The sequence below is a fragment of the Sturnira hondurensis genome, unplaced genomic scaffold (assembly GCF_014824575.4).
Source record: "Sturnira hondurensis isolate 20B ecotype Veracruz unplaced genomic scaffold, ASM1482457v3 Scaffold0004068, whole genome shotgun sequence".
Classification (NCBI taxonomy): Eukaryota; Metazoa; Chordata; class Mammalia; order Chiroptera; family Phyllostomidae; genus Sturnira; species Sturnira hondurensis.
Genome location: NW_028076699.1, coordinates 7,848,752 through 7,920,840, shown reverse-complemented (window position 1 = coordinate 7,920,840; position 72,089 = coordinate 7,848,752). Strand labels below are relative to the sequence as shown.

At 43.2% G+C, this 72,089-nt stretch overlaps 1 protein-coding gene across 2 annotated transcripts; it reads left to right on the top strand.

The window, feature by feature from the left end:
- Positions 1 to 16,831: 16,831 nt before the first annotated feature.
- Positions 16,832 to 67,679, top strand: ELAVL4 (ELAV like RNA binding protein 4). Of its 2 annotated transcripts, none has more exons than XM_037043320.1 (6): positions 16,832 to 17,072; positions 44,641 to 44,744; positions 60,150 to 60,303; positions 61,950 to 62,175; positions 63,809 to 63,847; positions 66,871 to 67,679. In XM_037043320.1, exons 1-6 carry the CDS (start codon positions 16,844 to 16,846, stop codon positions 67,196 to 67,198), a joined length of 1,080 nt encoding a protein of 359 aa, XP_036899215.1. In that variant the 5' UTR covers positions 16,832 to 16,843; the 3' UTR covers positions 67,199 to 67,679. The 2 variants fall into 2 exon arrangements, with proteins under 2 accessions (XP_036899215.1, XP_036899214.1); XM_037043319.1 differs by having other exon boundaries at positions 66,829 to 67,679.
- Positions 67,680 to 72,089: the final 4,410 nt, after the last annotated feature.

Below are 72,089 nucleotides of genomic sequence, written 5' to 3'. Positions count from 1 at the left end.
CCCCAGTCAGGGGAGTGTGAGAGGAAACTGATTGTTGTATCTCTCACACATCGATGTTTCTCTCCCTCTCTTTCCCCCTCCCTCCACCTCTCTCTAAAAGTAAATATATAAAATCTTTTTTAAAAAGAATTCTTATCATGAATGGATGTTGAAATTTTTTAAATGCTTTTTCTGCATCTAATGAGATGATTATATGATTTTTCCCTTCATCGGGTTCATGCGATATAGTGCAATATATCACATTAATTCACATATGTTGAACCATCCTAACATTAGGGTATGCATTTTAGGTACTGGTCATTTATTGCAGGGTTCACAAGGAGAGAAGATTTAGGCTAAAATATGTGAGTTACTTCCCATTGCATAGCCTTCAAATAGGAGAGCAGATAATCTTAAAACCCAGAAAGGATCGTGGATGCCAGAGAAAGATAAGATCTGATTTGCTTCAAGTCAGTGTGGTAGAGACTAGTACAGCCAGTGTCTGTCACGAAGCTGTGTTGGGTCCGTCCTCCTGTAGCCACAGGCCTTAGAGGCCTGAGGCTTTGTGAAGAAAGGGACTTGGTAAAGGGCTTTGGTTCAGTTCTTGGGTCTGCTACTTTTTAATTTTGTCATTTCTTGTACTTAATGTTGAATATGTATTTTTATGGGTCAAAGTATTCAGGCAAAAGCTCCTATACTAAATGAAATTGTATGTAAACTTATTTATTCCACTCAAGTGTCAGCAATGGGGAAGCATTAGTTTTAAAATATTGATTAAAAACATTTATGTATTTTATCTCTTTTCATTGTGTATACTACTACATAAAATTAGATTAAAATCTTAAGATTAAAAAAGAAAGTGAGAGATACAGTTTATTCTCATCCAAAAGCTCCTTTTATTCATTAACAATATGCAGACTTAAAATTTCTTAAAACAAACTCCCCAACACTTTAAGAGTAAAAAAATAATTGTCTTAGCCCTTGAAAGCGCACCTTTTGTACAGAGCACTGAATGATCCCTAAATATTTTCTTTCTCTTGTTGTTAGTGGCATGATGGTGCTGTGATTCTCCACGAATTTATTTGACCTCCTTGGCCACTAGTTCACATTTATTTTGATCTTGATGCCTGCACTCATCTAAAATAAACAGAGCCAGAAGAAGAAAAGGCTTAAGAAAAGGATTTAAAAATATAGAACCACATGTTCCTCTTATGATTTTTCTCAGCACACTGCAAAGCCTGTTGGTTGGGAAAAAGGAAGTCTCCTCCAATGCCCCGATGCTCTCTCCCTCTAAGTTCTCCTAGCACTCTGCATGTGTCTCTGATCCCCGATTCACTCAACGGGCTTCGGTTGAATTCTGTCTCTGTACTACATGCTGGGAACAAGAAGTCAACCAAAATGGAAGCCTTACTCTCAAAGAGCTCCCAGTCAGTGAGGAGCAAGGCAGGTAAACCACAACTGAATTCCGAGTGGTGAGCGCCATAACCGAGAATAGAGAGGAGGCACCTGAGGCTGTGTGGGTCAGGGAAGTGGGCTACAACTGAGTTTTGCAAAATGCCAGGGTTATTGACATGGGGATGAGAGAAACTTTAGTGGGGGAGAGAAAGCACACATGCAAGGACATGGAAGACACAGGAAATGGGAGGGAAATACTCCAGGATGTAGGCAGAGTACGGCACTTGCCTTGGTGAATTGTAGAACTTTGTCTATTTGCAGATCTATCTGCTAACTCTTCTAAGACTGAATTTCTAGAGGCCAGGTATGCAATGCCATGGTACTCACTCATCCAACAATAATGATACATTTAGTCTTTGTCACATTCCTATGACCCCTGTCAATACTGAGAGAACTGAGACAGAACATGAAGTAACATGCCCAAGTTCACACAGTGGGACAGGGTTTTGAACCTAGGCATGCAGGCTAGTGCCTTTGTTATTGAACATTGTGTTATGCAATAGATTTTTAACAGGTGTTTTAATTGGTTTAGGTTGAATGAATGTAAAAGTAAGTACATGATTATTTGTTCACTCATTGTTTTTTTAATCATGCCAGGCATGTCCAGTTCTGACAGTTGTTACAGCAAAATATTCAGAGGATCCACTGGCTCTGGCTTTGGCTTGTGTGACATGTAGAAACTCTCACAGGTGAACATGTTCTGTGGAGCTCTTAGCCAGATTCAGACCCAGAGTGAAAATAAAATGTGAGTTTAGGCCTGAAATAGGGGAGATCAAGGGTGGAAGGAATGTGGGAGTGAAGAAATAGATGTTGTAAAGATGGCCTTATCCAGAAGGTGGAAAATGCCTGGCTTTTAAAATACACTCTTTCTGGACAGTTTGAAAGAAGTTGAGGGAGACAATAAGAGCAATATAGCTTTAAATGACGAAAGGTGCTCCTATTTTTGAAATTGATTTTGAAGAGGAGTGAAAACTATTAGGGGTTTATGATGTGAGCAGAGTGGAAGGGAACAGAGCAAGGAAAGTGAACTTAGTTGTGGAGGGCAGGTGAGCATCTGGAGAGCCATCCACTCGTCAGTTATTCTGCCAACAAATCCTGGAGCACTGGCCCCTGCAATGACAGGTGCATCACACACAGTCCCTGTCCTCAAGGAGCTCGCAGTCTAATGGTAGAGAGAGGAAGATGGAGAGTCTGATGCCATGTGGTAAATGTCTGTGATGGCAGTGTGTGCAAGGAACAGAGGCGGGAGCTGTGGAAGGGCGTTAGGGAAGGGCATTAAGCCTGGCGGCAAGGGAGAGCAAGCTTTCAATGCCTGCAGGAGTACTTGTGCAGAGTGTGGCGCAGGAGAGAACCCAGTGTGTCTTGTCTGTCACTGTTGGCTGCAGAAGGATATCCAGAGTGTGCTTTCCAGGAGGTTGTGGTGGATAAGGAGGAAGATGGGCGTCAGTGACAGGAAGACCTTAGTTCAGATTTCATATTTGCCCCTTGTGAACAGAACCTAGTCACTCTACCCTCTGTCTGCTCCTTAACTCTTAGTTTGCTCACCTGTAAAATGCAAGTGATGAGGGAGAAGGGTGGGCCAGAATCCCACCAGTCTCTCAGTGTCTTCATAAAAATGAAATGAAGTGCTGGGTGTAAGTGTGCTCACAAAATTTCTTGAGTCTAGTATGTGATTTCATGAATTCTTTCTAGTGGCTTTGTAAAGTTCAACTCATTTCTCCATAACACTTGCTATGTCAGCTCTGTACTGCCTACCACACCTTTCTGAAGGAGGCCTGGAAAATCCTCTTGAAGTGCATTTGGTCAATGTATCTGCTCCTGGGGTCCACAGAAAAGAAGGAGCAGCCCAGGTGGAAGGTGGACCAAGAACAAGCCCTGCTCTTCCACCCTGAGTGGGTCCATGTGGAAGGCCGGAAATGCATTTGCTGTCAGTATACAGAGTGCACTGTGGCAACTGACTGAAATTTCCCATGAAAACAAGAAGGGTTTCCCATCTGAAAATCAAAAACCCCAATGACTGCACTTACTACATACATTCAAAGTATCTAACTTTAACCCATCCACAGTAGAGGGTTTTACTTTTAAATGTAAAGTGTACCAGAAATTGTGTTTGTGTTTAAAATGATGCTTTTATTATTAGTTAGTTTGTTTGTTTGTTTTAAGTTCCTCCTCCTTTGCTCTGTGTTTTCCTGACTGGTATTATTGTGAGATTTTATTAGTTAACGTTGATGAAGCATTTTGAAGATGAAGGAAATGGCTATGAATATAGGTGATGAGTAATAACCTCTTTAAGTGTTCTTTTCTACTTCAGAAATTAAATTTGAAGGATTGCCATATTTTTAGGACTGTAAGACACACCAGACCGTAAGATGCACCTAGGTTTTAGAGGAGGAAAATAGGAAAAAATTTTTCGAAGCAAAAAATGTGGTAAAATATTTAATAACCTGTAACCCGGCTCCACCACCATCCCCCGCCTTCCCACAGCAAGCCAGGTAAACTACATGTGGACTATAAGAGGCACCCCACTTTTCCTCCCAGATTTGTGGGGGGAAACGTGCATCTTATAGTCCGAAAATGCAATACTTTAAACCAGCTCAGATTAGTCAGTTTTGCCACCTGCAACACTTTGTTTAATGGGCATGTATTTTCAGAATGCTACATTTTGGACAAGGGGAAATGAACATGTACTGAGTGCTTCCCTGTGCGGATCTTGGAGCCAGATGCCTTAAATTTGTCATTTTGAGTCTTCACAGCGACACTGCAAGGCAGATAGAATTGTGCGAATTTTTCAGATGAGTACATTTAAATTGCACCATGGAGTCTTTCAGTGGGTAAACCAAGGTCAAGACTGAAGCTGGTTTTCAAACCCAAATCAGATCAACTTCAAACATCATGTTCTTTCCATTAGAATTTTCAATTAATATCTTTCCTGTAAGATCCATTTATTTGTCAGTATTTAGCAGATCTACAGCCCAGAATGGTTTTAAACAAAGTAGATCATTTACTTTCTCTAAGATGATTTGATTGCATTTTACGGCAATAGGAACATTTTCCTCAGAGTTGAAATTTAGGAAAGGGCACAGAATTAGGTTTCAGACTTGGGTTCAAGTTGCAGTTCTGGCTAAGTGACAGTGGACACTGCCCAAAGCCTCATTTCTCCATTATGCTAAATGACTTCACTTCCTCAATGGTAACTGGTGGAATGGCAATGGCATACTTTGCAAAGTTATAGTAGAATTGGGTGAAGTAATAATGTACATGAAGACACTTATCACCATTTATTAGGTGCTAACTGTTGGTAGTATTGGAAGGAGTTAATAGTAATTACGTGCCTAAACATTTTCCTGCTTAACCTAAAGCACTTTTTAATCCCCTTTATTACAGGATAGCCATTTCTTGAGCTTTTGCCATGTTCTGAGCAGGGACTTTGCTAGGCACTTTGCATGTACTTCTTCTTTACCACATTTATTGACGTTATATAGTAATTGCTTATTTACCTCCTTGCAGGCAGGAACCTCATTTCTCTCCTTGTGTCTTTGACATTTAACATCACAGCTTCTGGTCCATCAAAACAAACAAACAAAGAAACCTTGTTAGTGTTAAGGAACTTAGCTTGGCTTTTGTTCCTTTGCACTGCTTTTCCTCTTTTAAGACCTAACTTTAATTGTGGGAAGGGACTGCTCAAAGGAAGCACTGTATTATCATTATTAAATGGTGATTGATAGCCTGCTTTAAAATAGACCAGTACTAAAGACATTTTAGGTTGCACTAATTTGACAACAGCCTATCTGAATATTTGTTAGCCATTCACTTTTTAAAAGGTAAATTTCTGGGATAAAAAGAATATATCAAGAGTTGGAAGAGTTTGCCAGGCAAAATTACTTTGTATCTGTGATTTCAAAGGTCATGGTTACCTTACTCAGAGAAATGAACTCTTCTCCGTACTTTAGTGCATACACAGGTATCATATCCAAGTTATACTGAGGGACATCTTAAATTAGCCCTGAAAGGGCCTAAAATTATGCATTAGGCATAATTTTATTGTAAAGGTAATAATCCTGAAACTTGTGTTTTAAACATTTTTACTATTTCTGAATATTTAAAATGCCAATTTGACTCTTGCCCAATTAGTATGAATTAGTGAGATTTCAAAAGTCTACTTGTCTTTGAAAAAGACAAGATTGTGAAGACAGAAATATTGATTATTATGTATTCTAATTTAACATTGCCTGTTGTTAGAAGGCACGTCATAAAAATCATATAGTAGAAGATAAGATTTTAAAAAATAGAACAATAAGGAAATAGAAGTGAAGGAAAATTAAGATTTAAAAATAAGATAAATTTAGCCCTGGCTGGTGTAGCTCAGTGGATTGAGCGCGGGCCTGCGAACCAGACGATCGCGGTTCGATTCCCAGTCAGGGCACATGCCTGGGTTGCAGGCCAGTTCCCGGCAGGGGCCAGGAACAACCATACATTGATGTTTCTCTTCCTCTCTCCTTCCCTTCCCCTCTAAAGATAAATAAATAAAATATTTTAAAAAATAAAATAAAAATAAAAATAAGATAAATTTAGAGGTAAAGTTTGTGTTTAAAAAAATAAAAAATTTGCAGTGAGGCCCTTTGCTCTTCTTTTCCGCACAGAGAGCTACAAATTCGGCATCATTTCCCTAGCAGTGTTACAAAGACGAGACCCAATGTGTTGGAGGATGCAGAGTCCACAAAACAAAAGCAAACCCATCATACATAGAGGACAGAGAATATTCGTGGTTCATTGTCATTGTAAACTATTTGCCTCAAAGCAGATCAAAATATAATGATACTTGGTATTTGCTTCTTATTCATGAGATTTTTAATAAATATGTATAAGGAGGATTTCCGTATGCAGGAAAGAGAGAGAAGCTTAGAAAGCATGGCATGGAATGTTGCTTGACAGTGTCATACATTCACAAGATGTCCTTGAAGATGGAGCGCGGAACAGAGATCAGGGAAGTTTTGGCAGCTGCAGTTGGGAAAATAAATGGCTGCTGTGTGATTGGGCAGATCCTGAAAGCAGGCTCCTGCTCACACCATGTAATTAAGAAAAGTGGGAGCTTTTGTCCAAGCGCAGAATGTTCATAATATCAGAGTTTGTCAGCAGGAGCTTTTAGAATGGATCAGTACTTTTCACTCCCTGATCCGGGGAATGGTTTTCTTATAAATCATCTTCTCTCCTTGCTGCCCTCGTGAAGGTTGCTGCCAGGCGATGAGGCAGACTTGGATTGCAACCTTGCTGATACACAGCGAGTTAAGGTGAAGGGGAGTCCAACCCAAAGACTGTTTCAAGAACTGTGATTTTTGTTCATTTGGGCTCCTCTGTGTCCTCCAGTGTAGGACCAAACAGAGTGTGGCCGAGGAGAGATCATGCAGGAACACTCTGTCTGGGAAGGAGGTGGAGTCATTTTTAATACTGTGGCTCCAAACTGGTTTGAAGGATTTATTTTCTTTCTTTTTGAAAAACAACTTCCTTTCAGATTATAAAAGTGCTATATTTTCATTGTAAAATAAATAAACAAAAACACTGGAAAATAGAGATGGAGACAAGTGTAACAATCACCTATAATTCAAGCATTTATTGTTAGCATTGCCATTTTTCCTTTCCACTCAGTGCATGTTTATATAATTGAGATAATCAGTTTTTCACCTTTCTTCTACATTAATCATACACATTTTCTTATGTTATAAGAACCCATTATAAACATAATTTTAACAGTTGCAGAATGCTGTATCATAAAACTATACAGTAACTTACTTAGTCTTCCCCCTTGCTGGGCCCTGAGGTTGTTTTTAATCTTTTTACTCTTCTAGATACAATTTTCTTAATATATTTTATCATGCATAACTTTGATCTACAGAATTTTGGATTGCTTTCTGAGCTTAAGAATGGATCACTGGGTTCATAAATATGAACATAGCATTTAGAAAGGTGTGTCAATACATATCTCCATCAATAATGATGAGAGAGACTATTTCATTGCACCTTAAGGCTTGACAGTCGCAAACCTTGAGTTTCTGCATTCTCCGAAAATAGGTCCACAATAATTCCGAGACAATTCTGCCAGCTCAGGTCTGCATTCTCACCGACACTGACTCAGTTTTGCTCGTACCCATCTGCCTTCTCAAAGGCTGTCCAGGGAATGGTAGTCCAGCCACCTCTCTGAAATAGTTTGAGGAATAAAATTCTCTATTGGATCAAGTAGTCCTTTTTTCCAATGCTTTTTCTTATATATAAAAAATGAAAGTCGGCAAAGGAAGAAATAAAATTTCAAGAGAAATGAAGTAGTTTTCAAATTTGAAGCTGCCCTGTTAGAACACTGTTCAGGATCTTTTCACTGCTGAATATATGGATATACTCCGAGGCTGTGTGAACCGTCCATGGGTCCAATTTCCCATGACCACTTATACATACAGTGAGTTGCTAAGAACTGTTTTATTTCACTGGGTATCTTTAGCTTCAGAAGGCCCCCAAAGAGGATCTCGTTTGAATTGCATGATCGGAAGCGCCACAGGCATACAATTCTCAACAAAGAAAAGGTTGCTGGGTGCAGGCTTTTCTGGATACTAACTCCTTCCATTCCCCTCTGCTCACCTCCCCAGCTGTGTTGAGAAAACAAGTATTAATTTTCAAAATAAAAAGTAGTTTAATGAAGGTTTCTGAAGAATTTAATCTGAGTGTGCATAAAACTTAAATTCAGAGATGTGCCCCAAATCTTTAGGTCATGATATAGGTACACAGAATAATACACTGCTTTCTACAGCTGAATCTCAGTGAGTTTGCTCACACTCTGAGCCACTAGCCAGGCAATTTATTAATGCACAATATTTATGTTTACATGAATTGTGCCATTGGCTACTGTTTAATCACTTAATCAGAAGACAAGTCCAGACCTGGCCAAACAGTTCGGTTGGTTAAAGCATCGTCCTGATACTCCAAGGTTTTGAGTTTGATCCCCTGTCAGGGCACATACAAGAATCAACCAGTGAATGCATAAATAAGTGGAACGACATCTCTCTCTCTCTCCCTCTCTCTCTCTCAAAATAAAAAAAATTAAGAAGACAAGTCTGACTTAATCAGTTTGTGGGCAGTTTTACAAATGATTCACTAATGTTCTTTGTATAGAAGATGAAGATGACATTTACCATCATAACTGATTTCCATCCCATCAGGTACTAGTAGTTTATTATTAGACGTTTTGATTATTTTGCCCACATTAAGCATTCAGAGTTTGGGGGCCTAAAAGGTGGGATGGGAAAGGAACTGTTTTTCAATTGTTTTTTTTTGTTAAAGTTAAAGCCTGAGAACTTGCCCATGAAAGTGTGTTTATATTAAAATGAAAACATTTGTCTTTTTTCAAATATGCCTTTAATAAAGAGAGTTTATTGGAAGTTTAGAATTGTGTTTATTTAGTAGCCATTTGGGGAAAGAGGACTGAATGGGGAGTGGGATGGTGAAGGAAAGGTAATGAACTGGACAATCACGTGATCCTTAAGCTTGGGAAAGTTGGTGATTTCGGGGGTGGGGTGGAGGAGGGTATAGGGGGAATAAATGGTGATGGACGGAGACTTGACTTGTGGTAAACACTCAATACAGAGTACAGATGACATGTTGTGGAGTCGTGCACCTGAAACCTGTATAATTTTGTTAACCGGTGTCACCTCGATTAATCCAATAAAAAGGAAACAAACAAATACCCAGGGATATTATCAGGAGTGCCCCAGGGTGGACACACCAGGAAATCATTTTAGGCCCAAACTGAAGCCCTAAAGAAATACTGTAAGATGTAAAGGAGGCCAGTATTTTTTCAGGAGGAGAAATGTGTGTGATATGTCTGGGGAATGAGATTAAAAACTTGATTTTCTGTGAATGTGAGAATCATGCCTGAGAGAAATTAAATTTTGATTATGTGTTTCATATCCATGCTGGCCCTGCTATTTTAAGTATTAATACTTCTTGTTCGCTCCAGTGGCTGCTGAGTTTTTAAAAGCCCTGACCACTGCCGCTGAGAATACTTTCAGCACACCTGGTGTTCACCTCCAGGGAAGGAGATGCTATTTCAGAGGAGGAATGCCTCAAGCTTACCGGCATTGTTACAGATTCATTTGTTTAGGAGGCGGGCATTTAGACCAGAAACAGGACTGCTGTTTCAGTGTCAGAACGGGTTGGACTAGTCTGTGTGTATTTCACTGATGTGCTTTTGCAGAGGAGGGAGAGTCATTAGAGAAACTCTCGTGTGGATTGCTTAAAAGGAAAGAGTTGTACCTTATTGGTGTTAATTAATTATTTTTCTACCTGCCTTCCTCTCCCATCCTCCCAACATGAACCCTCAAGGGCAGGAGCCAAATTATTTTTGTTCCCCCCAAATCCTAGAACAATGCTTTGGTCTATAATAGCATTCAATAAACTCGTGTTGAATTGAATACACTTGCTTTAAGGATATGCTGAGAATTTATTACCACATAACTTCCTAGAGTAAATAGGTCTTTCAGGTTATTTGTGCATCTGCCCAAAGGTATTATTAAACTGTCAGCATGTTTTCCCCAGTTGGAATTAAATTTTTTTTTTCGTTTTCTAGTTACCTTCCAGCAGAATCTGTAGAAACTCAGTATGAATGGCTTTGGGGAACATGAGTACAGTCTTCAGCCACATTCCCCTGGTCCAGGGGGCTCCGTGAGTCATCTTCCATAATTTGGTTGGAGGGGCATGTATTCCCAAATTTCCTGAAGTGATCAGGTCATCAATCTCAGCCCCACCCCTTGGACCCCATTTATAACAGTGGCTCCTTCCCAGTTGCATCAAAACCAGGAAAACATCGCATTTAGAAAAAAATATTAACCTGGAGGGGCTTGAGCAAATTAAAGCATCTTGAGAAGAACAAAAGAAGAATATGGATTTATGAGCTGATGGATACAATTTTCAAGAAAATATGAGATTGGGAGATTATAAGGTCATTTTTGTATCTTTCAAGGAGCAAGAAGAGAAGTGAGGAATTATTCCTAAAAATAAGATGTCTTCAGGAACACAGAGCCTGCTGTGTAATTTTCTAACTTTGGGAATTTGTTTTTCAGACTTTTGAAAGGCGGGGGCGATGCTGACCCACCAGAGTCTGACGTGCTGTGCGTCAGAACTGTGTGAGGGTTAAGTGGGAAGTGCCTACAAAGAGCATTAGGACTTTTATTTTTGTACTCATGAATAATTTAAATTATTTCTTTAATGGTTTGATTCAGTGACTGCCCTTGGTAAACATTATTCTTCATGCACTTGGGAGTGCTTATTCTATTACATAACAGTTAGCCTTCATACCTAAATTTTGAAAAATCCTTCCAACATGGTAGAAGAAAACATCTTTAAATACACATTAAAAAAACAATAAAATATGTGTGTATGTTGCAGATGTTCACACCTGAGACATGTTCTCAGGACATTCCTTTAACGTCTTTCCAATTACTGGGGATACTGCCATTTAGTGGGTGCTCAAAGTAGAGGGGACAGTATTTGGAAAAGAAATGTCACATTCCTGTGCCCTCTCAGGTTCTTTTTTTCCTGATCTTTTTGCCTGAACTGAGCATCGAGGCCACCCTTCCACCAAAAAAAACACAGAAGTTGAGGACTGCAAGAGCACCATGTTGGGAGCCCCAAAGCCCTCCTGCACTGGGCTCTTGGGTGACAAATGTCAGGAGTGAGCCCTACAGCAGGGTGGGTTCCTGTCATGTAAACTTCTACCCTTTTATTTGCCTCATGAAGTAAATTCTGAAAGTGTAAAACTACTTTAAGATGCATAAATGCAAGACCATATAGTTTATTGTCAGACTACCATTTTTATGGAAAATATTGGACCCAAGACAGGACATGGTGCAGCTGACAGGCTTGGTGAGGGGTCTGTGGTAGCGGTCGTACTGTGGCTTTTTGAGGCCCAGGACAATGACTGTCCTCAGTAGGGAGGGTCAGCCCTGTGACTCTAGCCTGACTTCCCCATACTTGGGTAAATAGAAACCTTATAAAGAACAAGGACGAAGGGAGATGTAAGAAGTTCGTGAGCTGATGGGAGAAATGTTAAAGGGGACTTTAAGTACACTTTTAGTACATTAGTATTCAACACAGTTTTAGGATTTTGGAATGGACTAAATGCTCCCAGCGTGCTCAACTGACCATTCTCTCCCACCTATACAAGAAGTGGGGTAAAGGGTGGGTGAGTGGGAAGGTGGGGGCATGGGGTTCTAAACTTTCTTATAGGGAAGTAAAAAGAATGTTAGTCTACATAGAGGTGCTCCAAAAACATTGCAGAGTGGAGACGCAGGGGAAAAAACACTTTGGGGATTTCAGTCTGGAGACAAAGGATTAGCTTTCCTTTATATAAAATATTGCATGTGTGTACATTTTTCTGGTGAGAAAGGGCAAAAACATTCAACACGTCATCTTAGGGGGTCAATGTCAGTCAATGTTTCAAATTGCTTGCTTGAATTAATGCCTCTTAAAATCTGCATTTGAAATAATATCCAAATGTATGCCTGGTGTATAATAGGTACTGAATTACTGTTCTGTCTTCTTTTGCCATATGTAAAAATGGGATGACTTTTGTTAGTTTGTATTTCACAAGGTTCTTTGAGGGACTTAGTGAACCCCTGGGCATGCAAGAAGTTTCATTCGTTCAGTAGTCCTTTATCCAGAATCTACTCATTGTCAGGTCTTATTCTACATGCGGGAGGTACTGTAATAAACAAAACAGGTGCAATCTCTGGCCATGGATCTCAGGGTTCGGGTCATCATTCTTTGTGAACCGTAATGTGCTGTATTCAGAAAAGTATGGAGGTACACATGTCTCCATTCTTCTGTTCAAATGCATTTCTGTGACCTGACTACCCGTCAACTCCTCCCTAAAAAGAGAAGTAAAGTCATATCCAAGTTTGCATTGTCACAGGAATGCTAAAGGGAGGTAGTCTCTAAACTTGAGCTCAAAGTAGAGGGGACAGTATTTGGAAAAGAAACGTCATATTCCTGTGACCTTCCTAAAAACGTCATATTCCTACGTCTGCCTCTACCTAACAGTACAACCTTGAGCAAGTCATTTCTCCTTTCTTGTCTTCAACTTCTTCATCATCAGCATTATGGGGATGGGCCTTGTGGTCCCTAATGTTCTCTGATATCTATCATGCATTCGCACCACAAACTCAGTGAGGGAAGGCTCCTTGTCTTTGTTACCTCTGCATACTCGGGGCCTAGCACAGTGCCTAGCACACTGGGGCTCCAGCCCTGTTTATCTAACATACCCAGATGGAGCCACAGTGGAAATAAACCTTGTTTTAATGTGCATATGGCCTGGAATGTCCAGAAAGTAGTGTAATGGATACCTTGAGTGGTAATAGCCGGAGATGTGATGGAACAGGTCCTTAGGACCGTTGGGAAGGACCCAAGATGGTGGCAAGAGAGATGTCACAAAGGGAAAAGAGGGTTGTTTCTTCTTCTTTTTTTTTTCAGGAGCACCCTGAGAAAGAGGCTAACTCAGCCTCTGCTTCTTACCTCTCCTCCACAGAGAGAAATGACCCCAAGTGAAGAGCCAGCAGCTGCAAGGCTGAGGCCTTCTCTCTTGCTCTTGTTATATATTTTATGGAAGAGGGTGATGGGAGGGGTGAGGTTACTGTGTGGAGTGTGAATAATTAGCCATTCAAACCATTGACATTTACAATGACAGGATTTGAGTGCCTCTGTTATTGTGCACTGCTCTAATAGTTTATCTCTGAAATTTTCTGCCTGTATAATGTTTCTTAAAATACATCATGGAAACATAAAAGATTTAATGTAGTGCTTTGTACAACCATTACAGTTTGAAGTCAACTGAACCTCCTCAGTGCTCTATCCTGGATGCCTACTCTAATTCTACTTCTTAATTGCAATTCAGAAGAGGGAAGGAGAACAAGTCAGGGGTTTGGAACCTGGTCAGCTGCAAGGTTGGCTGTGAGACCTACACAAAATGTTTTATTAAAATACATTTGCACACTTGAGTAGCAGATGTATTTATTTGCAATGAAAATTGTGCTGTTAGAACATCAAAGGCCATAGGCCAGGGAAGTGAGTGTCCTGATTTTGCAGTCTCTGTGCCAACCGGAGGGTATATTTCCCACTGACACATATTTATCTCTGTTTTGTTTCCCAAATAGAGATTACAGGTGTTCTCTCCATAAGATTTATCATGTAAACCTAACATGCTGTATTTTCATATTGTTGGGTTTGTTATTTTTATATCCTGGTAATTTCTCTTTTTTTCTAAGAAATGGTTTAAAATCCTCTTGGTTGACTAATGTGTCAGATTTGATTCTGACATTTTATATTTCTTGTATTCTGGGATGCATCATTAAAACCCATGAGGGGTCTTATAACATGAGGTGTGCTAGTACATTTGCAAATGTTTCTCAGCTTCAGAACTGTATGTTTTTATTGAGAAAAGTCTGTGTGTGCATGTGTCTATTTTCATCAGTCCTTTCTGAATATACAACGAAATAACTGTGTAGCGTGTGTACAGAGCAAGGTGAGCTCCATCTCCATCAGACAGGAATGGCTTGGCCTAATGTATAGTAGCTCAGTACACACACTGCATCGTGTGGCTCCTTTTTGAAGGTGTGGGCCCAATTAGGGTTGTCTGATCTACAGATGTCGCTCAGCTCCATGAGTCAACTTACCTTAGAAATTCACATAGGATGTAAGGAGATCCAGAAAGCTGATTGAGGAACTGAAATTACTTTGCTGCAGATTTGGTACATCCTGGAGCTTTTTGGAGCAAAGAGACCAATGAGATTTTCACATAGACAAGTGGCTGGCTTTCACCACCTGTGTCTGTGAGGCGAGCATCCATCCAGTGAACAAAAGACAAACCCAGCCATCAGGTGACCTTTAAGAGTCTTAGTCCCACAGAATCTCACTGTGGTATGACTTATATTATTCTCCATGTGCCATTTTAATGACACAAAGATGCCACAAAAGTACAGGATATTTTTTAGGTATTTGTGAGAGAGCTGTAAGAAGGATAACCTGAGAAAGGAGGAGATCAGGGGAGGTGTTCTGTACATTATGGGACTGTCCCTCTCTTGCCATTAAATCACATGTAGTAGTTGGCCAGCTCTGTGGTTCTGCTAGCCAGACCTCCTGAATTAGATAAACTCTGTTTTTCAAGTTCCTTCTCGAGTTGGCAGTGCTCCGTGTGTTTGTTGCCTGGACACCTGACTCACTGAAGCAGTGAGACGACACAGCAAATGGAGGCGCTGCACAGACCCAGGGGCGGGGCAGCTTGGCGGAGCAGGCACCCTCCACCCAGCCAGGAGTCCTGACGATGCTCTACAACATCATCTCCGTTAGCATGGCCCCGCCCCTGGACACAGCCCCCTCGCTTTTCCTGGACCCTTGCCTCAAGGACAGAGCAGCTGACTAGGTTTTGCTGGATGCAGTTTCTATCAGTGCTGAGTGCTTGAGTTAAGATTCTTTCCAGAAGCTCTTTGCTTTCTACTTGCCATCTGCACCAGCCTTCCAGATCCTCATAGTTGACCTGAAGCCAAGAAGAAAGTTTTTGTGATGTGATTGAAGTTACTGTAGTGATCCGAAAGGTGTGTGTTGTGTTCATTTTGTAAACATTCTTTGAGTTGTGCCCTTAATATCTATGTGCTCTACCACATGTATGTTGTATTAGAATACTTATTCCCCAAATTCTTTGAGCAGCCAAATGGCAATAATAATGGAAGCTGCTAGTTACCAGCCCTCTGCTAAATCATGGTTTTCTCGTCTATAAAATGTAGAGACTATTAGAATATACCTCATTGCCTTCCTGTGGGGAGTGAGAGAAGTCACATCAGATGCTTGGCAGAGTGACTTGAATTAATGTCGATGGTTGCTGTTATGTTCCCACCACTAGTTAGGCATCTTCTGTCACGTCACCAATTCATTCTTACCGCTCTAGCAAGGTGGGCACCATTGTTCCCATATTTTCAAAGGAGCAAAGCTAAGTCTCCTGCAGTGTAAGCTTCTTCCCCAAGGTCACAGAGCTAATGTGGCAGAGCATGGTTCCATTCCCAAGGAGAGGATGGTGAGTGTCAGAGGAGACAGAGCCCTCTGGTGACTAAGAGAGGACAGTAGGACCGGATGAGAAGTGGGACTGATGGGCCGCGTTTGAGCCGGGAAAATTGGGTGCAGGCCCAGACTCTGCCCCACTTTCTCATTATGACAAAAACATCGCTGGAATTCATCTCAAACTTGAGTGTTTTGAACTAGATTTTATTCCCTTAAGTGTCTTCTAGCTCTGAAATTTTGTGATTCTCCATGTTTGTCATACCACACAGGGCATCATCATGACCTAGCTCCATGAGCTTAAACCCATTTTCCATGAAAACCTCATCCTAACATCATCTTCTCAGTACTTTTTCCTGAATCCCCCTATGCTGTTAGCAGGGTTAACTAATCCTCCACTACCCGTCCGACATCCTTCTGCAAGCCTCCTGCCTGTCTGCGTCCTCTGTAGACAGGCAATTTCTTGCGGGTAGAGACTATAAGATTTATTCACCTTTTCATTCCCATGCAGGTTGCCTAGAACAGTTCAGACATTTGTGGAAATTTTTGTTTAGTTAACTGTTTACATGCTGAAAACACCCTTTTTGAGTAATGTGTGAACAGACAGCTTTGGGGTGTGCTGGATGCGTAAGGTGGAAACCCAGAGAAAGCTCTTCTTTTGTGTTTTTATTTTAATCGAGGTCCAGAAGAAACAGTAACAGCAGAGTGGCTGGGTCAAAATATCAGCAGATGACTTTGTAGTTTCCCAGCATGCGCCTATGAAATCTGAAGTTTGATCTGTGCTTAAGCATCAGTGAAAATCTAAACCCTTCCCGTATGCAACAGCCCCACTTAATTTAATGTCATTTTACTTTAGGAGATAGTTAATAAACAGGTACTGAATTTGATCTTGTAAGCATAGCCCTCTATATTTAGCTTTTTCAGCTTTAATGGAACTATAATTTTAATCATGATTATTACTTTACATTTTAATTATAATTTGGTGTGGCTTAAGTATACATTTCTGAGAGTGATTGTGTAATGAAAACAGGAATTAGCTTTTCATTAACAAAATAATGGGAGAGTTCCCACTGCATTCTAGTCTGTGTTCAAAATCTACGGGCTGGCCTAAAATAGCAAGGCGAGTTTAACATTTTGGTTTAAAACATGCTTCTAAATTGGCTGTGTTCACAACCCAGTCTCTTTTGCTCCATCTTGCTTTGTCTTGTTTTCTTTCTTTTCAAAAAAGTTGAATTAAATCAAATCTTGAAAAAGACTTTCATTATGTCTTTGAGATTTCAAAAGGCTTATTTTTATTATTTTTATTTTTGTTTAGATAATTAGCACCATGGAGCCTCAGGTGTCAAATGGCCCGACATCCAATACGAGCAATGGACCCTCCAGCAGCAATAGAAACTGTCCTTCTCCCATGCAGACGGGGGCGGCCACCGATGACAGCAAAACCAACCTCATAGTCAACTATTTACCGCAGAACATGACCCAAGAGGAATTCAGGAGTCTCTTCGGGAGCATTGGTGAAATAGAATCCTGCAAACTCGTGAGAGACAAAATTACAGGTATGCTCTTCTTTAGTGCTCTGGGTTTGGAAATCGCAGCTATGTTGTTCCATTAAATGTGCAAACCTGAGCAGAAATGCACATGCATGGTGTGCATCTGAGTGTCTGCCATGTGGATCCTGCATTCACGGGTGGCACGGGCACATGGTCATAAATTTATATGTGTGTGCACTACAGAAAACCATTCTGAGGGTTGTAGGACTAGAACAAAGATGAAGAATTTGGAGCTTCCTCAGCTTTGCTTTCTGTGAAATAATCCTTTGGTTTTTATCCCTTTTATTCTTAATCAGTCACCCCTTCCCTTTGTTCTTTAGTTCTCAGTTCTGCCCTCTGCACTCCCTCTACTCCATGCTCCTCCTTTTTATCTACTTAACTCCTCTCCGCTCAGACATTCGGTTTGTGTGTGTCCGGAATTCTTCTGTGTGTGACAGTGTTTTAAAGGGGTGGGCTTGTGGAAGGAGGTCACAACTGCCCATGGTCCCTGGGGAGACATAGGCCCTAAAATAGCAGATTATTCTGGAATGAAACTACTCTGAAGTAGGAGGGAGATGCTCAGTGAAGATCTGCATTTGAGTTATTTTGTTTGTTTGTTTGTTTTGAAGATACTCTGAGAAGTCAGAGACTTTTTACTTGCAAGTAAAACAATGTCTATACCACTTCAATATTTGAGAATTTTAGGTTCTGTTTTTTTCCCATCCACAAGCATTCATGGAGGACCTAATGACGCTGTAATTCTCTGGGGTAGGGGGAGTGTCCCTGAGATATTTTTGGAAGGGAGAACATTTTCTTAGAAATATACTGGGTTACGTCACGACAGCAGTGAAGCAGCTGCTACCGGTGCTCCGCTCCCAAATTCATGCGTATTCACCTGTAAGTATATGTTATTTTTGAGAGCTGACTTTTATTTCCCTTTCTTTGGAGAATAGGCGTGATAAGCAACTAGCCTATATAATAAAAAGGAAGCTCTATAATTAAACTAGGAAAATACATCATCTTGAATTTAAATCAGAGACTCCAATGTATATGCATATAGATACATACATATATTTTTTTCAATTATTCCAATTCACTTGTAAATCTATCCCCCATACAAATTCAGTACTTTGCAAAACCATTAAACTAAAATAACTTGAAAATGTGTCACATAACCCTGCAAACATAATTTTCTCATCTGTAAAATTGGAAAATAATAGTTATCTCAAAGGGCTTATTGTGAGGATTAAATGAGGGGCTGGGTATATACTGCTTAGCACAATGCCTATTGCATAGCAGTCTCTTAGGAAGGGAGATACTCTCATTATAGACACAGTCAGTGTGTTTCAAGGAGAGTGGCTAGAGCAGAGAAATTTTATCAAGGTCTCCGAAAGGGCCAGGGCTTTGATGATCTTACCCCGGAGCACTGACTGGATCATCCATTCTTTAACAGAATTGCCTGTGCTCTCAGAAAGCCAATGTTTAGATTCTGGAATAATCTTTATATAATAGGATGATAATTCAAACCAAATTAAAACCAGTTAAGCATATGATTCTTCCTCCCACTCCTGTATAGAAAATGTATTTTTGGTGTAGCCTTACCTTCTGAGTAGAAACTCTGCCTGCTGTATTAGTGAGTATCCTTAATCACCTTTTCAAAAGAGTTCCCTTAGAACCATAGTGAGATTTTTGAGAAGTACTGATTCATGGTGTTGTTCCTTGTTTTCTAAAGACACGTGTTTAAACAAGCAGATTCCTTTACTGAGAGAATGCTAATTTGGTAGTTCACCGAGTGGATTTGAATGGGAGTGACAGCTTCTAAGACAGCCTTTAATTTGGTATACAAAACCCAAATTGTCAACTTTGGTTTGTTTAGCACCCTCTCCAGCACAAGCAGAGACGTACAATAGCATCTGAGCTTAAAGAAGAAGCTTATGGGTTGAAAGCAGAAATATAATTCAGGCATAAATTTATAATTGTGCATTTTTTTAATTCAGGCCAAAAAAAAAAAAAAGAAAGAATTTTATTGCAGAGAACTTATGGGAATGAGGCAAGGAAATATAGAGAGACCGGAGATATTTGCCCTCGTTTGGTAGCAGTGTTTAATAAAAGTAGAACTTGTGGTTGTAAAGAGCGCTTATTAAATTCTTCATTTACACTACCTAATTAATTCTAGCATTTTAAATTAACAGTGAAATTGGTCCCTGCTGTACCATCCCATAGATGCAGCGTATCTCCTCCATCTACCCGTTGTTCAGGTTTCATCGGCTACACTGAAAGTCGGGAAGGAGGAGAGATGGGGCTGTGGGGAGGGGGTGGGAATCCCTGTAACGGAAGACCCTCTGAGGCCCACATCTGGGGGTGAGTGACAACACGGGCTGGGAGAGGTGAGGTGTCACACCAGGCAGATTGAAAGGCTGCTGCTGGTGGTTCAGAAGTCAGGGTAAATGACATCATAGGTATTTTCGTTGCCCTGATTTTTAGCATCCCAGTCCCCCCTTTCCCTTCAACACCTCCTACAGATCTCAGTGCATCTCCATCCTGTGAAGTTTATGAGGAGTCCTGAATACCCAGTGGGAGGACTGGGGGATGGGAGGTGGCAGAGAAATAAGAATTGAAGATTAAGATTTTCCGCTCTCTAAGAGAATGTGGTGGATTCCCTTAGAACGTTATAAGATGATAGATAGATACAGACAGACAGACAGACATACTAAGGGGCGGGGAGAGGGAGAGAGAGACAGAGATTTTGTTGATGGCTTTGCCAGTAGGCTGGACCCACTCCTGTCTGTGGGCTGTGACTGTGTTCTGCGTTTCAGAACACAGAGGGACATCTGGGCACGGACTGAAGTGTTGTGGTGCCGAAGACGTGATTTCGATCATTCATCAAGTACTTACTCTATGCCGGGTACTTGCTAAGCACTGGACATACCTTATTTCATTTAACACTGAGAACAGCCTCCATTTTTTCAGATGAGCACACTGAAGCTTAGTGAGGTTAAGTAGCTTAACAAGGTATCACAGTTATTAGCAGATGGTGGAGCTGGGAGTCACCCCCCGGTTTCCAAGGCATGCTCTTATCCAGAAGCATGAGCAGGGTGCCCTTGCCTGTGTTAAATGACGATCCTGGCCCAACCCTCACCCATAACCCAGGGAAATAGTGTGTTCCTCGGAGTAGTGTCTGCTGACCGTCCCTTGGAGAGTCTTTCTAGTGTGCACTACGGCTAAACAAGACTCTTGTGTATAACAGGAGGCAAAGATAACAATATTTACCTTCCTCTGAGGATGCAAGTCAGCCTTCAGAGTAAAGCCAAATTTACTGAAAGTGCCAGGTTTCAGATTCCCTTACAGTGCTTGTGGACATCTTTGTTATTTACCTACTCAGAGATATTAGATTTTCTTTTTCCGGATGTGAAAGGACACGTCAAGATAATCTAGATAGCAGGGTGGGAAAGCGTGTGTCCCGAGTTGCTGTTGTGTGCGGCTGAGGACATGTGATGGCCCGGAAGCCGTGTCCTTTATTTTTCTCCTTCGTCCACCTGCAGCCTCAACTGCTGCGGAAAAAGGGAAGTGGACAGCAAGGGTCTGCCCAACCTAGGGACTCGGCAGAGAATCCCAGACCCCCAGCAGAAACTATACTATTCCCAGGGGCTACAGAGAATTGAACTCGTTTCTTATTTTTTATTTGGTCGTCTTCTGTTTTTTCAAGCTTCGGACTGCATCACCAGCCCAGGTTCCTAGCTGATCAGTGTTTTAGGGAAGAAAACACGGCTTAGGCAGCGTAAGAGTTAGGCAGCTCAGGGTACATATTAAAGCCAGCAAAGCTGGAATGCCAAATTGCATTTTGATAATTGTCTATCTTGTTATCACCTTGCTCCAAAATGAGTAGAGAAATGACAAGAAAGCAGCAGAAAACCACCCAGAAATAAATTAGTGTATAATAACAAGCGGGTTTTATCTACACATGTAGAGTGTGTGATTATTTGCATCACAGTGATAAAAAGAGAATTCTTTTTTACTTACTGTCAGTCTTCATGTACCCATGAAGTATAGTTCTTAAGAGTAGTTTTCTACCCATTTCAGGCAAGTGAAAGCTTTGAAGGGGGTTTTGAGGAGAGGGTGTTGACACTGAACATTATTAATTATAAAAATGAAGGTATGCAGTGGCTGGTTTACAAAACAGACTATCAGGGCTGTGGTTGGTTGAGAAGGGACTGGAGCTATCATGGGACATTTAAAACATGAGGTTCAGGTTTAGGTAGAGGGAAGAAAAGCAAGGGGATACAGCTAAAGCTCCAGTCTAAGTACGGAAGCTTTCTTTTCTCCTGTGATCTGGACGGAGGAAGTAGAGTCGGAATGTACCTCTTTGGAAACAGCAGACTAATGTGAAGCAGCCTTGGCACATAAAGTTGCTTCATTTTTTGGCATGCCCAACCAACAGAGGTAACATTTCCCAAACCCCACCTCTAATCTATCTCTTCATTTGTTCCTTCATAACACATCTTTAACTTAATTAATGCCATCATTCGGTGGAAAAGCAGAACAAGGCAAAAAAGACCTTCACTACTGTGGACAGCAGGGTGAATACTTTGTCATTGCCTTTGTACCTGGAATCACATCTCTGATTAAAGGGACCAATTCAGTTTTGATTTGGTGACATCGGGTAACTTCCGTTCCTTTGGGGCTTTGTGAAAGTGCTAATAATTCTGAGTGTCCCTCTCCACAGATGGGACGTGGGGTGTGGATGACAGCAGTGGGGGCAGGGGTGGCAGTGCGTGACCGCACTGTGGCCAAGAGGCATCACAGGGCACGCAGTCTCCCTGGTTGAAGAGGGGGAGGTGAGAGAGGGCTGTGGGTTATGTTATGTTACACTCATACACTTTTAAGGAACTGAACCTAGAGGGACACCATGGGAATTTGGTTTTTACTTCTGAGATAGCTTTATAAATAATAAAAGGCTGTGAAAAATTCCAAAACACCTAAGTGCTTTGAATCCCCTCCTGAAATGTACATTCAGCCCTAAGGTGAGTTCATTGGCATAATTTCTTACAGCACACAGCAAAGACGAATTAAATGACAGCAGCGGCTTTTGTGCGTCTCTGTGCTCCCTAGGTGTGTTCTGGGCACCGTACTGAATGCCTTCAAAAGAGTGGCTCATTTAAATAAGTAAATTGGGGCAAACAATATATCCTATAAGGAAAAGAACTCATACAACCCAATAGTTTAAAATGATTTTTTAAAATGGACCTAGGACCCTAAATAGACATTTTTCCAAAGAAGACATACAGATGGCAAACAGACACATGAAAAGATGTTCATCATCACTAATCATCAGGGAAATGCAAGTCAAAACCACAGTGAGATTCCACCTCACACCTGTCAGAGTGGCTACTATCAAAAAGACAACAAAAATGAGTAGTGTGGAGGACACGGAGAAAAGGGAGTCCCTGTGCACTGTGGGTGGGAATACAGATTTGTGCAGCCACTGTGGAAAACAGTATAGAGGGTCCTTAATAAATTAAAAATGGCACTGCATTATGACCGTTCCCTTCTGAGCATATATCCAAAGAAAATAAAAACACTAATTCAAAAAGATGTGTGTACCCCTATGTTCATTGCAGCATTATTTACAATAGGCAAAGAAATGGAAAGAATCTGAGTGTCCATTGATAGATAAAAAATACATACACATATATATATACATATTTATGTATTGTGTGTATATATGTATATATGATACAAGATATCATATATAGGTATACACACACAGTATTCAGCCATAAGAAGAATGAAATATTACCATTTGTGACAACATGGATGGACCTAGAGGGTATAATGCTAAGTGAAATAAGTTAGACAAAGAAATGCAAATACTGCAAGATTTCAGTTACATGTAGAATCTAAAAAACAGAACAAATAAATAAAACAGAAAAAGACTCATAGAGAACAAACTGGTAGTTGCCAGAGGGGAAGAATGTGTGAGGGTGGGGGCAGGTGAAAGGGATTTAAAAGTACAAACTTCCAGTTATAAAATAAATAAGTCACGAGGATATAATGTACAGCATAGGGAATATCATCAATAATATCATAATAACTGTATGATAAAGGTGGTAACTTCATCATACATTCTACACATTACTATGGTGGTAACATTCCACACATTATTGTGGTGATCATTTCATAATGTATAAAATATTAAATCTCTATGTACCTGAAACTAATATGATATTATATGTCAACTAGAATTCAATGAAAAGATTACTTTAAAAAAATTAATTTGGAATTTCTTCAAATTCATCGTAATAGCCACTGTTTACTGAGCACTCACTATGTGCTAAGCATTATGCTGACATTGGTAGATGGAGTTTTATGTAACACTCAAGATAGTTATTTACAGATGAAGAAACTTGAACTTAGGAACAATTGAGTAATTTGCACAAGATGACTTAGCTTCCAAATAGGGAAGCTGTCACTTGAACCCAGGGCTTTCTGACTAATGGTGAGTTGTCCACTTTATAGTTTAACATTAGTAGTTTTTCTGAAAATACTAAACTTACATCTCCCCTTTTTAAACTAACTCAGCCTATATTACTTAGGGAATGAAAACTTTTATTCCAAGGAAAACATGAAAGGGTTCAAAATCTTTTGTTTTGGAAAAGAGCATACTGTGCATTTAAAAACTAATAAGTACCAGTGGGGTTTTATAAAATTTATTTAAAGAGGTCACTGCTTACCTGAACAAGGAAGAGTAGATTTGGAGAGTGGTTCTTAACTTCAGATTTTCTCTCTTCACAAAATACCCTGACTCTACTCACCATCTTTTATTTTCAAGCACCAAACTAAAATGGATGCTGCCCTAAATTTACACATAGTTAAAATCCAGCCTCAGTTCTCCATATCCAAGAAAATCCCAAGATATTGATGAGCTAAATAAATTTTTCTACATCAAACGGACATTTGTTAGTCATAGGAAGGATGAAGGATATAGTAGCATTTATCAGTACAACTTTGCTGTTGATTTTACCAATATGCTCGGTACAGTGCAATGCGTCTCCTGAATTCAGAGGAAAATAGTATAGATTTGCATCTGTCATTTTATTTATCACCTCTCTGCAGTCATCTTATATGTACTTCACAGGGAAGAGGAAAATAATTTTGATTTGTTGGCTTGGAGAGATGTATTATCGAGGGTGAATGGAAAATTTTTAGGTATGGAAAGGATTTGGTAGCCTAATGGGGTTGCAAAATGGGAGAGCAGAAGTCTGCCTTATTAAGAAGAATTTGGAGAATGTCAGACGTTAAGTGCAAACAGTAAACCATGAGCAGTGTGCCTCTTACATACCCATCAAGGGCAATCATTGACCTCCCATCCTTTCTAATTAGGACAGGTTGGCAAATGAGTGAGGCTGTGAGGTTTAGAGTTTGTGCAAATACATTCTGCTTCTGTTGACACAATTTTCCCCCCAGGATGGCAGTAGTCAGGATTACAGACCAGATTTGGTTGGTTTGGGGGGTTTTTTGCCCCCTGGCTATCTTCCCTTCCAAATCAGACAATTCTACCCTGCTCCCAAACTCAGATAACCTGAGGAAAGTATTCTCACATCCCAGGAGAGATGTCTCAAAGGATTTCTACCTAGGATGTGAATCAGGCCTGGATATTTTAAGGATTTTCTATTTCTGTACTTGAGCTGACTGTTTGGTTCGTAAGACCAATTCCCTGTTCACTGAGCCTCCCTTCCTCCCTCCAGTGCGTACACGCCCCCCCACACACAGTCACTTGCTCACTCCCTCCTTCTCTGTACAATGACCTGGTTGACTGAGACTAGGAACTAAGCAGGGAGGTAATGTCAAACTGGAATTTCCACACATTATCTAAAAATGTAATTCATCAGCTTCAGGGTAGGAGGAAAGTGCTTTCTGAAATGTGTTAATGGGAAATTCATTTTTTTTCTTGCCTTCTGTGAGATGTGGTAGTGGTGATTTCTCTTTTCAGTCTACGCCCCACCCTCATTTCACATCTCTCTTACTGCTCTTAGCTGATGAACGCTGTATGTCTTTATTCCTTGTAAGAACTAAAGATCTTTGAGTTGCCTTTTCATTTTTTTTCTATAGTCCCCAAATTGAGTTTTGATGGAAGGAGATGTTTCTACTTTGGAGATAAGATAAAATTCAGATAGAGACCATATATTTGTAGAAGGCTTTTACATTTATAGAACATTTTCAATCAGCCAACAGTATTTATTTTGTGCCTGCCCTTCTCACACCAAATAAAAGTTATTTCCTTTCCGCTCTTCTCTGAAATTCTGTACCAGGGTCTATGAGGAAACCAAAGAGGGTAAGATATAGTTTGTGCCCATGTGTTGCTGCTAGAAAAGTCAGTGAGTCAGGGAAGCCAGGACAAATTCTGGGGCTCAACAGCAGTCTACAGGGCTGGAAGGGGCAGGGGTCCCGCTCAGAATGCATATCACTTACACACCCACCTTTGCTGTTTCCTGGGTGGCTTTGTTTTGTTTTGTTTTGTTTTGTTTTGTTTTGCTTTTCACCATGATCCAAACTTTCCCTTCTTGACCCTGGCTGTTAATTGCATTGGAAAGACAGCACAAAAGTGCTGTAACAATACAATGAAGTCGGAGGTTTGATGGAATGCCTATTATGTGTCAGCTATAGTGCTAGGCATATTATATATGTTATTAATTGAACCTTTATATTAGTTACGCATAATCAGTGGCGTTATTCCCATTTTCCAGGTAAGGAGGCCACAAATTACATCAGTTAGAATCGGTCAGACTGCAAAGACTGCAGTCTTTCTGTTATCTCACCACTCCACCTCTGCTGAAGGAAGGAGACGTCAGCCATAGGCATTCAAAGGAGAAAAGGATGACAGTGGGCTGGGTTCCTCAGAACAAGCATCAAAGAAGAGTGAGCCTTGAATTTGGTAGAAAGTCGGTTGTAGGAGACAGGTCCATGTAGAAGAAGTAGCTAAGCCAAGCTTCAGAGACATCTTCAAGGGACAGTGACTAGAACCATCAGGACTACTGTGTGGGTAGTCTTGGTGCCCTCTTTGTGTTGAAATAACTGAAACTCAGAGAGGCCAAGTATTTGTCTAAGGTCACAGCTAACAAGCAGTGGGGCTGAGATTTGAATGCAAGTCGTTTGGACTCCAGATAATCCAACCTAACACAGGATGAGTAACTTTGCTAATAAATAACCTGACCTAACACAGAAGAAAGGGGGCAATTTTCAGGCTTCCCATGGCATCTGTGATTTGGGGATCATTGTTTATCTCACTGAGGTCGGGTACGTGTTCTCTCAGTGAGAGTAGGTTTCTACCTCCTTCAGTTTCTTGCTGACTTATAAGTTTGGTTTTCTGCTTGGCCCTTAATATGTAGTTGGATGCCTGGTGAGATGCAAGGCCCCATCAACATTAAGTGGATACAGCTAGTTAGGGTAACTACTCTAATTCTTATGGCCACTAATGAAATTTCTCATCACAAGCATCTTGAATCAAATTAGGTCATTTTATTGGTGGAATGAGCATAAAATATATACTTCATAGTACCCAATATGTTTCCTTCGTGTTTGTTTTCAAAGCTTTTGTCTTTAGTACTTCCTCTGATCCTATTGAGATAGCCAGTATAACAACGTCTATACTCATCTTAAAGATGACGCCAGTGCAGCCCAAAGAACACTTGAGTCAGGAGTACTTGGCTTCTTATTTTCCTTGCTCCTTCTTCCTCTCCTTTTCTTTTCTTTGCTTCTTTTCTGTCCTGTCCTCTCTTTCTGCCTTTTTATTTGTTAAATGCCATTTGATCCAAAAATTATTTGAATTGGTTTATAAAATAATATGGAAAAGAGCTAAAATTACCCACAGATTTTATTTTTTTACAAAGCAAGATAGAGCTAGGAAACAAGTAGAGACTGATAAAAGGAGATGAACAGAAAATGTATAAATTCAACGTGGCCAGGTGACTTTTCTGAGAAGTAACGGACTACCTAGCCTGGTTGAGGAAAAAGATATGGTGATAGCCTTGGTGCCAGTTTCAAATGGTAACCAGGACCCCGGCCCCACCCCCACCTCCCCCACACTCATGGACTGTTGCCAGCTATAGCACGGGATCGAGTGTGAAGCCTGAAATCACCTCCGTAGTATTTTCCTTCTTCCATTTTTCACATTTGAACCCATGCTGGACTGTTCTACTTGTTTGCCATGGCCAGAGCAGCAGTGACCCAGAGAAACTGGCTGAGTGGGGTCCCTGTTTCATTAACATGTGGTGTAAACTGTGTGCCAAAGCAGGTGTTTGGAAGGGGCTTCCTTGCTTGCTGCCCTGAACTGAGGTGTTCCTGGCCCTGAGTCTCTTCAGTCTTCCCTGCCCTGCAACCCCGAGGCTGGGCACATAGGCACTTCAGTCCCTTGCCTCTGTCTTCCTGGTGAGGGTTCCTGCAGTGAGAGCTGGCAGGTTCCCCACTGCCCAGGACCCTGAGCTGGATAACAAACAGGAAGGTCGAATGTCTCCTCACTTCCTGGCCCTGACCCTGCCAACTGGAACTAGTCCTTAGCCACCTTTTCTCTTCCCAGTATACCCCACCCCAGTCCGTAGAGCCTTCCCAGTGAGGCAGATCACCTTTAAATACAAAAGAAATAGAGCATTACCTTGGAGCCCCCAAATCCCTGAAACACCGCCTCTCAAACGCTGTCTTGTCAGAAATACTAGACACAGTGCAATGAACCAACCAGAAGTGAGACCAGCTTTAAGGAAATCCTGTACCATCTCCCAGCCCTCATTCAGATGCATACTTGATGGGTGTGTGTATAGCCTTGCACCAGTCATCTTATCCCCTTGGGCCTTCATTCTCTCAATACACAGTAAGAAGATAAACCCTGACCCTGCCTTATTTGGACAGTACTTGTGAGTGCAAGCCAGGCGACACAGGTGAAGGCACTTTTAAATTAAAGCAATCTACAGGAGGGAGGAGGGCTCCCTTTGGTCTCATAACTCCTTCCGCCTTCTCACCAGGGGTCCTCCACCCCTGGGCAACAAATGGGTAAAGAGAGGAAAGGGACAGTGGATGTCTGTTCCTGGTCCAGTCCTCAGCTCTGTAATTTCAGGTACGAAGTAGGAGACAGCACAGGAGAAAGCAGGGGAGTGGAATGGGAACTCGCGTGTATTAAACATTGCCACTTGTTTATGTTTGTTATCTCATTTAATCCTGACCACAACTTCTAGAGGTGATAGTGGTCCCATACTTCAGATAAGGAAATCAAGGTTCCTGGAGTTTAGAGTGACTGACCTGAGGTCACACAGCTAGCAAGTGGCCAAACTGTCTGTGTACCTCTGTCTGCCTGACCACATGCTGCTGCCAGTTGGGGTGAGAGACCTTCCTAGAGGGTTCCCCTCATTCCTGCTCTTTCATCCTGAGTCATGCACGTGCCTGTGTAGGATGTATTCCAGTAAGCCTCAGAAATAGCTACAGGAGTCATGAACAGCAGTGTGAGTGGTTCTGGAAGATTGTAAATGAAAGCCCTTTTGAAAATATCATGATGATCTCTGAGATCGTTTTTAAAATCAGGTCACTTTCATGAGTGGCAAAATGATAAAATGGCAAGATCCACGAATTTCTCATTCTAGCTGTAGCAGTGGGGCTTTGAGTGGATTACACAGTTCCGGGCCCCAGGTTGGTGTGCATAACATGGGGACGATAACACAGGCTCCTTCCATCTTGCTCTGCGCTGTATCTACAGATGAGCAGCTAACATGGTGGGGAGCCGTTCAGTGCTACACCAGTTCTGGATACCAGGGTAGTCACCCAGAAGACAGGACATTGCAAGCAGGGGTTAATACGGGTAAATTAAGTAGTAACTCCACACGATAAGCTAGCCTTGCTTTCTAGTCTGCCTTCCAGATGTTTTGTTCAGTCATCTACATGCATCTCAACAAAAGCTTATTAACTCCCTCAGACATCAGTGTCTAACTGTTATTAATGCTCAGGCTTATCAAATTACAATGCCACAGATCCTATTTGTGCCGTTAATATTAGATTTTGGATTCCGGTCTGTAATGAATGATTTTTCCTCCATGCATTGGAAAAATTAGTTAGCAGAGTTCATAAGAAAGTTTAATTATCAGGCTGTTTGTGAAAATAGCGGTTGTGAGTCATCATTCAGAATGAACTACATTTCTCAGGGTTGTATTTGTTCCTCTGCTCCTTCAGCAGCCAGATAGGATCCTTGTGTTTGGGAAACTGGTGTCTGCGTGCTGCCCACTTGAAGTGAATCGTGTAATAAACTAATGACAAAAACAGCACATTTTGAAAACCAAAGAGGAAGAGGAGGTGTGGGGAGTTTGTGTATTTATGTATGTGTGTCTGTGCCATCCAGGGGGATGTAATGAACCTGCTATAACCCAGGACTGTGGTATGCAGGGAGCCTCATGATTGGGGCCAGACTGCCCGTATTCGTGTCCCGGTTTCACCACCTACTGGCTGAATGACAAGCAAATGCTTACCCTCTGTCCCTCAGTTTTCTCTTTTGTAAGAGAGCATTTTGATAGGGCTGTTGTTAGTATCCATATATATAAAACAGTCCTTACTGGTGTGGCTCAGTGGCTTGGACATCATCCCACAAACAGAAGAGGCGCCAGTTCAATTCCTGGTNGTGTGTCTGTGCCATCCAGGGGGATGTAATGAACCTGCTATAACCCAGGACTGTGGTATGCAGGGAGCCTCGTGATTGGGGCCAGACTGCCTGTATTCGTGTCCCGGTTTCACCACCTACTGGCTGAATGACAAGCAAATGCTTACCCTCTGTCCCTCAGTTTTCTCCTTTGTAAGAGAGCATTTTGATAGGGCTGTTGTTAGTATCCATATATATAAAACAGCCCTTACTGGTGTGGCTCAGTGGCTTGGACATCATCCCACAAACAGAAGAGGCGCCAGTTCAATTCCTGGTCAGGGCACACGCCTGGGTTGTGGGCCAGATCCCTGGTTAGGGGCATGCAGGAGGCAACCGATGGATGTTTCTCTCCCTCTCTTTCTCCCTCCCTTCCCCTCTCTCTAAAAATAAATAAATAAAATCTTTTTTTTTTAATTTATTTAACTTTTGTTCAAGTACAGTTTTCTTTCTTGTATTCCCAGCCCTGCACCCCCCCAGTGCTCCCCACCCCCCTCCCCTTAAATAAAATCTTTTATTTTATATGTTAAACACTCAGCAGCACCAGACATATAGTAATATAATTTTTACAGCAGTTCTGTGGGGTGTAGGTATTATTAGCCTTATTTTACAGGTGAGGAAACAGGCTCAGATAAGTAACATGTCCAAGGTCACACAGCTTCTAAGTGGCAGAGCAACGCTGAATCCATGTTTGTTTGACTCCAGGTCTCTATTTTAATCTGCAACACTATGCTTCCTCCCATTGTCATATACCTAGTGCATGTGTGTGCCTGTATGTATGCACCTGTCTGTGTGTACTCTTACTTGGGTGTCCATACAGCCAAACAATTATGTTTTGTTTTATCCTTGGGTCTTTAATTCTTCTTGTGAAAATCCTTGAGCTCACTGCATGCTGATTACTGACACAAATGAGCTAGAGCCAGACTTGTACAATTTATACTGACCTGAAAATATGTCCTCAGATGTCTGTCACCCTCCCCACTATATATCATTGTCCTGTGACTTCATTATCCCAGAAGCAAGTCTGTGTGACATCTTCTAAGAAACAGAATCAGGGAGTATCACCATGAAAGGAGGCGTTAGAAGTGTTCTCTGGCTTTGTCTCCTTGTTTTCTGCTGGCTCCTCTGGTGTCTCAGGAACCTTAGCTCAAGAGTCAGAGCCCAAACTCCTCCCCGACCTGAGGGTAATTAATCTTGAGACAGTATTCAGTTCTGTGTCAAAGAGTGATGTTCATTTGGGAACCCCATCTGAAAATCTTTCCCGAAGATGTGTAACAGGTAATATGTTTTTAAAAAGGGATTCTATGACCAAGTGAGTTTGGGAGACTAAAGTGAACCAACTTGAAAAGGGGTTTCATTTCTCCTTCTTTTTTTAAATTTATTTTTAGAGAGAGGGGAAGGGAAGGAGAAAGAGAGGGAGAGAAACATCAATGTGTGGTTGCCTCTCACATGCCCCCTGCCCGGGGACTGGGCCGCAAGCCAGGCATGTGCCCTGACTGGGAATCAAACCGCGACCCTTTGGTTCACAGCCCACACTCAATCCATTGAGCTACACCAGCCAGGGTTTACACCAGGGCGAGGTTTCATTTTACTACTACCTCTTTGAGTCTGTGTTAACATATATTATAAATCTTAAAAGGAATGGTGTGGTGCATAGCATTCATTACCCAAGGAAGCTTTTTCCTCAGCATTTTGTGGACTACACATCTGTGTTGGGGGGTGGGGCTGGGGCGGGGGTTGTGGGTAGAAGGGAAGGAGGCAGTCTGGGATGGTTTCTCCTGACGGCTTCATCTCCTTTGTTAAGAAAGAGGTGGCGCCCTCTATTGCCCGTGGGTGGGCAAGTGGGGCTTTGGGAAGTCTTACTGACCCTCGAGGGGAACGGAGGAGAGTGCCATGTGGAGCCAGCTCTGTACCACCAGCACAGCCCCATCACACCCTAGACATTTTGGCTGGAAATTACTGAGTACTGAGCATTTCCTGGGCATGATTTCAATTATGGGTTCATTTGGTTTCCTGATTGTCAGGGCGGCATTTCGTTTTCTGTTGCCCAAAAGAGCTGAGCCATTAGAAAGTGTTTACATTTTGTGATTCTCACACACATTCCCAGGCACTCCTTCATTGTCACCTCTCCCACGCACTTGACTCAGTGTAGTGAGACTGGTCATGCTTGATGTAGCCATTCCTGAAGAAGCCCTTCGCTTAAAAAAAATCAGAAATGGCTTCACTCCTCCATCCCTACTCCTCAGACTCATTTCTGCATGAGTTCCTTTGTGCTTGGGTTTTCATTCCTTTATTGTGTCTGTTTCTTACCTGCCAGCTGAGGGGTGATAAAGAGGGAAGACACACTTTCATTTCTTGTTTCTTTTCATTTTCCTGGATCTGGGGAATTTCTGTCTTTTTTAACATTTGTTGGAACTGAACTGAGCTGTCAGACCATGGTTGTGAGCATCACATCTGGTACTTTACTATCAATGAACCTCTTGACGACAGGGACAGGGTACTCCTCTCTGCGCTTCACAGCTGTTAGTGGGATGTCCAAGGCCAGAGAACCTCAGAAATGACACACTGACAAAGAGCTTCAGATGAGGTCCATTTCCAGCTCATATTTGACATCCTGACTTGCCTCTGCACAAACAAGGTGTTTATCTCATCTCCTTCATTGAGAGCCACGGATTTCCTTTTACTTCAAGTAAAGGCAGTTTTAACGCATCTATATTCCATTAACACTTGTGAAGCATTTACCTTGTGCCAAACCCTCCGACATGACTTACCTCCTGTAGCCTCCATCCCAACACGAGGGCAGGCGCCCCCACGCGTCCTGTGTGAGAACAGCATCTGACGGGAGGTTCGGAAGCCATCGTCTTGGTGCCTACATAGAACAGCTCCTTTCACCCACAGACAGTCTCGTTACCCAAAGCCTAATTACACTGTATGTAATTAGTCCGAACCTGGTAACTTTATCTGCCTCTTCTTCCTTTGTTGCTAACCCCTCATCTAGCATCAACCGCATTTCTGGAGTCACCTGTTGGTTGACACCCATCCTGGGTAGAAAGTCTTGGCTGTTTGGTATCTGGACCTTCGTTTCATTGAGAGTAAGCCAACCGAGAATTAAGAGTCTGGGTCCATTTCTCTTGCTAGCTGGGAGTTTGCTACATCCCTTCTCTTTTTGTTTCAACCCTTGTCAAAAATATTTTTCAATGCGTGATTATTCTTTCCTGCCACAAACTATTCTGAGCATAATGTAATTACATGTTGTTTAGGTTAAGAATGTTTCCTCGCCCAAGGTCATCAGCCTGAGCGCTTCTTTTTCTGAGAGAGATGCCGACGGTAAGGTAGTTGTCAGGAGGCTTCTGTTGTTCCCGGTTCACTGTCTAGAATCTATTTTACTTTCATTTTCTAAGTAATACATGGCACTAACTTTTAATCTTACGAATCACCTTTCTTTCTTGAACAGACAGAAGAAAATAGGGTTCACATTAGTTCCATTTCTATTTATTGAGGCTTGTTATTGAAATGCATTAAGAACTGTCGTTTGCAGCAACTTATTTTATAAGACAAACTAAAAAAAGATTTTTTCCTGTTTAAAAATATTTTTATTGGTTATGCTATTACAGTTTTCCCAATTTTTCCCCCTCTAACCCCCCTCCGCCCTGCCCCCCCAACCCTCCAGCATCTCCCCACCATGTATTTCATGTCCATGGGTTGTACGTATTAAGTTCTTTAAGTCCTCTGTTTCCCAAAAGAACATAGCAAAGCCTCAGAAGGAGATGTAAGTGGGGAGGAGATCACCAACCTATCTGATGGAGAATTTAAAGCCCTGGTAATCAAAATGCTCACCAATCTGATTAAGCTTGGTCAAAAAATGAAAAAACAAATGAAGAATGACCAAAGTGAAATAAAGCAGAATGTTCAGGGAACCAAGAGTGATTTTTAAAAAGTTTTTAAAGACTCCTTTGAGAGTTGTTAGGTTTGTTTTCCTTGTGAAATCGTGTAACTTTGTAGCTGTTCCTTTTTGCTTTGAGGACTGCTGGAAATCATTGTGTGTATTTTGTGAATTTCCATGTGCCTTACCCAAGTAACAGAGGTATTGTTTTACATGTACTTGAACAATTTGGTTGGTATCTTCTCTGAAATCAGAAAACACTATTAAAGCCTGTATGGGGTTTGGAGCCACAGGTAGTCTTGGGATCTGAGACCTCTGGACGCCAGGCTCCTTGATTGAAAATGGCAGTGACGATGCTTACCTTGTAGGATTATTTTAAGGAATAGATAAGATGATAGAATAAAGCACTCAGGTATAACAAAAAAAAAAACAGATAAATATGTACTGATTAACTAGATGTGAGGAATCCTTTCACAATGTATATGTATATCAAGTCATCAAGATGTATCCTTTAAATATCTCACAATCTCATTTGCCAATTATACCTCAATAAAGCTGGGGAGGAGAAAAAGGCACTCAGTACAGTGACTGGCACATAGTAATCACTAAAAAATAACTATTTTATACTATTCATTTGATTACTAAATTCACTTATTCATCCATTAAATATAAGTTTATTGAAAGCTTATTATGTGCCAGACATTGGTCATATCAAAATTAATCAGACCCCTGCCCCTGCCCTAGGGAATTTAGGGTCCACTGAGAAATATATTTAGTTTGACGCACTTATAGTTAATGCCCACTGTGGGCAAGTGTTTGCTTGCTGCCATCCTGATGCCACATGAAGAATTCTCAACCTCTGGGAAATTGCATCTACTTAGAAAGCCAGGATGTAGCCTCTGGAAATAACCAAGTACTGGCTTAATGTAATTTTAAATACTCTGGGAATTCAGGATAAGGAAGGCTGAGTCCTGCCTTTTTTAATAGTGTTTGTTGTTGGCAGAGAGCAAACACACTCCAAATTTCGGAGGTCTAAATGACCTCTGAGTCTCTGCCAGAGGTGTGGGGAGATCTCACGTGTGCGTCTGAGCACAGATTCGGCTTAGAAACCGCACTGACAGTCCAGGTTGGTATCAACAGCTGTTGGCCCCCTGGAAGTGATGACTACGCAGTCAGTGGCAGTGTTTTTTCCTGAAGGGGTAGGTGCTCCTGCTGTCCCATCGCCCTGGAGTGCTCTTCTCTGTCTTTTGCTGGGCTGTCTCCTACCAGCTGAGACTAAGTTAGTCTCAGCTCAGGTATATCCTCCAGAAACCTCTCTCCTTCTCGTTGTCCTAACACTTAACCATACTCGTAAGACCATCATTCTTGATTCGAAGGTCTTACTTTCCTACTAGACCATGAACTCTTTGCTTCTTCATTGGTCCTCACTTTCCAAATCTGGAGAAGGGGAGACTTGAAGATGATTGATACTTAAGTCTTTCCAAGACTGTCATTCTGTAATGCACCAGATCCAGTCTGACAGACACACCAAGTTGGAAGAAGGGAACCAAATACTTTGCGGTATGTGTCGAAATTAAATGGAAAGAGTGAGAACTCGGAAATAGTACTGGAAAATGCAGCCTCCCTCAAAGCCTCAGGCACATTGTGCTGTTCAGGGCAGGTGTTCAGCACACAGTTGAGCACATATGAGGTCTGTCTGGAAAAAGTCCGGCCATCGTTAATATAATGAGAATAGTTTGCACAACCTGGCACCCAAGGAGAGTGGACTGGAGTGTGCAGACGTGACAAATTCACTGTACTAGTCAGTGGGGGTGGTAGATGCCACTGAGTTAGCATGTGTACTTGTGGCTGCCTCATTCAAAATGAACGAGCTTGAATATTCCTCCATGGAAACTATTTGGATGATTCAGAAGGCTTTTGGGAAAGATGCAGTGAGAGCAGAGAAAATAAAAGTGTGGCACAAATGTATCAACGATGGTTGAGAATCTTAAAAGTGATCCACATTCTGGAAGGCCTGTAACAAGCAGGAAACCTGAGAATGTTGAATGTGTACAAGCTGCAATCAACAAAGATCAGTGACTGACAGTGTGAGAACTAGAAGCTGAGCTGGGGATTCCAAAATCTACCACATCTGAGATTTTGACGCAGGATCTTGGCCTGAAACGTGTTGTGGCAAAATTCATTCCTCAGCTTCTGCTACCAGAGCAGAAGGAACATTGTCCTATAGGTGCTAATGACTTGATTCAAACTGCTACCAGTGAACCAGATTTCCTCAAGAAGGTTCATAACTTTGGGAACTGAGGCATCATTATCCTACATACAATCTTTCTTGCATCTTGCATCTTCTTCAGTAAATGTCTCTATTTTTCATAATGTGTGGCTGGATACTTTCTGGACACATCTCATATTCAGAAAACTCCAGGGCACAGCTGAAAGGCTGGCCTGGGAAGACATGGGTATGGCCCTGGCTATTATTCTCTAGCCAAATAACCCAGGTTTGTTACTTCTTTTTGGACCTCAGTTTCCCATTCTGTAAAACAAGGATAGAAATGCCTGCTTCAGAGGTTGTAAAGTTTAACTAATGGCCCTGACCAGTGTGGCTCAGTCAGTCAGGCATTATCCCACAAAACAAAAGGTTGCCGGCCTGATCCCCAGTCAGGGCGTATGCCTGGGTTGTGGGTTCAGTCCCTAGTCGGGGAGCGTATGAGAGGTAACTGATCCACGTTTCTCTCTCACATCAGTGTTTCTCTCCTTTCCTCTCTGTCTCCCACCTTTCCCCGCTCTCTAAAAATACATATTAATAATAATAATTTAGTACCTTAGAATCTTATTGTTAGAGGTAATCTTATGAGTCAGTCTTGCCAACTGCTGTAGTATCTCCTGATAAAATGTAAGTCTGGCTTCACATTTGCCATAGTTCTAGTCATGGGACCCTCCCCACCATACAAGGCATCCCACAACCTTATAAAATTATTATTAAAAAGTTCTTTCTTTTATCAAAGCAAAAATCTACTCCCCCTTCTATTGCCTGATCCTCAGTTTCTCACTGGGGACCTCACAGAGTAAATCTACCCCTGTCTTTCTATGACAGCCTTTTAAGTACTGGAAGAGGCTTTGAGCACCCCTAGAGTCTTCTCTCCTTCACACTAAGGCCCACGGTCTCTCAGGTATGTCTCATGGGAACCGGCTCCACACCTCTACCAGCATCTGCACACAGGTACTGCCCTGGTAGAAGATTGGCCACTCTTCCTGGTCCCTTTCTGTTTGGTATACGGGAGGCTGAGGGTGAGTAAGAGCATGCAAATATGCATATAAATAGATAATATTCATTCATTCAACCAATGGACAATTTCTGGATATCCAAAAATGTCCTGGTCACTTTGGTAGGTCTTTGGGGTACAGAGATGAATAAAATATTGTTCTGGCCTCCAGTTGCCCTCTCTCCAGTGGGGAATTGAAACACATTAACAGATCATTTTGACAAGATGTGTCAGTGAGAATGTTCACCTGGTCTGTAAGGTGTAGGGGTGGGGGCTGGAGTGATTTTCACACATGCCTCACTCAGCAGCACTGTAGAATCAGCCTGAAGAAACCAGGGTTGCCACTTTCCTCTTTTCAGTCATTTGACAAGTACAGTGGTAAGTTGCTCTCACATTCACTTGTGCCATTGCTCCAACAACCAGGCATGCTTCTGCCTCAGGGTCTTTGCATTTGAGATTCCCACTGCCCAGAATACCCTTCCCTCTGATGGGGAGACTGGCTGTCTCTTTTCCCTCAGGGAAATGAGTCTCCTTGGCAGTGAGACTTTACCCAACCACTGTATTAAAAAATTGCAACCCCACACCCCGAACTGCCTTTCCCTTTTCTTTATTTTCTCCCTAAACTCACCATCATCTAACAAACTTTATGTTTCTTTTGCATGTTTCTTGTCCTGCTCCCTCACCCCAAATCTGATGGGAAAAAAACAAGTATTTTTTGTTCTCTGCCATATTCCCAGTGAACAAAACTATGCCTGACACATAATAAATGCTCAATAAATATCTATGGGATAAATTAATATATTGCTTGAATTCAGCACTCAGGTTGAAATCTCGTCCCTTGATAAGGGAGCCCTGTCAAAAGTCTACTCTTTCTTAAAAGTCCAACTCAAATGCCCACCCCTCCAGGAACTCTTCCCTACTCTGCTCCATTAAAATCAGTTTCCACCTCCTCTCTGTTCCTATAGATAGCTTTAAAAGAAAAAAATCCCTAGTACATTTATTATTTTTGTTGAACTATAATTAATTCTTACATCTGTCTTTCCCTTCTACATAAGAAGTCTCCTAAAGGAAGAAATAAATTCTTGGTCATTTGGGGGCCCATTCATTGTATCTAGCATGTAGTAGGTGCCAGTTATATGTGGAATTTGTGTGCCTGTTGCATTATGTGCTCCAATGTGAAAGAAAAGCATCAGATCCATTCTGCACCTTCAAGGAGGTTGGGCCTCATTGAGGAGATAGCATCCTTGTAGGCACTAGTGTGAGGCAGTGCCTACTGGGGCTGGGAGAAGGAAAAAAAAGGGCCATCTACTGAGCACCTGTTATACACCAGGCACTTTATGTGCATTATCACTTCTAATAACTCTATGAAAATAAAAGTAATATTAAGTCCATTTTACAGATGAGATTATCGCAACAGAAAAAGGCAAAGTAGGAATGCAAAATTTGAAGATGAAAAGAAATAGCCAAATATTAAGAAATTCTGAGAGCTTTCCTATCAGAGTTTTCTTTCCCTGTGACCCTGGGTAAGATGTGTAGGTGAGGGAAGGTTGATTTAACTTAGCCAAGGTCACACAGCAATAGGCTGAAGGTACAGGTCTTAGGAGTTCCCAGGTGATGTCAGTGATGCTGGTAGAGGGATCATACTTCAAGCAGTAAGACTTTAAACAACTGTGTGAACTACTAAGAGAAAATAAATCCTCTGACTAGCTGGCTTTGCAAACACTGAGTTCGCAGGAGAAATGCTGAGACTCAGAGTTTACACATCAACTCTCACAGAAGTGGGATAGGAAAGGGCAGAGCCAAGGTTGCTCCAGCATCTCAAAGCATCCCAGTCAGTGTTAAGAAGGGGAAGAGACACCACCATAAGGTGTGTGCCTCCCCTGGAGTTCTTACCTGATGCCAGACACCCTTGCACAGAGGCCAGATCCCATAGAGAAAAAGCATGAGCTGGGAAGTCTCACAGAGTTGGGTCCATGTGAACCCTAGCTCTCTAGAGCCTGCTTCCTGCTTGATTTTTGGTAGGTTATTTGACATTTCTTAGTCTCACTTTCCCTATCTGCACAATGGGCTGTAGGTGCCCATACCACACAGGATGAAATTGGGTACTCTGACTAGGCCATTAAGCGCAGTGACTAGCATAAAGTGGGCACCATTGTAGCTGTTCTTAGTCCACGTGCTAATGTAGTTAATCCTCGTAGTGATCCTCTGATTGTGAGGATAAGGGATTATCCCTGTTTTTCCAGATAAGAGAACAGACTGATGAAGCTTAAATGACTTAACCAACATTATACGGAATACATGGTTTGAGCCACACACATGTATATATGCAGTAACAGCCGCAGAGCTCCCTGGCCTCTTTGGGGTGAGTTCAGGTAAATGTCAAGGCACCCCACAGCCGGGAAAGCCACCTCAGGACTGGCAGGGAGGGGTCCTGGGACGTGGGGTTGGCTGAGGTTAACTGGGCACCTGGACTCCCGCCACCCAGCTGATCTGGAAGTGACTGGGGATTTTATGTGCTCTGAGAACAGAATTTCAGCCTAAGCTAGGGGTTCTAACATCCGCAAAAATTCCTTACTCAACTCAGAAGTTTTCATCAACAGCAGCTACCCATCTGGCTGCCCGCTTGGGGGCTTTACAGATGAAGGAAAGTAACTGTTAGGTTCCTGGAGAAGGACGACTTTTGAAGACAGAAAGAGCAAGCTGTGCAGGTTAGCAGAGCAGAAATGCTGAGATTCCTTCCAGCCAGCCCTGCAAGGGGACAGACAGCTTCTCCACTGCTGCCATCAGCCATGAGGATGCCACATTTGGAGCCCTGCTGTCATAACCCGCAGGACCTCAAAGGCAAGAGAAAACAGCTTCTGTCCAAAATGACTGAGAAAATGAGGCGTTATACTCAGCCATGATGGCAAGCCTTCTCAGAGTCTGAGAACATGTTTAAAATGTTTAACACAAACTATTGAAGATCATCTACTTTTTCTTAGGTGATTCACAAAGCTGCAGAAGTATTTTAGGACCTCAAAACTGTTGTCAATGACTTTTTAGTTGATACAGTAACTGTGATTATGGCGCAGGGCACTGGATTTGGAGTCAAAAGATCTAGACCAGGGGGGTCAGCAAACCATGGCCTAAAAGCCAAATTGAGCCCACTGCCCATTTTTCTAAATAAAGTTTTATTGGAACACAGCCATACTCATTTGTTTACATACTGTCTGTGGCTGCTGTCGTGCTGCAGGGCGGAGTTGTCATGACAGGGACTGGAGGGTCCACCAATGCTGACCTATTTCCTCTCTCACCCTATACATACAGAATTTCGCCAACCCCTGATCTAGACTAAGACCCAGCTCTGTAGGGCAAATCACTGTTTTCTCTGAGCTTCAGTTTCCACATTCATAAAATGATTATTATCTCTCCCACAGGGCTGTTGTGAGAATCAAATGAGACAGAACGGGTGGGAAAGCACTTTGGAAACTCAGAATCTCTGTGGAAAGGTGGGCAGGGGTGGTTTTTATTGTTCACCTGAACTGTGCTGCAGGAGAAGCCACCCAGGACAGTTTTTGTTTGTGTTTTGTTTTCCAGTCCCCCCTAGTGTCAGCTTATCCCCCAGGTACCTACTCTCTTCTCCCCCCGAACATAAAAACCTCCTGCTCACACACTTCCAGAAATGAAGGATTACTACAAATGTGTTTATCCATTCTTTCACTTAGCAAATATTTGTCGAGTACATTCTATGTTCAAAGATGCAAACTTTTTTAAAATCCTCAGGCAAGCATATATGTATTAATTAAAGAGAGAGAGAGAGAGAAACATTGACGTGACAGGGAAACACTGACTGGGGATCAAACCTGCAGCGTTTTGGCCTATGGGATGATGTTCCAACCAACCGAACCTCTCAGCCAGGGCCAAAGATGCTAACTTTTATAAGCTGGTCCGCGTGGGGAGAAGTGTTCAGTGTCTAAGGGGAGAAGTTAGGTGTACAGATTATTATAACAGAGTACAGATGCTGTCATGTCACACTAGAAAAATACATCACACATTTGTGTGTGTGTGCATGCACATAATAACCAAAATATTCAGGTCCAGATTTAAGAAACGCCTCTTAATAAAAGAACCTGTTTAATGCAAAACCACTGAAATGCCTTAAAATGTAGGCATTATGTATCACAGTTTTCCCCTGGAAACTACATTATCATTTCACATTTCTATCCCAAACTGCCAAGAGTATGTCTTTCCCACGCATGGGGACAGGAGACCCCTCCCCACGCCTGTGGGACGGGACTGTCACGGACCAGTCCCAGGTAAGAACTATAGGTATAGGTGACCTGGGCATCAGCAAGCCAGGTGCTCAGCACAGTTTCTGAATTTTGGAGGCGGTCTTTATTTCATCATATCTTTGTCAATTTCTTTATTTTATGGATGATTCAGCAGACATAACTTTAGTGATTTGCTTTTTGATTTGTTCAACTTGCTATCACAATAAATTCATAAACTGAGAACAAAATGAAGTTTAATTTTCTGTTCTAAAAATACTGTCCCCATACCTCTGTAGTCAAATCTTGCTCCAGCATATCTGGGGGGGAAAGAATGATGTAAAGACTTCATCTAAGTGTGAGGCGCAGACGCACGTACAACTAGCTCTGTGCTGCCGACGGGGTCCCTCGGGCCTCCCCAGCGTCGTGACTCTCTTGGTCCCCATGGAAATAGCACTGGTATTTTCTGTGCATGTGGTTTCATCTGTATTTATCGATGTACATTTAAATAAATACAGAACTGCAAACCCATAACCCATCACCAATATATGGCCACCATAATGAAGACATAAAATTCTTCCGTATTTTATTCTCCGCCTCTACTAAAGCAGTTTCTGGAAGAAATGAATCTTGGGTTTTCTACTTAGGGATTTAATCCTCTATAGATCTCTTTAAAGAGAATGTTTAGTTCCACAGAGCACTTTTTATTAGACTCAGCTGGACTCCTCCTATGATGGCGAGAGGCACGTGAAGAAGCCTATTTGTGAAATAGGTTAACCACAGGTAGCTTCACTGCGCTGCCAATTTGTCTCATACCTTTGGATTCACAGGCAAGTCTTTCCACTTCTGTCCTCCTCTTGTTCAATGCGGTGTTCTGTTTTAGTTTGCAGTTCATCGTTTTATATCAAGGAGGATCTCTCCTTGATAAGTCGTCTTTCCCCTTACTTTCTGAAATGCTGTTCATCTGGTTTTTACTTTTCCTAAAGCACCCTTATTCTTGATATTAAGTGCAGTCTCTCTCTCTGAAGCTAGAGCACATAATGATAACCCAGTAGTGCTAATTAATTGCAGCCGGGTACTAAGGTGATGGTGGGTTTGGGACTGACACAGGCAGGTGGGTAGATATGACTCAGAAGTCTTTTCTTTCATTTGATCTTTAGAACTTTTCTAGGCTCTAATAGTGTTTTCCTTCCTCCTGAAGCAGAGGTCTAAAATAAAGATAAAATACAGAGTGTAAAATCATAGCCACACTAGTATTTTAGATTTCTGTAAATATATGAATAGTTAGAAGGAAAGATAGTATATCAGGGAACATGCATCACTGGTAGGCATGATAAATTATTTCAATATTATTCCATCATTATGATGAATTAGAAATTATTTGGATTTAGGTCCAGTTTTTGCAGTTAAGTGATGAGTGCTTTGTCTATATTTTTTATTTTAGTTTTACACAAATGAAATTTAACTGGATAGGTTGACTCTCCTGACCGGTTTTCTAGAACTCATACCTAAGGTTAATCATTGAAATTACTGCTTTAAAAAAGGTCCTTTAAAACAGCTCAACTTGGCATAGGGCTGTTTAAAATGAATAATTGTAAAAATATTTTAGTACATTAATTTTTAAGGTTTCTCTTATATTCAAGGTAAATTAGACTAATATATGTGCATGATGAAAATGAATTGAATCAGGTAAATTTAGTGAGGCTTGTTGAGGTAGGGCCAAAGTTAGGATAAATGACGTTTTTAAACCAATGAAATTAGTCTCATTCTTTCTTTGGGGGGGGGCCGTTGCAAAACTTTTCTTGGAATGTGTGGCAGGGTCTTGTAATTCACACACCTACACCTCTCTCTCCACTTACTCTTCTGTGTACACACACACACACAAATACACATGCCAACACACTGCACAAACACCGTGAAATGGGAAGAGAAGGGTCCCAGCAGCTGGAGGGTGCTCAGCATTCTCTCCTCCTTTTTCAGGTACTGATTCTAGCTGGTGAAGGACGTGCCTGGCAAACTTTGCCTCTGCCCCTGTCTTTTCCTATTCCCACTCCATTATTCCAAAACACAAAGGAGTATCCTAGTGGAAAAAGTTGTCATTTGTGGTTTTTCCAAAAAAATGCATTTGAGTTCCTTTATGATTCTCTTTGTTTCCTTCCTATAAAGGATAATAGAGTCACCCATTTTCAATCCAGAACCAACTTGTTTTCCCAGGTTCCCTCCCACAACCAACCCAAACACAGACATTTACCAGCAAAACAGAAGCTGCTGGAAAGAGTTTTTGGCTGCTGAATTGGGCTCCTGTCACCAGGACATGTTAGGCTCCTGGCTGTATTGTCTCCCCACCCTGGCCTCTGCACTCCCCGGGGGTGCTTTATGTAATCAGTCCTCCCTGACATGTGGGGTCCCATCGTTTTCCTCCCCTTTGGCTCTGCCGCGCCCCCCAAATCGCTAACATTGCCTGGGAAGTTCGGGCTGGTTTTGCAGCCTCCCTGAACTCTGTGTTTCTTAAAGGGTATGTCAGAAAATGTAGTTCCCTACTGATATTTCTGGCTGATGACACATGGCCGAGCTGACGGACTATTTATAATCAGTGGCACAATCGCAAACACATTATTTTTATTTCACTTAGAGGAGAGTCCTGTCACTTGCCACCTCTCTTTGCAGACAAGCTGAAGCCATCTCCACTGAAAGGAGCTAAATCCTCTTTGAAGAATTCTTCCGCATGTTACCCCCTTATGGTTAGGAGCTCCTCAGTTCTTTCCAACAGAACCCACCCCCTTTTTGATGTTGTGGGGCTGGGGTGGGTGATGGGGGCAATGAATGGTTTGTAACAACTGCTTTAAATTTGTGCCATGCCTCTCTATAATATCTCCAGTCTCGCTGCTCAGATCCTGCTGCAGTCCTCTGAGGGCGTGTGGCTGGCATGACTGAGGCAGCAGACACAGCTCCTACATCCAGTGCTTGCCCCAATTTTACAGGACTGAGTATAGCATAGCTGTTGTTTGTTGAGCAGCTATCATATTCTAGGCAATGTACTTGGTAGGCATCTTATATACAACATCTCATTAATCCTCTCAAACCTGTATGTGGCAAGTGCTGGTATTCCCAGAGAAGAGATGTTAGGAGGGGGCGAAACTAACAGGAGATTAAGTGACTTGTCTCCAAAGTCACACAGCTGATAGGGGAAGCCCCAGGACTCCAGTTCAATTCTTTTCTAACAAATGACACTTATTCTCTTTCCACTGCCCTGTCCTGACTCTTCCCCATTAGGTGGACATCTGCATATACATACATGGTGTGGATGTGCAGGGGCACTCACCCATTCCCACCCTGGGCAGCTCCTGTGAGTTTAAAAGCTGACCAGAATGAGCCATGAAAGGATTTGAAATTTCTCAGCCTGGGAGTAAATCCTGGTAGAAAAGAAACTCTGTGGTAGAGGAAGGTTTGGATTCACTGCAATGTGAAGTGTTACCTCTGCGAAGATATTGAGCTGTCTCTCTCTCTTTCTTTCCCTCTTTTTTAAAAAATGTTTCCACAGGACAGAGTTTAGGGTATGGATTCGTTAACTATATTGATCCAAAGGATGCAGAGAAAGCCATCAACACTTTAAATGGACTCAGACTCCAGACCAAAACCATAAAGGTAAGAGGTGATATGCTGGCTCCTGATTGGGGAGGCATTGGTTAATTTCATTCCTTTGATCTAATAAATAAAGGCTATAAGGGAGCGGAGGGGATGTTCTTGATTTATTCAAAGAACATTTACTTGGGACACAGATCATTGCAGAAAAGTGAGGTGAGGGCTGAGTTCACGGAAGGGACCACGAGCTGTGGGACCTCCAGTCCGGAGGGCAAATAGGGCGTCAGGATGACTGCCCCACCCAGAAGGCTTGTGAGCCTGGGTCTGCAGAGACAGCCAGAGCTGAGCTCCGGGAAGAAGGAAGCTGCTCCAGGCAAAGCTGTGAAAAGGGACATAAACATTGTGAGTGGGGACCAGCACTTAGAATAAATAGTGTGGCTAAATTTAGATAGGGGGGTGATAATGACGAGATGAGGAGGTGAGGTGGGGCCTCATGTGCCAGGCTGAGCAGGTTGGCTTTACCTAAAGGTAGACAGGACCCTCCTAACTGAGACTTGAAAAAGAAAAGTCAGTTATAAACAACCACACTAGTGTAATATTGTATAAAATCTGTGGGAACATAGGAAAGGACTGAAAGAAAAAGTAACATTCCAGCCATCTGAAAAGAATCAGACGGGTACATAATATCTCAAGAAGGGTTCAACTGAAAAAGAAAAATGGTTACCCAGAGCCTGCTCCTCCAGATGGAGGTTTCTGAGGCTGGATTTTCACTCTCAGATCAGACCTCACCTCGTGGGGATCCTTCAGGAGGTGGTGCTGTTTGCTTTTCTCCCTTCTGACAGCTGGTGGTGAGCTCCTGAATGGAGCCTGCCTCCTCCTCAGCTTCCTTTCCCTTCTTCCCCACCTAGCATCCTGTTTGGGGTCAGCTGCCAGCCAATTAATGAGTCCCATCCTTCATAACCTATTAAACCATGGGGAGGTGTCTCCTGGGCACTCCTCCTCACAACAGCAAGTCTGGCACAAAGTAGGACAAAAGAGAAACCTCTCCCAGAATGGGAATCTGTCGACGGCACCAGCTCTCAGTGTCTGAAAACACAAAACCGAAACTTTTTAGTTCGACAGAGCTACTTTTCCAATATCCGCACTGACAGAGGGGACTAGTGGTATAATATTGTCTTAGTTGGGAGGTAATCAACATCAAAACCATAACCAAAACAAAACAAAGCCTTTTCTTTTTGGAGTATGTTATATGATTGCCTTTCTTATTTCCCTCATTTCCTTTCCTTTCCTTTCCTTTCCTTTCCTTTCCTTTCCTTTCCTTTCCTTCCTTCCTCCTCACTTCCTTTCTTTTTCCTTCTGTCCTCCACTCCTCCCTCCCTCCCTTCCTTCTTCCCTCTCATGCTTCCCTAAGCAGCTTTACTTTTCCACCTGAGTTTAGCTTATTTCTAAAGACGATTGCTTTCCTAATCTTATACAGTCCCTGATACACAAAAACCCCCAAATGGGTCTCATCCAGGTTGCCTCAGTCTCAGCTTAGAATCAATCCCTATGAGTTCTCTAAGGGGGAAATAATTGAGAGTTGTTTAATTATGAAGTAGTCCTCTGAGAGGTAAGAGAATTAATTTCTTTCAAAGGAAAGGCCTACCTATTTTTGTGCTTTAAGTAAAGATAGGATGCTCATGTCACCTAACTTTTTGATGAGGCCACACCAGGTTGAGAGCTGTGTTTGTGGATTTGATTGATTTTTCTGTGCTATCCAGCATTAGAATGTCAGACATTTACTCTTCCATTGATGGACACCCTGACCTTGAAGTGAGAAAGATACTTTTCTTCCCTCTGCAGTTTTCTTGAAATCCAAACTCCCCAAGAGCTTAGGATCAAATAAGCAGCTATCCATTCTGAGTGATTTATTTAAGTATTCCGTGAAGCTGCAGGCATTTCCCCAAAGACTGAGTGAACCCAGCTTTTCTGATCTCAGGATGCACCCCTGACCCGTCACGCCATCAGAAGTAGTGCTTTGTCTAAGTGGATCTCACGACAAGGAACATTGATTATTTTCTTTCTGCGAAGAGCCGTTTGCCTCCCTCCTTTCTCCTTACAGCCCCCACCCAGCCTGTGCTCACCCTGCACCACAACGCTGCCAGCACATTTGCACCCGGAGCAACGTGGGCTCCAGGGCACCGTAGGACTCAAAATGCATGATGCCACGGCTGAATCAATAATTCCCATTCTCCACGACGAATGAAAATTTAATGTGCAAAACCTGGGGATTTCAGCCCTTTCATTAAAGCAGTTTATTTGCCATACTAAAAATTAAGTTTGAGTGATAGGTTCCTTTATTAAATTTTCTTCCCTTTCCTAAAGGGACACAGTGTTTAAGGTAAAAATCATATTATAGGGGAGGAAAAAAGTGAACCTTTTTTGTGTGCCATTAATAGCCTCATCATTTATTAATTTTTAAAAATTGCTTTTCTGCCCTTCAGGCCTCTGTTTACTTCTTCTGCTTCAGTTTGCTTTGATAAGTGACATGAGATTTATCTCTCCACTCTGACTCCATGAAGGAATAGATAACTTGTCTATCTGGGAAAAAATGAGTATTTTTTTAAACAAGCATCACAGAGATCTCCTTGGAGCCATCTAGTACATGTTTGCAACCTATAGTCAAGTTTGTGCCTTCTCACACGTGTAGAGCATTGTGGGAGTGCTCTGTGCAAAACACGCCACTCTGGGTGTTAACACACAACATAACGCAGGCGCAGCCAGAGTTAACTCTTCCTCTTCGAAGGGCAGTGATCAATGGCTCAATCCAGAGGTAGTTCTGGAAAGCCAAGCGGCCGTGGAGGCTGTAGTGAGCTGCAGAGCCGCGAAAGGGGCAGCTTTTCTTCAGCTACTGCTGATTGTTTAAGCCTAGATTGTTGCCAGATTTCCCAGTTCTTCAATAGAAACAGAAATCTAGACTTTTTTAATGCCAAATCTTCCTATTTCTAAAGATTGGATACCAACCCAAAACATTTTAAAGCATTATGTAGGTGGGCCAAATACACCTTCCTCGTCGACCTGTGGACAAGCAGTTGGCAGCCTCTGAACTCAAATTTAAGTTCACAAACGCTGTTTTGCTGATTGGAAGTGAATGACTCATTACTGGGCTGCTGGTAGAAGGTGCCCACAAACGATGGTCCCTAGTTAACAAATATTCGCTTTCCCTTTACTAAGGGGGATATGACATGACTGTGTGACTACTGAGGGCAAGGCCAGACTTCTGTCCTCAAGGAGAATGTTACCGTCTAGATTTAGATACAGCATTAAAGCAGAGAAAGAGTGTGATTCCTAAGTCTGATGCGATGACTGAGGGGGGGGGGGGGTGACTGCAGATAACTTGCCTATCTGGAAAAAACAGTTGTCTTCGTCGGAAGCATGCCTTATAGAGGTCTCCTCAGAACCGTCTAGTGTGTGTTGGCAAACATGGGCCTGCAGAGGGGTGCTCTTTGGATTATAACTCCTTCCGTGGGAGAGAGTAGCCAGGGTCCCACCTGGGAGACTAGGTTCACAGAAATGAAGTGACTTGTCTGAAGCCACATAAGTGGCCAGCAGTTGAACTGAGTTAACATCCAAAGGTTCTGTGAAGGGTTCTGTCAGAAAAGGAGCTGCTTAATATGTGACCATAAGCTTGACAGGAAATAATAATAGTGTTGCTACCTTTTATTGAACACTTACTATGTCTAACACTATTCTAACTCTTTTACATGCTTGATCACATTTAATCCTTGAAGCTTCCCCAGGGTTAGATACTTTATACAGATTAGCTCTAATTCTTTAAAAATACTTTTTAATGTATTGATTTGTGAGAGAGAGAGAAACATAGATTTGTTGTTCCAGTCATTTATGCATTCACTGGTTGGTTCTCATATGAGCCCTGACTGGGGATCAAACCTGCAACCTTGGTGTATTGGGACAACACTCCAATCAAGCTACGGAGCCAGGGCCTCAGCTCTAATCCTTAAAATAGCCCTGTAAGGAGGTGCTGTCTATGCAAAAGAGAAAACTGAGCCCAAAGAAGTTAAGAGAGAGACTTACTCAGGATCACACAGTTGTAGTGAGATTTGGAGTAACAAAAAGTGTTTTAAAAGGAACTTTGGTGGTAGGCCGTATGTGTGGGAATGTCACACTACCTTGTTTGTTCAGCAGCAGGCACACTCCATGAGTGTGCGGGTGTGCACTTGGCTATACACACACACACACACACACACACACACACACACACGGTTATACTGCCTGGCATAGGCAGATGAAAAAGCAAACAAATGAATTGCGTGTCTCCTCCAGGTTCTTTAGTAAACAGACTGTGGTTCTGGGCTTTTGGCGGCAACCTGAGCCCTGACCTGACCTCAGGTCATTTCTTCCCAGACCCTGCCTTCCAGGCAGTGCCCCCGCAATTCTCCCGCCCATGTGCGTCAGAGGGGCTGGGTGGTCACATTGTCTAGCCTACCACCGCAGCCTGGCTCCCCACCTGAGAAACTGGGTCTTTTCTCAACATTTCAACCCTAAGCCCAGTAGAGATGATTTGCTCCACTTAGGGCTTTGGGTGCTGTTTGTTTAGTTTGTTTCCTACTTGTCTCACACATAGATCACTTTAGACTCTGGAAAGCATTGGGTGATATGGCTATAATTCTAGAAAGTGATGTCCAGCACTCCTAGTCCCCGCGCCAATGCCTGTCCCAGTCCTGGACCTCACCGCCAGCTCCAAAAGAGCAGCTTCTGAATTTGCTCTGTAATTCCAGCCTCTTGTTAAGACACACTCCATCCAACCCAGTTGCAGTGGTCCAACCCTTTGTCACATTAATTAGGGTCAGAGAAAATCAGATGGTTCTGTAGTACCAAAAGAGGGACATGTTTATGCAAAGTGTGGATACAGGTTCCAGTTACACTGAGACTCTTTTTGTCAAAAGTGGTTCAAAATGGGATTTGAGGGTTCGGAATTACTCCCACTAAAACTTTCACAGCTATAGGACCCCTCTTGGATTTTAACCTAAGTGTGAGGCACAGGATTAGCGAAGCATTTGCGGCTCTGGAAGCTCTTGCCTCATGGACACAGACGTGCAAAGGACCAACTCTAAGGCAGCTGATGGGGCAGTCATCTGGCTACAGGGTTCCCATTTGATTTGGAGTGGGTGCGGGGAAGTAGGGAGCTGTACAAGGTTTGAGCAGGAGAGGAAGCTGGTCAAAGTCAAGTTCTAGAAGGTCCATCTGGCAATGGAGTACCACTTGGGGTGGTTGATGACTGAAACAAGTAGCTTGCTGCCTGCCGTGATAGACTTTTGTCAGCACTAGACATTGGTTTTCATCAACTCTTTCGGGAGCATTTTTAACTCATTTTAAAAGCAAGACATGCTTATTGATGAATTATTGAGAAAATGTATTATCAAATAATAAGGCAGTATCAGCCATTCCCAACTCAATGTGGTTAACGTTTGTATATATTTCCTTCCCTTTTTCATTGAGTTACATGTTTGCAAATGGTTGTGTGTCTCTTATCTTTTTCTACCAATTGCATTAAGCTATTACTCAAATTATAAAAGCAACATTTTAAGTAAGACATTCGCAGAGCACTTGTGCAAACTGGAGGTGTGAGCGATTTCAGGACTGTCATGGATGAGGGGGCAGAAGGGGTGCTTCTGCCCCTCAGTGAACCCAGGAGGGTTGGCACTCAGTCAGGAAATGGGGTGAGAGAGTAAGAAGAAGCTGTATTGTTAGGCAGGAGCCCAGTTCCAGAGGGAGCAGGACTAGAGAAGGGGCAGGTGTGTCAGTAAAGGTTTTTCCTAAGGTAAAATCTCCCTTCTCTGGGAGGCAGAGGAAGAGCAAGCTCTTTCTCCCAGCCTCTCAGTGCTGTGCTGCTGCTTAGCCATTTCTCCATTTTCCAGTTATTCTTCTAATAGCACTGACGGTGCCTCCCGGGGATCTTTCCGCACTTGAGTTTTGCAGGTTCCAGTTTGCCCCTCCCACTTCTTTCTCCTGCCCGGGGTCATCAGGGAGCAGCACCTCCCTCCCCCAGCATCCACCTGCCTTGCTAAGGGCCTCCGTTCCGCTGAGGCATCTTTTCTTTGCACTTGGCATAAGCAGTTATTTCTCCTATCACTGCTCTTAATGCTTCCCGGAGAGTTAGCAGATCATTTTTTGCTGACAGATATCACCCCACCCAGAAACGATAGAATGCCTCCCTCAGTCTTGTTAATAATAAACGACATTTCTCTCCCCTCCCCCCTTACAGCTGTAGTCCGAGCCAGTGCCGGAGCACTTCCCCACCAAGGTCAGCGAGGGTGGCTGGACCACTGAGCCCCCAAGGAGCCAAGAGAGGGCACGTGGCAGCGCCAGTGAAAACTGGAGACCCATTTGCCCCGCTGTACCAAGCTGCTCTCTGTGTCCCGTGAGAGAGTCTGTTTGGCTGCTGTTAACTTCCCTTGAGTGAATATTTTCAGATACAGGGATCTGGAGTAGCAGCTTGAGAGAGAGTTTCGCTGCTGTCTCTGTCCAGTGAGGTTGATATGATGCCAGTATCTTAGAGGTCATCCACAGTGCCCTGTGTCTGAATTACAGGAGAAAATTGGAAAGGCCCAGGTTGCGAGGACAAGCAGGTTTTCAGAAGTGTATGGAATGGGGCTTGAGGCTTATCAGTCCACGAGTGTAAGAACGGTCAACAGTGTGATGTGAGCCACTTAGAAAAGGAACTCAGATCGCAGGAAACAGGGGTCCTTTCTTGGCCACTCTGGTCAACTCCTCTCTGCCGCCTTGTGCCCCCTTCTCAGCATCGTGGTTTTAAAAGACCTGGCCCCTAAGGACTGTCTGGAGGCAGATGCTGTCCAGGCTGCTCCGCTCACATATCCACCCGCAAGGGCTGCTTTTCCATTCTCTAGGAGGGGAAAGTCTGAAGTGGCTCTGAAACACGATCCTGTATTTTAATAATCTGTGAAAAGAGCTTGTGAAGCTAGGAGGGTGGAACACTTGCCTTGGGTCACAGGGTGTCCCTGACTGTCAAAGGCGTCCAACTGGAGGCATTGGGGATGATGTAGAAAGGATTCCTGTACCAGACTGGGGTCTGACTAAATGATCCTACAGGTCCCTTTCAGGGTTGAGGTCCTATAACTTTATGTTGTTTCTGGGCCTCTAGCTGGTCTGTCCAGTAGAGTAGCCACTAGGCACATATAGCTATTATTTGAATTTAAATTAAGACTAAATGAAATGAAAAGTTCAGTTCCTCAGTCACAGCACACTTGAAGTACTCAGTAACCACATGCAGCTAGTGGCCACCACATTCAGATCTACACGTTTTCATGGTCCCAGAACATTCAGTTGGGCACTGCTGGCCTAAAACATCGGTGACCCTGGAAAATAACCACTTCTCCACGGTTATCACGAAGCCCCAGGGCAAATCAGGCAGCCTGCCAACAGTCATGGAGCTTTTCCCTCTGCCCTTCCGCCTTGTTATTCAGTCCAAAGAGCTCTGAGTTGAGATGGAGAGCCAGGTCCCATCTATGTCAAACACTGCTAGGCTGACCTTGGGAACTTACTTTTACTTCTCTGGACTTACTCCGTCATTTTTCAGAATGGTTTCTTCCAGTTCTAATAGTCTATCTAATAAAATGCCGTGTGATCGTTCCAGCTTGGTAGCACTCCAGGACAATTGCAGTTCGTGCCAAGGACACAGCTTTTATTTCGCTGTCCACGTTGGCCTGCCGTAGCGGAAAGATCCCAAACCTTGGAGTTATATCCATTTTTGTCTTAGTTTGGCTTGGTGACCTTGGACAAGTCCTGACCTCACTGAGCCAGAGCTTGTCATCCAGGAGATAGAACTAATAATATCCCACTTATAGGTAATGACGGCATACAGTGGGTGCCCAAGTAATGGTCCCCAGAATGAAGATGAATAGGGTGCCTCTTAAGGTGAAAGTTACATGAGCAGAGGGGAAGACTTTTCCCCATCCACGTGTTTCAGAGATGCAGAATAAAGAATGTGTCTGAGTCTTGTAAGTCCCAGGCAGCAAAGTAAAAGGCTTCCCGTAGTGGAAAGTGTCACGTAGCAACCAGGTAGCCACAGAAACCTTATCAGCCTTTCATAAAGCAAGAGCCAGGAGTTATAGTTTAGTGAAGAGAGTGAATGGCTGAAGCCCTGAGTCTGAGGCCAGCTTTCCTACTAATCATTAGCACATCTGTCACTTCTGGGGGCCACCAGACAGACAGCGGGATTCTTGTACCTATTAAGCCCCCTTGACAATGTGGTGGACACGAATCTGTCATCACACCATTTTTTAAAGACATATTTATTTGGCCTACTGTGTGCCAGAGACTCTCATGACGTTCTTGGATACTCTTCAACTTTGTGATCTGTTCTGGCTTCTCCGCACCAGAGTCAGCTCCTGGGAGCTGGATTCATTGCATACGGTGTATGACACATGTCCATTCAACTCAGCTCCTGCCCTGCATAATGCTCTGCAACTGGATGCCGCAGGAGGGCTGCCCAAGCCACCAGGATGCTCAGACTGTGAGGGCAGAGCCCCCGTTGGCACAGATGGCCGTGATGGGAAGCAGGGTGAGCCGGCTGCTGCCGCTGAAGCGTGTGCCATCTGTAAAGTCCATGGAGAGAGCAGTCGTTTGTGCTCGGGCCTCATGGAGGAGGTGGCATGCAGGCTGGGCCTGGAAGGACGGGCAGGAGTCCTTTTGCCGTGATGATGAGCAAACAGCAATAACAAAGACATGGGACTAGAAGCTCAGCACACACTCAGGCTTTTTTTGTTTGAACTGAGGTGCAGGGTACATGGGAGAATTAACGGGAGAGGAGCGGTGGGGCTGGATCCCAGAGGGCCTGGAATGCTCAGGTAAGCGTTTTAAACCTCCGTCACAAGGTGCTGGAGAACCGCTGCAAGTGTTTGAGCAGGGAGAAGGGGCACACTCAGAGCTCCCGGGGAAATGTCAGTGTCAGTGTTCGCCCTGACAACAGAATACCGTGTATCAGGTGGCAGGTGGGGGAAGTATGGAGACCGGGGCCACATAAGCTGACACCTGCCCTGTCTGTGGGCAGTGATAAGCCAGTCCTCACAGTCAGAGCTGTGGTTTCCAGGAGCCGACTGGTTCCTTTCTTCTCTTACTGCTCTTGGAGGTAAGGTTGGAGGTCCCTGGGAGGGTTGCTGCTAGAAGGTCCTAGAAGCATCAGGGTCTGTTCTCTGACGCTGTTCTTCTCCCAGTCCCTTTGGAGTGAGTGTCTCCCAGGGATCTGTACACTCCAGGGAGTCTGTGCTCACTCAGAGATTAGGGTGTGACAACAGATTGGGGGAGTCTGCAACCTGGTCTTCTGGAATGATCCCTCTGTGTATGTCTCCTCTGCTAGACCAATAGTCTACATGTCAGGGACTATTGTATCCATCTGTGCACCTCCAGTGTCTAGCATAAGGCCTGATTACAGAGCAGCTGTGTCAAAGCCGCTATTCACTTAGTTCTGACTGTGTGTCAGGCATTATGTCTAGGAATCTTTTATCATCAGTTTGGGTAACCCTCAAATAGCTCTATTAGAAAGCTTCTAAACTACGTTATTCAAGTAATGCAGCTCAGACAAGTTCAGAGACTTACCCCAAGGTCACACAGCCAGTAGCGGTCAGGATTTAAATCCACATCTCTTCAACCCCAAGTCCTTGCTCTTAAAGAAGTGCTCTGTCTCCTTTCCACTCCAGAAGAGATGCTCACTTTCAGTTAAGGGAACATAAATGAGAACTTCCTCGAAGGGTCTGTCTCAGAATACAGTGGCTTAAGACTCTAACCGGTACCTGTCCGAGAGACCCACAAGATAAGGGGTGATGGAGACTAGAGGGACACTCCTAGTGTATAGAGCTAGAATAGAACTAGGAGACACTGGAAGCTGTGGGGGAGACAGTTTGGAACTCAGTAGAAGAAGACTTCCCACGAATCAGCGATGGCCAGTGATGGTGTAGGATGCCTCGTGAGGTAGTCAGCGTCCTGTCCTCTAAAATGTGCAAGGTGGGTGGCCAGCCAGCTCTTTGGATCCTGCCTTGAACTTTCGAGGCCACTTATAGCATCAAGTTTCTGTGAAGCAGGTTTCAAGGATGGTGCTTCCTGTTGGGATCACCAGTGCCAACTGTCACCTTATTTCCACTTACCATGAACCATGGTTGTAGAGATAGGCGGTTGTGTGAGTGGAACACTGAGCTCATGAAAACACCCAGTCAGTGATATAGGTCCTTCTTGTAATTCCAAGGTCCCAACAAATGGCACCTCCAAGTTCTAAACCCACTGAGAGATGAGACAAAAGAGAAAAGCATATGGGACCCTGAGGTCATCTTCATTACTGAGTAAGGCCCAGGTGGAGCCCATGGACACAGTGTGCTTCCTAACTCAGAACCCCACACTTGGACAGGCTGGCATGCCCTGTTACAGGTGCTCTGGCCCCCACAAGCCTCCCCAAATGAGAGCATAACCTGCTCCCGTGGAACTTGAGAGCTGGGAACAGAAAGTGTGCTTTCTTCCCATCACGGCCAGAAAGTCAGTTGGCATCTGACTCCCGTAAAGGAGGAAGCAGGCAGTGTGTATGGCTCACATGCCCATTTCCTGCACCGAAGCCTCTTTAGAGAAGGCATTCCACTTCCCCTGGAGAAGAGAGAGGAAGGGGTGCGAGGAGGCCTAGACTGTTACTCCAGGGGGCTCCCTCCACATGGAAGAAAACACGGGGTGTTAAAGGATTGGTTATCTGTGTTAGGAATAGCCCTCTGTGTCACACTCATTCGTTTGCTTACTTCCCTCACCAGACTGTAGGTTCCCTGAAGCAGAGCCGCTCCCAGCCCCCAGCACAAGGCCTGACACACAGGAAATGTAGAGGGAGGGGTGGATTGAATGAACTTTCATCTTCTAATGCCAGTGTTTTCCTGAAGGAGCTCCTTTCCAGGGCAGAGAAGGGTGCCTTTTCTTCTCATCCTATCTTCCTAATTGCACCCAAGATCATGTCTTCATCATGTTTTCTGAGTCCTCTCCCTTTTCTGCACCATGGCAGATGAGACAAGGGGCAGGGGTTGCCAGATGATTCAGGACATGTTTTTCACCAAGCCATGTCGTTCCCGCCCCCCCCCCTGCCCCGCCCACCGCCACCCAGGCAAAGCCCTGGCTGTGTGCAGGTGAGTGTTGTGTGGGAAGGAGCAGCACCCAGCCCTGGTCCTGCTGCCCATCTGAGAGGAAGGACAACACCCCCCTTACCACCCTGGGGAGAATCTCTGAGACTGGCCCTGTGAAGTCACTTTGGAAAATGGAAAGGACTTTTTCTGTGGCTTGGAAGCAGTGGAATCTGTGGGAATAGGCTGGAGCTGACAACTCAGGGCACTGAAGTAATAAAGGGTGATCCAGACCCCGCCAGGAAGACAGAGGGCATCGCCTCTGTAGGAACTCACTGTCAATGCTCCAAATGTTTGCTTGTGCGGTAAAATTGAAAAGCATGTCCCAGTGAGAGCGAGAGTCCCAGGCTGGCCCACAAAAGCCTGTACGACTCATCAGTAATCAGGTTTATTAAGTAGCTACTAAATTCTAGGTGTGTGCTAGACACATTCCATCTATTATCACAGTAACTCAGCAAAGGAGAATCATCCCCCTTCCTACCAGTAAAGAAACTGAGACTTATCAACATATAATCACACACCCAAGGTCACACAGCTAGTGAGTACTGGAGCTGGCCCACAGTCAGGGCTCACAGCTTGGAAGGGCAGCCTTGCTGTGAGCCCGCAGGGATGGAGAGGAGTGGGAAATTTGGAGGAACTACTGATCTTTCCTCAAGACCGTTTGTGGAGTCGGTCATTCAGCAGCACCTGCCTTTGGGCCGCTCTTACCCAGAGAGAGAGGAGTGGCCACCCCCTCTCCCGCTCTTTCTGAGCTCCAGAGCAGGGTCAGTGCTGGCCTAGAAATGCCAGTCTTGCCCTCAGGGATTCTGGAAGCAAGCAGGATCCCCATGGTCTTAGGCACAGGGTTCTCCAGGGCACTGCCTCCAGCACTGGAAGCCCCAGGCTTTAGGCCACTGGCTCAGTAGGGTTAACAAGCCAGCGGTGCTCAACTCTCTGAAGGAGCTGAAAATTGGGTTTTTAGAAATATCTCACCCTAGCAAAGAGCCTGCCCCCTGTAGTCATTCAGTGAGGATTTAATAAATGTATGAGGAGAATTGAAAACTTTAGATACTGCAGTGAGTGTTCTGGAAATTGAATGTGGGAAAATCCTTTTCTTCCTTTTTCTGTCATTTCTGCCTATTCCTACTTTTACATGTTTCCTGGTGAGGGGACTTAGAGCACAACAGACATAGGTTTTAAACAGAGGAGAAAAACTAAGCAGCAGGACTTGGCTTGGCAGAGAAGAGGCAGGATGCTGATCCCCCGTGGGATTTGCTGGGTTTGTCTCTGGGGACTGAGTGCAGGGGTTCTGCCTGACTGAGGTTCTCCCTCTGTCGGAATCATCTTCTGAAGGAACGGTTCTGGTTGTGTTGTTGGCTTCCCAGTGCCAGCGTCTTTCCCCCAGCTGGTCTGTACCAGCCTGCTCCCCCCTGTACCCCAGTTCTGGCTGCCCAAAACTAATGGAAATCGGGTCATTACTATCCTTGGAGCATTTACTGCATGCCAGACAGGCACTACAGTAAGTCCTTGATCTTCATCTTCCTGTTGGTCCTCACAGTAGGGGAGGGGTCTCATCGCGTCACCATTCCCTGACTGTACCACTGTCACGCCACCTGTCCCACCAGCAGTCTCCTTCATACACACAGCCCTGGGACTGCGCACAGCTGTGGCATTGTGGTAATGGGTCCATATGTGTACTAATCTGTTCTTCCGTTTAACTCACGGATTGAGTGCCTTCTGGGTGTTGTCTGTTGTACCCATTGTACTTGGAGTTCCATTAGGGCAAGAGATCATGCCCTGTTCTTGCTTGTGCATATCCCCAGCATGCAGCACTCGGCCCCGCTCACAGCAGACCCTCAGGAAATGTTTGCTAAGGGGAGGCCTCTACCTGCTATCTAGCCTTAGACACTTTTTCAGTCCTTCCAACCCCAGACACTGGAGAACGGGAAACCTATCCCTTAGTGCTTAGCTTAGTGGGGAAACACAGCTGTGATGCTTACCTCTCAGTGATTCCCCTTTAATTCTCAGGAATCCAAGCTGCAATTAACCCCAAAGAGCCTTTAATGTCAGCATCATTCATTATGATCTGTGGGTGTTCATTTACTCTTTCAGTAGGTGTTGAGTACTCTGAGGGTGTCAGGCTCTGTGCGGGGAGCTAGAGCCACAGAGCTAAATAAGGCACACATGTACAACCCATGACCCCAAGGAGATCGGCGGACGAGATGGAGAGATGGTGAATCAAGGTCAGAACAGGTTAAGAACCGTGGGTGCGGCTCAGTGAGAGTCCTGCTGGGTGAGGGGGGTTTTAGGAGCAGGTGAGATCAGGGAAAAAGCTCTTTAGAGAAGGAGGCATTTGAGCTGAGCCTGAAAGAGCAGTAGGATTTGAATCCGAAAGTAGGTGGAAAATTTTTCCCCATGAGCAAACACACAGAGGTGGGAGGGTATGTTTTAAGGGAACACAAAGGTCATTCAGATAATTAATTTGTCAGTAATTGGCAGGCATGACACAAGGGTGACCCTCATTACCATGGATATATCACTGTTTTTATTTCTCTCTCCCTACCAAGCCCTCCTCATGCCTCAAAAAGAGTTTTGCAAGGTTATAACTGGAAAGACTTCATCCCTTAAAGAACAGGGATAGCAGATCCTTGTGTGGAGCAACACCCTGTCCAGGCACACTCCTGGGGTCCTTGGTTCTTCACCCCCACCTGCCAAAAATGCACGTAAAGGGGCCCTCCATGTAAAGGCCCCATTGCCTGTCGGTTATTCCTAGGAAGGAGCCTAGAGAATGACTGACCCATGAGTTTCTAGAAGATGCAGATACTGCAGGTGAGCTGCCTTGCTCCAGCAGCAGGAGGAGTCTGGGGAGACAGCTTGGCCACTCACCTTGTTTGTCTGTTGAGTCAACATCTACATGTAGGTGTGGACCCCACAGAGGGCTCTGGCATCTTTGTCGTGGAAAGGGAGAGAAAGCCGTGGGGAGGGGGCCTGCCCCTCCCTCATTCCCCGTTGCCAGATGCTGCCTCAACACAAGGTCCTCTCTGTTGCCAGAGGTTCAGTCATTAACGCCAAAGGTACAGTGTAACATGCACCATTCCTTTTGCACACGCGCATTTGTGTGTGCATGGACCCACACACACTCGCCCCTATAGTTTTAGTGGGTCTTGTGAATTGGTTGTAGACAAAATAAAACTCCCAACTGCAAATGCTAAGGCACGTGGGCCCCTTCCTGTCCGGCATTGTCAGATGTGCTCTGAGATGACTGTTTTCATCATCTATTCTGAGCCATAACCGCCCCAGAAATAGCTTTAGCAGGAAAGTGCTTTTGTTAGACTAGCTGTAAATTATATTTCAAACGTCTGATGTTGTTTTCTTAAAAAATAAATAAATAAGTAAATGAAAGTCTAAAATTAATGACTGTTGGGGTTTGCTTTGCTTGTGTGCACTGCTTCAGACTTGGCTTCTTGCAGATGGAACTTCAGATCTGTTTACACTTCTGTGTTAGCTTTTTGGGGGGAAAGCAGTTGAGAGATCTGGGAGGACAAATGTACAAAATTGAAGTTATTGTCACTGTCAGTGGGGCTTGCATCTCTCTCCCACTGCCCTCTCCCTCCCTCCTCTCCAACATGCCCTCATTTTGTTTATTGTGGTTTTATCTGCTCTGCCTCCAAGTCCACCTCCAAGTTCTAAAGCAACTGGTTCTTGCAGATGTTATGACAAGGTCACATATCCAGTCTCTCAAGCAGATGTTCATTCAGCCCCATTTCACCAGCAGTTTGTCATTCAGTGAGAGCAGACCTTGTGGGAACAGACTGGAGCAACACAAAAGACAGAACATAAAAAATCCTGCAGAGAACCTGATCGCTTTTATGTGCTCAAGAAGAAGGGAGTGGGGTGGGGAGGGTAGCAAGGAGAGAAATCCGCAGAGCAGAATTTTATGGGTTTTTTTTTTGGTTTATTCAAAGATTATTGTGTGTTGGATACAGTAAATCATCTATACACCCACACCCAGGAGGTAAATCTTCAGAACTCCAGGCGTGGGTAGTTTTGCATTTAACAGCTGCCATACAGTAGCTATTTTGTTCTGCACTTAGAGACCCTTATCTGTGCATTTGTTTTAAGTTTTCGTCAACTCTCCTTTTGTTCCTCTCTGCTGCTCTCCTGGTTCTCATTACTATTACAAGAGCAGCTAAAAACCTGAGCTCCTGAGTTATTTGAATTGACACGAGTTAGAACGATAAGCGAGGCGCTCTCATCTTGACTGTGACTCAGTCTCACTCGGAGGGTGTTACCTATAATGGATTTAGCTCCTCTTGCCTTTTCCCAGGTCTCGTACGCCCGTCCAAGCTCTGCCTCAATCAGGGATGCTAACCTCTACGTTAGCGGCCTTCCCAAAACCATGACCCAGAAGGAACTGGAGCAGCTTTTCTCACAATACGGCCGAATCATCACCTCACGCATCCTGGTTGACCAAGTCACAGGTTAAGTGTTTCTTTGTCATTTCTTTCCTTGGGTCTCATGTCACCAGCAAGTGCCCTGTGACCAATGGGAGCAGTGGGTTAATGTCCCTTAGGGTAAAGGGTATGGGTCATGAATAGACAGATTTTTGACGTAGGAGAAAGACTTCTCAACCCACTGCCTGCATTTGAAATGGGCCGTCTTGGGAGGCAGGAGTTCTCCATCACAGGGGCAGTTCCAGCAGCAGCTCGTCCACTTGGCAGGGTTGTGAAGGTGATTCAGGCCTCAGGCTGAGAGTGGGACTATGTGACTTTTGAAGTGCCTTTCAACCCTCAACCCAGTAACCTTACATGGGTGTGTGAAAAGGACCTATACGTATAGCTCTGGACCTGATGACAGCATTATAGAGTTACAGGGAACCTCAGACTGCCCCGTTTCACACACGAGGAAGGAGAGGTCCAACATGGAGGATCAGACCTCGGTCCAACTAGCTAGTAGCAGTGCAGAGATATGAAGCCAGGACCCAGTACTTAGGTACTTTGTCCACACTGAAGAAAGGCAACCACCACCTCTTAGCAAGAAATGTAAGGCTTCCCAGGTTGCATTTCAATAACAAAATGTTTTCACCTACTTCCAACTTGATCTTAATTTAAAACACCCCCTAGGAACAGTTCATCATGTTATTATCATTTAATGTATGCAGCAAACCCTCACTGAAGCTGGCTGTGTTACAGACACTGTGCAAAGGGAAACCAGGGGCCAGGGGTGAAGGAGACACAGTCCTTACAGGACTCCAGCGCGATGAGTACCTGCTAGGGGCTGTCCAGTGCACCGTGAGAGGTCAGGAGAAGGCACACCATGCCTGGTAGAAATTGTTGGGAAGGCTCCATGGAGAACGTGAAGTTTGGACAGGGTTTTAGAGGATGACTTGCAGTCATGTGGCAAGAAGTGCAAGAGCATTCTAGGCAGGTAGGATGTATCCTATAGCATAGCTGAGTAGGGCACAGTTCAAGGCAAGGAACTGAGCAAGAACACAGCCTGTCCTAGGAACACCTAGCAGTTCAGCACAGCTGGCAGAGGCTCAACAGGGGATTTGGGCAAGATCTTCAGGGGCATTAAATGCCACTCCAAAAAGTCTGAACTTTATCTTTTGCCTCATGGAGCCACGGGAGGGTTTTATTTGTTTGTTATTTTGTGTTTGGAGTAGGAAACAATTAGGAACAGGAACCATAAACAAGTTAAGAAATTGAAAAGGTACCAAAAAGGCACAGAAGGTGATTTTAAAGGGTGTAATATCATCAGGGTTTGCTTTTCAAATAGATTACCTTGTTGCTGGGTGCGGAGGACCCACTGGAAGATAAGAAACCAGACAGTGGATGATAGTTACAGCAACTAAAGGGAGATAAGGACTGAGCAGGACGGTGGTAGAGAGCTGGAAGTAACAGCTGTGAGAGACGCCTCTGTTCTGTGGGTGGAAGTCACCGGTCCAGAGCCGTGGTGGCAGAAATGCAAGCAGGCGCGTTTTGACGGGTGAGAGACACTCAGTGAGCCAGGCTCAGCAGTGGGCTGACTCCCCACAGATGTCACTGGGGCCCAGCCCATGTCTTCCTGGAGATGTTTACCAGCTTGGTTTGTTCACTTTTTATGAAGGTTCTTTCCCTTTCCCCAGGAGTGTCCAGAGGGGTGGGATTCATCCGCTTTGATAAAAGAATCGAGGCAGAAGAAGCCATCAAAGGGCTGAATGGCCAGAAGCCCAGCGGTGCTACAGAACCGATTACTGTGAAGTTTGCCAACAACCCCAGCCAGAAGTCCAGCCAGGCCCTGCTCTCTCAGCTCTACCAGTCCCCCAACCGGCGCTACCCCGGCCCACTGCACCACCAGGCTCAGAGGTTCAGGTAGGCATGCACCTGTGTCCACTCACCTTGCTACTTGGGTACAGGGCTGGGCAAGGGCCAGGGAAGCCCGTGGCCCCAAGGAATGGGGCAAGGGTAAGAACCTCTGCCCCCAGGAATCACTGTGCACAGCTCCCACCCCCCAGCCTCCGTCTTCACTCTCATAAAATGAGGGGATTGAATCAGACACTCTTCCAGGCCCCCTTCTAATTTACCACTGTCACAGTGGTTAAACTTCAGATTTTTGGCTGAAACAAAATTTCTGCATTTCACCAAATAAGAAGATTCAGTTTCAACAAGAGTGTAACCACCAATGTGACCAGATTCTGCATCTTAGACTTCAGGCTAAGGCAGTGGCTTTACCAAAGTCAAAGAAAAGAATGGGTCAGGAGGCAGATCCTTGCCAGGGACGGTGGATTAGCCCCTCCTCCTCTTTGTGGCTTAGCCCCTCCTCCTCTTCCCTCTGCAGGTAACTCTGAGGAGTTAGGTGCACAGGGTACTCTCTTTTGTGGTAACTGTACTGACTGTCTCAGTCTCTGGCAAACAAGGAGGAAGGTTTTTGTCCACGCCTTGTTAGTGTTTCCTTTTCATACCGGACCTCCCGAAGCTCCTGGTGCCGTGGGGCATTTCCTCTCTCCGGGGACATTTCTGAAAGGCAGGCTCCTCTCCACGAAGGCAGTACGAGCTTGAACAGCCTCTGTCGTGCACATAATATGAATATTCTTGACCTACCCGTAGTAATTCTAAATAATTATGTCCCAACTTGCCTTTAATGAAAGGGGTTTTCTCCTTGTCAAATATCGCATGGGAAGAGACTCAGCCCTTCCATCTAGCCACAGTGAGAAGAAATATCGGCCTCTGCGGCCCTCCCATGCCCCTTGAATCTGAAATGGTTAAAGGTTTTGTGAAGTGTCCAAGTCATCTAATTTTTACTTTGTGTGAGAGCCCATGCAGTATTTATGTAAAAAGCCTTTCCAGCAGGCTTCTAATGGTGGAAACTATGGTTACTACTGCCCTGTGGTGTGAGTAGCTTATCCCCAAAACATGCTGGGCACGAGGGAGATTATAACATAATAGCGGTTCACTGGGAAGCACTTTCAGGTTGTAAATAGGAAGCTAAGTTTTAAAAATCTTAACCCCGGAACTCTCCCTACCCTGCAAAAATGTGTGTAATAAGAAGATTTCGTTAATGTAGCTAGACTAAGAGAAAAGATCCATTCCGTATGCATTGTGTGTGCATGTATTGTTAATATGAAACAGAGACCTTTATTCGCAAGTTTAATTAAAACAAAATGTGAACAACTTAAGAAGCCGCCTCTTTTTAACAATTTCACACACGATATAAAATAAAATACACACAAATGTTCTGAGAGGTGGGGGGAACGGGATTAATTCAGACCTTGAAAGAAAGGGAGACTCATTAGACACTTGCTTTAAACTCTAGCATTGACCTGAACATGAATTACTTGTAATAGGAGGCAGGAAAGGGGGGATCTGCTGGTGGACAGTCTCCTAAGTGCTGGGGCAAGTTGTTGAGCTTTTCTTCTTTGAAAATGGAGCATTCTTATTAATAGTTCCATTGAGCGATCTTGCCATCTGTGAGGCATTAACCCAGAGACCCTCCTTCTCTTTGCAGGCTGGACAATTTGCTTAATATGGCCTATGGCGTAAAGAGGTAATTAAAACTCCACAGATTGCCAGATGTCCGTGTTGGCACAGACTGGGGCTAGAATTTTTTTTTTAATTCACTAACTTTACTTTTTTTTAATTCTTCCTTTTTCTTCCACCAGCATGTCAAATTCTTAATTTTAATTTCAGACCTCAGTTGGTTTTGTTTCTTTTAGGGCACACAAAGTTTGTTTGTGTGTTTCACTTTTTCTTTTATTTGCAGGTGGGCTTCTCCTATGGTTCAGGTGCCACAGCTACCGAGCCCTTGATAATCTGGTCCTCCGAGCAGCCAGCTTCCCCGCGGGGAGGGCTCCGGCTCTGCCAGCTGATTGTGCAAACTTGCGGAGCAACTGTTTTGCATTAGCAATGCCAAGATTCAGTTAAGAGGGCAAATTCCAGCAAATCAAAATTAGAACATTTTGCTAATCGTGGTCGACAGTCTTATGATTATCAGTGGGAAAATTAGATTTGGGACTATCAGCCCCTGGCCAAACCATGAATAAATGCGTGGATGACCTTCGGCCTCCCACCCCCCCACCCCACCCCAGCGTGCAATTCAGGGCACGACCAAGAGTGAAGTGTATCTGTGTGCACCTCAACCAGGGTTTGTTTTTGTTGTTATTACAGGTTTTAACGGTTATTATAAATTCTCCCTTGATGATATATGTATGTATGTTTTAATTTTGCTGTTTCATTCACTTAAAGCTTATTTGTGAGGTCAGGGGCTCAAATAGGGTCAAAGATTTGGGGATCTCTGAATGCAGGCACAAGGCTGCTCCAAGGCCTAGTCTGAAAGCCAGATCTCGGGAAGCTGAGTGCATTATATCACTGTGTCCGTGAGATTCCCAAATGTGCTTTTGATAAGCTCCACTGAGCTACTAGGGACATAGCATCTTCATCATCCTGCTCAGTAGAGCTGCACACTTTAATTCCCCTTCCTACAGTCAAGGGAAGGAGATGTGGTCTTTAATAGTTCACATCACACCCCCTGTACGAGGCTGTTCTTTCGCCACCCAGCCATGCCTGGTAAGTGCGCAGCCAGGAAAACAGGCACGCGGTGGAGGGCGTCACTTGACAGCCACCTTCACTGTCAGAGCCCCAGTCTCTCAAGCCTCAATCCCCGCACCAGGGAGAGAATGATCTCCATGTGTCTAGCACGCTGCTTGCCTATCCCCACACATTTTACGTCTTTGCCAGCTCTGTCCTCTCCCTTTGCTCCCCTCTAACTTTAGTGAAGTAGCAGCAAACATCATAAACAGAGAGAGATGCGTACCCACAGAGGGTGCTGGGGAAGGCCCCGCAGCACATGCACGACTGCCACCTCTGCCAGTCCCCCACCCACAGGGAACAGCACCAGTTGATAGGGGCACTCATTCCCATCTTCCTATTAAACCCAGAGTTGAACCCAGAACCCTTCCTACCAAGGTGCTCCAGGGAGCCATAACCAACTGGAGTTGAAACATCTTTGCTGACCCTGACTTTGGCCTTATCACAAATATTTAACTGTTCTCTACCTATAAATTTGAATGAAGTCTATTTATTCAGTTAGATGAGAACCAGCTGAGAAGAGTCTTCAGAAATAATGCAAATAGCAATTAGTCATGGATTTGCCCTTCTAAGAATCTGTATGATGATGTTTTGGGTTTCACCTGGTTATTTGTCGTTAAACAAAAAGGAAGACCAACTTAGTGAATAATACCAAAAATGATGTCTATAGAATTACGTTTAGCATATCTTCAGTAATCATTTGATTGTCAGAATTCTAGGTGTAGAACTTTTCTTCCATAGGACTTTTAAACCTCCAAGAATATTTGGTTATTTTTCAAGCAGTCCTAGGTGACAGTTTACCCCATCTCTTCCCCAGTTTCTGCTTCCTCTCCTTCTCCTGCACACACACACACACACACACACACACACACACAACCACACGAAAAGCAAGCTAATACTGTATAGGGTCAAAATCCCTGTATAAATTTGGTATAAAATAAAATATCAACATATGTTTTCCTGCCATAGACACCAACACCCTATTTGTCTCATCTGACGTATCCGTCATGAATCACATGTGGATATATTGTGTCAGAGAATAGAATATGAAGGGTTGTTTTTCTTTTCAAAATTAAATGAAAACTGAGATTTCTAAGCCAAATATAAAAGTAGTTGTAATAGGGTAAATAACTGTTTTCTGCTTTTTTAATGTACAGTGACTCAAGATATATAAATGCACAAACCACTTGAAATCTCCCTCCTGCGACCCTTAGCAATGAATCCCAGATGATACCGCATCAAGGAGTGATACGTCTTTATAGCTATTGCTCAGTGGGGAGGGGACTCTTTTGAATAAATCCTAAGTGACACATGAGCCACCCGTCTGACTCATAACAAGACTTGTCTGTTCTTTCTCTGTATCTCTGTCCTCAATAATACCAAGAGATCTTCGGACAACCATGTCAGGGGACTGCAAATATGGTAGACCCGAGCACTTCCAGAGCCATCCCCTACTCTGCCTTAAAAAATAAATAAAATTTCCCAAGCGTTGACATCCACCTATGTTGTTCCCTTACTCAATTAGAGAACACTCGTTGAGTTTTCTACATGTCACTCTGTCTGTGAGAGTCCCATAGGTGCTCCACTGAATAAAAAAGTAGAGCAACAGAATGAATGCAACCGAGCCCCTTCCCCAAGAGTCAACTGTCTGCTGTGGGGAGGGAGGATATGGGCCGGGTGGGAGACCCTGTGAATGTATTCTCTGGTAGAACTGCGATAGAGCCTTGCTCTGGGAGTGCCTTGTGTTTTTTAGGAATTAACCTAGGCCTTTCTCTTGGCACGTAGGTGCCTTAGCCAATCTAGCCATTCCCATCAGAGGAAATGCCACAGACATTAGTTTTTGTTCTTTAGTTTTTAAACCCTGAAGACTCTCCTGCAAACACTCACTCAGCCCTCTGCCCCGTGTCTGTGTCTGTGCATCTCTGTGTTATCCTTGGTCAGACTGATGTCTGGACCAGTCCCCCCTTCTGCTTGTCCCCCCAGGTTCTCCCCAATCACCATTGACGGGATGACAAGCCTTGTGGGAATGAACATTCCTGGTCACACAGGAACGGGCTGGTGCATCTTTGTCTACAACTTATCCCCTGACTCCGACGAGAGTGTCCTCTGGCAGCTCTTCGGGCCCTTTGGCGCAGTGAACAACGTCAAGGTCATCCGCGACTTCAACACCAACAAGTGCAAGGGATTCGGCTTTGTCACCATGACCAACTATGATGAGGCCGCCATGGCCATCGCCAGCCTCAACGGGTACCGCCTGGGAGACCGAGTGTTACAAGTTTCTTTTAAAACCAACAAAGCCCATAAGTCCTGAATCTCCCATCCTTAATTATGAAAAATATATATAAATATATATGAACAAAACACATGCGTGCACACACACATACACACACAAAAGAGAGAGAAACAAACCTTTCAAGGCTTATATTAAACCATGGACTTTATAAGCCAGTGTTGCCTAAGTATTAAAACATTGGATTATCCTGAGGTGTACCAGGAAAGGATTTTATAATGCTTAGAAAAAAAAGAGAAAAAAAACAAAAAAATACCTTTGATGCATTGAATGTTCTTTCATAGCTGTCGTTGTTGAATATAATATACATAGATAGCAATGTGCAGGGACTTTTACCCAGCCAGCTAACTTTACTACCTTCCTTGAAGGTGGGTCTTTTTAAGATGACCATTCACTCATTTGAAGAAGAAAATCAAAAAACAAAAAAAATAATAAAAATAAAACAATTTTTACAAAGTAATGGGATTCAAAGAACGAAAAAAAGATTTTTGTTTTTGTCAAAATGTTGATCCAATCAGATTGGTTAAAAAAATAAAAAAACCCACACAAATTAAAGAGGAATAATAAAAATTGCAAAAATGAAAAAAACTTTTGCAAATTTTTTTATTTTTCCTTTTTTCTTTTATATCATGTGAACTAAAACAGTCTTCTGTTAGGGGATGGGGGCACGGGGGGAACCTGATGACATTAACAATTTAATAACATTAACATTGTTGCCAAAGAGGTGGTCTCTTTGCTGAAAATGGGTTTCAAGAAAAATCTATTTTTATAAAATATAAAGAATTTTTACAAGAGAATCTGGATTTGAGAAAAAAATATTTTGACTGGCTAATTTAGGGGAAATTGACAACTTTGTCGCGTTCATACTGCACTGGTAACTTTTTAGAGATCAAGATGTGTGTTTTAAACTGGATTCGTAGACTGTTTTTTGAAGGATGGGCTATAAACAGATGATCTTCATATCTTTTCATAGCATGTAATAATAATTAAAAAATTATTAATTACTAGGGGAAAGGAGTGTTCGTTCTACCCAGGGTACCACAGTTCCCCACAGTCAAAACCCAAAAGCAAGGAGATGAGTTGAAAGACGGTTTTTCTTTAAGTCATCAGTATGGGATGTCAGCAGAACAAAAATTTAAAAGATTAATTTTCCTTTTAATCTAAAACTTCCTTAGTTTGAGCAGTAGGTGCTACGAAATTATTTACATATCTTAGTATCATAGTTAAATGTAATGTGTTTAGAAGAGGAAAACAAAAGATACATTTGCTTTCGATTCATTAAGGAATTCTCAAATTCACTTTGGAGCCCATGCCGATAGAATTGGGCTGTGTTGGTACATTTGAAACACTGTTTATGTTGCTTGAAACACTTATTTATTTATTCGCTGATGTGATGATGCCTATGGCCGAGATCAAATATAGCTAGATTGGCTAGACTACTTATTTGTTTACTTAAACTATGGGAAGAAGCATATTATTGTGTCATTCTGTTGTGTGTGTATGTGTATATATAATATAAATATATATATATATATAAAGTTATTTTTCTTTGGGTTAATTTATTATAAGTTGTAACACTTGGCTAGTTTTGTTTGTAATGTCTTAAAATGTTTTCTTATGATATTTAAGTGACAGTTAAAGAGGTATCAAGGTAACTTGTGTAGAATTATTGTTTGATATATTGTCATGTTTGTTGTGAATATTTTTTCTTACTGCACAGTAGAAAAATAAAACCAACTGGGTCTTTATTTTAATGTATTTCAGATCGGGGAAAACAAAACAGAGCTAAGGGAACAAAATGACTGAGGGAGCACTCTCCCACGTCCAGTGCACTGATCATTTTAGTACGTTTGTGCTTTGTACGGTTATATATTTAAAACAAAAACAAAACAAAAAAAAGACAAGGGTTCATGCTCTTCCCTGGGTAATAGAAACAGTTACTCGCTATGCATAATCTAGTTGATAGTTAAATTTGCTATTGCTTTTGTCTTGTTATATAAAATCTTTTCAATACAAGTTTAGTCTTAATGGTAATAAAACGTTATGGTTATTTATAACTTGTGCTTATTTTGTGCGTTTTTTTCCATGCTGAACCCACTAAGTGCATGTAGACAGACTGTTGTTTCCACACCGCAGAGGCAGACTTCATAGTGGTAGTCGTAGTGCAGACAGGCAATGAAAACCAAGGCTGCATCAGAGACTCCTTTAAATTTTTTTTCTGTTTTTTTTCCTCTTTTTGATTTTGAAAAAAAACAGATTTCGGTTCAGAGAACACTCGTTCAACATTCAGGGAAACCTTTTTACGTCATCTGCTGTGAATGAACGCAGTTTGCTGGCAAAGTTCTGATGCATTTGCTAAGTAAGCGTTAGTGGGGAAGGCATGCCAAAATCTCTTCTCTATCATGTGTTCACACTTGGGGGGAAAAAAAGGAAAAAAAATCTTAGGACCAGGCAGTTGTATACTTTAGTTATAATGAATGACTTCATGTTAACCTTGCTAGTTTAGATGATTTCTGAGGGGAAGTATTGTAACTGTTTTTTTTTCATAATCTTGTTGTGTTTGAATTATTTGTACTTTATCTGTCCAGACAATAAATGAAAGTGTGTAGAATGGATTTGAGCTTCCCAGATTTTTAAATGTGTTTATTCAAACTTTTTTTCTGTAGCATCTTCAGATTTCCCCAATATTTTTATCATTGAACAAATGAAAACGGTAAAGCAAAATTCTGTTTTGCTAAGTTGCAAAAGTCAACTCAGTATTCAAAAGTCATTGCCCTAGTTCCACGCCCCTGAAAGTGTGATCTCCGCCTGGCAGTGTCCACGTCGTCTGGGAGTCGTTAAAACGCAGGCTCTCAGGCCCAACTGCAAATCTGTATTTAACCAGGTGAATCACTGGTACTTTAAAGTGTGAGGAACACTGCCCTAGTTGATAACAAGCTGGCACATTTGGCTTTATGTTTGGCATTATGATGATACATTAGTGCCTGTTACTCATTATAAGCATACTTGTGACATGTTCAGACTGAAGGGATTCGCCATTTGCAAAGCATCAATTATCTGTCAGACAGACAGACAGCTGTGTCGCGGCCTCTGCAGTCCCTCTATTTCTCCTCCAGCAACCTGGGAGAAGTAGATAACACTATCCTCATTTCACAGATGACAATACTGAGGCTCAATGAGATTCAGTACCTTGAAATAGCCGGCCCATTTCCAGCTGGGATTTGAATCCGAGGCTGCGTCTCCCACACAGTGCCTCAGCGTGAAACACCGAGCTTGAGCGGTGTTAAGGAACCAGACCCTAGTGCTGGAAGTGACGGCTAAACAAGAAAGGTCACCTTTTTATTCTAGCACCAAGTTTTTGCTCAGAAGCAGCATATATTTGACTTTCTTACCTTGAATAGAAACCTTAACCAAGGACTTACTCATACAGTGAATAAAGAGCACAGTTTAAACTCAGCCTGGGGAGAAGAGCTGCCTCAGGTTCCATGAAGTCATATTGAAATACGACCTGAACTTTACAAATGGGCTTTTCGGTGACTTCCTGATACAATCACTCATTGATGATCTACTGTCTGTCTTTCGCTTTCATTTTCTCACTAATTGGAAATTCATAATCCCCCATAAAACATCACCATCCATAAAGCGACACTTGAAACAGAAATGTCCCGATGAGGCAGAGAGAGAAATAGTCAGATTCTCTTCCACTTTTCATTGGCCTCTTTTTTATTATTATTATATTAAATTACCTCAGTGGTTGGGCTAATTAGATTCAGGGCAAAGAATGATATTTAATTAACCAAGCTTAATATTAAAACTGGCAGCCTGAACTTTACATAGTTGAACCTAAAGATTTTTATTTTGGTCTTATCTTAAAGACAAGCCCCTAGGTTTCTTTTCTACAGAAAACTGGGCATTCAAACTAGTCGTGGCCACAGGGATAACAGAGCTTCACAAACTTGTACAGGGTCTAAAACTACTGCCCCCAAACCTAGGGTAGTTTTTTTTTACCCAAACTATCATCACCACCCTGCTCCTTAAAGGTGCCCTCTTAGTGCACGTACGTGAATGGATACACTGTTTCAGAGTATTGGCAGCTGGTGGAATCTTACCAGTTCGATACATATCAGTTCATTCCCCAGCCTCCAACAGACCTCCTGAAAGTGTTACAGAAAGCTGTAAGTATTGAAATAGGTCTTTGAAATATCCATAGAAGGACGTTCTTCTTACACTCTCCTGGCAACACTTTCCAATACCAGGACAACAGGGGCTGCCTGACATCTAATAAAACAGTCATCTTGCTGCAAACTTAAGCCTGTTACCGTAAATCTCCAGGCAAAGATTGTATAGTTTCTGCAGGTGTTTGTTGAGAAGGCCTCACAAATCGCAAGAATTCAGGGATTATTAAATTTCTTTTAGGTCCTCAGTACATTCTTTTGTGCTTGGATGAAGAACCGCATGCCAGAGAAGGCTGGAGGCATTACTTAGTGTGATTTCTGTCAAAGCAATAGGAAGCAAAGAGGGCAAAACAATGCACACTTGTGTCCGAGACCCTCCCACATCACCACCCCCCGCATCACAGCTGGGCGTGTGTGTCACCAAAGATCGCACACTGGCCGAGCGATGGGTGCAGCCAGAAATTTTTACCACCTCAGGTCCTGTTTGAATCCCTTCCATCAACATCAATTAATACTTGTTCATTTGTAAATAAAACATGCAAACACCAAAGAACATTTGTGATTTTAAAATGCATTTGTGAGTTTTAAAGGCACCCTTGAAACTCACAAAGTCTTGTGCAGCCCCTACTCAGTCAGTACGTGGGTCTGGCCGCCCTAAACAGGTCCAAGTTTGGCACTTAATCGCCTTTCGCCGTAGGAGATTCCGGGAACTTCCAGGTCCTGTCAGTGTTTGCCCT

Bases quoted from the DNA above. Each gene is read 5' to 3' on its own strand.
- ELAVL4 (XM_037043319.1), top strand. From the start codon at position 16,844: ATGGAGCCTCAGGTGTCAAATGGCCCGACATCCAATACGAGCAATGGA. The intron at 44,745-60,149 runs GTAAGAGGTGAT...GCCTTTTCCCAG, and splicing joins TCCAGACCAAAACCATAAAG to GTCTCGTACGCCCGTCCAAG. The intron at 60,304-61,949 runs GTTAAGTGTTTC...CCCTTTCCCCAG, and splicing joins CCTGGTTGACCAAGTCACAG to GAGTGTCCAGAGGGGTGGGA.